This window comes from Solanum dulcamara, chromosome 8 (genome assembly GCF_947179165.1).
Source record: "Solanum dulcamara chromosome 8, daSolDulc1.2, whole genome shotgun sequence".
In the NCBI taxonomy this organism is placed as follows: Eukaryota; Viridiplantae; Streptophyta; class Magnoliopsida; order Solanales; family Solanaceae; genus Solanum; species Solanum dulcamara.
Genome location: NC_077244.1, coordinates 51,411,725 through 51,483,813, shown reverse-complemented (window position 1 = coordinate 51,483,813; position 72,089 = coordinate 51,411,725). Strand labels below are relative to the sequence as shown.

At 35.2% G+C, this 72,089-nt stretch overlaps 4 protein-coding genes and 1 long non-coding RNA gene across 10 annotated transcripts; 4 read left to right on the top strand and 1 right to left on the bottom strand.

The window, feature by feature from the left end:
* The first annotated feature begins 24,420 nt into the window (after window positions 1-24,420).
* On the top strand, window positions 24,421-25,998 carry LOC129899940 (uncharacterized). The gene is made up of 2 exons (XM_055974934.1): window positions 24,421-24,952; window positions 25,715-25,998. The coding sequence occupies exons 1-2, from the start codon at window positions 24,421-24,423 to the stop codon at window positions 25,996-25,998; spliced, it is 816 nt and encodes a 271-aa protein (XP_055830909.1).
* Window positions 25,999-31,690: 5,692 nt separating this feature from the next.
* LOC129901256 (uncharacterized) lies at window positions 31,691-40,067 on the top strand. The gene is made up of 3 exons (XR_008769799.1): window positions 31,691-32,057; window positions 36,189-36,249; window positions 39,740-40,067. It is a non-coding gene; the product is annotated as an uncharacterized LOC129901256 (long non-coding RNA).
* A 2,681-nt stretch (window positions 40,068-42,748) lies between these two features.
* On the top strand, window positions 42,749-48,672 carry LOC129899043 (uncharacterized). 5 transcript variants are annotated; one of them, XM_055973807.1, is made up of 11 exons: window positions 42,749-42,894; window positions 43,417-43,511; window positions 43,790-43,975; window positions 44,062-44,173; window positions 44,261-44,294; window positions 44,443-44,483; window positions 44,582-44,616; window positions 44,690-44,842; window positions 45,701-48,180; window positions 48,342-48,419; window positions 48,537-48,672. In XM_055973807.1, the coding sequence occupies exons 2-11, from the start codon at window positions 43,441-43,443 to the stop codon at window positions 48,602-48,604; spliced, it is 3,258 nt and encodes a 1,085-aa protein (XP_055829782.1). In that variant the 5' UTR covers window positions 42,749-42,894; window positions 43,417-43,440; the 3' UTR covers window positions 48,605-48,672. The 5 variants fall into 5 exon arrangements, with proteins under 5 accessions (XP_055829782.1, XP_055829784.1, XP_055829783.1 ...); XM_055973809.1 differs by lacking the exon at window positions 42,749-42,894 and adding an exon at window positions 42,924-43,137; XM_055973808.1 differs by lacking the exon at window positions 42,749-42,894 and adding an exon at window positions 43,178-43,273.
* An 818-nt stretch (window positions 48,673-49,490) lies between these two features.
* On the top strand, window positions 49,491-53,424 carry LOC129899042 (ATP synthase subunit delta', mitochondrial-like). The gene is made up of 2 exons (XM_055973805.1): window positions 49,491-49,901; window positions 52,803-53,424. The coding sequence occupies exons 1-2, from the start codon at window positions 49,644-49,646 to the stop codon at window positions 53,145-53,147; spliced, it is 603 nt and encodes a 200-aa protein (XP_055829780.1). The 5' UTR covers window positions 49,491-49,643; the 3' UTR covers window positions 53,148-53,424.
* Window positions 53,425-54,340: 916 nt separating this feature from the next.
* On the bottom strand, window positions 54,341-57,069 carry LOC129899041 (superoxide dismutase [Fe], chloroplastic). Of its 2 annotated transcripts, none has more exons than XM_055973803.1 (9): window positions 56,896-57,069; window positions 56,771-56,811; window positions 56,620-56,688; window positions 55,970-56,158; window positions 55,337-55,508; window positions 55,157-55,230; window positions 55,020-55,046; window positions 54,852-54,875; window positions 54,341-54,743 (listed from the first exon to the last, which is right to left on the bottom strand). In XM_055973803.1, the coding sequence occupies exons 1-9, from the start codon at window positions 56,948-56,950 to the stop codon at window positions 54,654-54,656; spliced, it is 741 nt and encodes a 246-aa protein (XP_055829778.1). In that variant the 5' UTR covers window positions 56,951-57,069; the 3' UTR covers window positions 54,341-54,653. The 2 variants fall into 2 exon arrangements, with proteins under 2 accessions (XP_055829778.1, XP_055829777.1); XM_055973802.1 differs by having other exon boundaries at window positions 56,620-56,694; window positions 56,896-57,068.
* Between the last annotated feature and the right edge of the window lie 15,020 nt (window positions 57,070-72,089).

The window sequence follows — 72,089 nt, the reverse complement described above, 5'->3', positions numbered from 1 at the left end:
TTTGACAATTAAGACTCCCCAAGAAATAGGTGATTTTAGTATATATATAAGTAACAGTTTGAGACAACGTGCTACCCATATAAATCCTATATCATGTTTAATTGCCGATTGACTATACATAATAGGTGTGTATACGAGGGTCTAATTCGGACACTAGTCACGGGGCTAGGTCGTGACAAAAGTGATATCAGAGCAGTTCATCCTCGGAGTGTCTATAGACCGTGTCTAGTAGAGTCTTGTTTATCGGTGTGTTGTGGACCACATCTATAAATAGGAGGCTACAGGATATTTAGGACGTTGCCTTTCTTTCATATCTAAGATCGTGCGATAGAGCCCAGCCATAGGACTTGAAATTCCTTTTTTCTATCTTTTGATTTCAGCTGAAGAACGACATCGATAGAAGAAAGCGATTGATGATATTGGAAGCTACACAATATACGGGTAAGTGATGATGCGAAAGAGGTATGGTGGATAAGGTAAGCATATTGAAATATGATTGAAATGTAAAGTTGAAAATTGAAAGAAAAAGTAGATAGGAAAGTGTAACAGGTGCAGTTCGAGTCGGACATAAGAGGTAAGTCAATCATTTTCATACTGTTGTTGATATTGGGCGCCCTGTGTGGCTGCGATATGATATGAATATATATATGTTGAACCTGTGAGGCATTGTTGATATTTTCTATGTGCAGATTTTGGGATAGTAAGAAATACAGAGGAAACTCTGCCCAATTTTTTTTATTTTTTTTTTCCAAAAAAAAAATAATAAAATAAAAAGAAAGTGGGACATAAGTTCATAATATATTTTGAAGGTTGATACCCATGAGGTAAATTTATTGTGTTGTAGTAAAGAGTTAAGAAATACCCCCATGTCATCATTAAGGGACACCATTCTTATTTGGGAAATTTTATTTCGAAAAAAGCCTATTTAAAATTGATTTGAACGAACCAAGATAACTTCCAATCGCATGTTTGCCTTAAAAGAAGCTTATGTTGAAGGAAAAAATACGTCTCATAATTAAGTTTTACTTCCATTGAGAAGTACAAGGAACTCAACAATTAGTTTGTGAATTAAATAATTCATTCAAAATTTAAGAATAAGCCTGGAGGTAAACCAGGTGCATCAAGCACTAAGAGGTCCGGTGGTACTCGTTGGGTTCTAGCTTTCTTTTGGTGGTGGTTGAAGAATGTCGTATGATAACATTTTATTAGTCCTTAACCAATTAATTGGAGATGGAATTGGTGAATGGAAAACATAAACTTATGGAATATTCAGGATCATGTATTTCATGTGTTGTTCATGAAATGCTAGGATGATTCGAAAGGGGTTGTGATACTAAGGGATAATTTACAAAAAGGTTAAGTACACTTACTCCACCGAATATAATTGACCCTTAGTAAGAATCGTGAATAAGGTTAAAAAGTGTTACACTATGGAATTGAGTAAGAACAGAATATAATGTGAGTATGATGAGAATAGTTATGAAAATAAGTAAAGTCTAGCGGAAAAGTGACTAAAGGATATGATTTTGAGTAAGATTAAAAGTTAGTATTAGGTACACGACAAGGGTGAAAGCGTATAAGGCATAAAGGAGTATTGTGTATATGTGACTTCACCTCGAAAAATAGTGAGATCCTTAGATGATAGGAAATATAGATTTGCAAAAATAACGGATGTATTGTGAGTTTACTAGAGGAACATGTGATATCTATTGAGATAAAGATAGCGTTATAGAAAGCTTGGAACACTGATCACTAGAATATAAGTGCTACCGAATGGAGAATTTGAAACAATTATAAATACTAGCTAATTACTGATTAGAATGAATGGAATGTGGCTTTGAATGAATTGCTATATTAATTATATCATTTGAGTACCATTTATTAGACGAGATTTTGTACTATATATCGGGAATTCTCATCACCTTGTGATTGTGTTAAGGTTTCGTACATGGGTAATCTAAGTTATTGATGATATAAAGAAAGATAGAGATAATGTATTGGAAAAGAATCGCATGAATTTGAAAATTTGAAATGGGGACATAGAGTAGAATATAAATAGATAATGATATGGGTACACCCTAAAGGGGGGAAGTGGATGAGAAAAATATAAGTGTAAGATGAAATTAACTGACACTGCAACACATTAAGGTGGACACCTAAACTTCATGTGAGATCCCATGCTGGAACAAGTTAGAAAAATTTGAAAGTCAGCAATAAATGGAAAAAAAAAACAAGATGATATTTGAGACGGTGCTGAGAATTATTGGTAAAGATCTTGGATAGTGTGAAAAAAGTGCTCTAAAAGGACGAATACAACAGGAGAATAGTAACAAGTAGCTTGAAGATATTATAAATGATAGCAAGGTTATACTGGATTAGAGGTTGAGATGTTGGCAACGTAATTATCGGCTAATAAGATTGGGATATACAAGTAGCAAAGGAGAGAAATCTCTCATATGGTAGAATATGAGAAAACTTAATAGTAAGTATAGAAAGGGATGCAGGTATGACAAAATAGACAGCAAGTGAGTGTTAGTACAATAAGAAATTTAGAGCAGGATAAGCCAAGAGAAGGAAAGACTATGATTAGAATTGAATACACGTTGTACAAATTCTACAAGATTGGTTATGCAGCCTATGAATATTGGTATGCTAAGGGTGAGATCAAGTGATTACTTGATAAGCTGAATAAGAATTTAGTAACCACAATGCGATTGCAATATTTCGGATACATCAAAGAAAAGTATAAGATGGTTTGAGGCAAAACTATAGAGATATAATTAGTATTGGGGGCAAAAGCCATAGGTGAGTCCTGATATCAACTAAAAGAGGTAAGAGAAAATATAGGGACTGTATAAAGACTAACGTGGCGACGTTTAGGTATTTTCTGGGCTGATTTAAGCACCTACACATATTCGTATAAAGATTGCAATAGTATGTGTGGTAAGAGAAGTAAGAGGAAATTAGAGTAAAGGGGCAATAGAAAAGTTTGAGTCGAAAATAGAGAAATGACTCAAGATATTATGCCTAAAATATTGCCAGTTAGGGTAAAGGAAATTATGAAATGACTTAACCGAGATAATCAGAATAGGAGGGTTACTGGTTACTGGATGACGGTAAGGTCCTAAGATGAAAGAACCTTAACACTAATTGATAACCAACCCAAAAGATCAAGATCAAGAGGTAAAAACAAATGATAGTTAAAGACCTTCAAGTGAAAGTCAGAAAGTTACACATGATGCCGAGGATTCCAGAATACGGATTGTCATAGTAGGGTAAAGAAAGAATATTGGAGTACCAAAATGTTACCCTGGTGAAATTTCGATTTACTAGTAGAACTTGGAGTGCGTTATAATGAACTAAGGCGAGTCGACAAACGGAGGAGGTCTATGAACGGCATAATTAACTAAGAGAACACTTGAGAAAATATTGGGAAGCAATTAATATGAATTTTTTTTTACAGGCTTACCTAGCACTCCACGGAAGTATGATTCCATATGGGTGATTGTAGATAGGCTGACAAAATCAACCCACTTTCTTTCAGTTAGAACTATATATTCAATAGAGGACTATGCGAGGTTATTTATCAAAGAGATATTAAGACTTCATGGGATTCCCATATCTATTATCTCAGACAGAGGGGCTTAATTTACAGTTAGCTTCTGGAGATCATTTCAGAAGGGATTGGGAACACAAATAAATCTTAGTACAGCATTTCACCCTCAGACTGATGGGCAAGCTGAGCGCACTATTCAGACGCTAGAAGATATGTTACGGGCATGTATTATTGACTTTAGAGGTAGTTGGGATGACCATCTGCCACTTATTGAGTTTGCCTATAATAACAGCTACCATGCTAGCATTCAGATGGCACCATATGAGGCTTTATATGGCAGGAAGTGCAGGTCACCTATTGGCTGGTTTGATGTTGGTGAGGCTAAGTTAATCGGACCCGATATGATTCAACAAGCTGTTGATAAGGTCAAGCTTATTCGGGAAAGGTTATTAGCAGCCCAGAGTCGACAGAAATTATATGCAGATAATCGACGTCGACCCTTAGAGTTTTAGGTTAATGATTGGGTGTTTTTGAAGGTGTCACCCATGAAGGGGGTAATGAGATTCGGTAATAAAGGAAAGCTTAGCCTGCGATACATTGGCCCTTATCAAGTTATTCGTAGAATAGGCAAGGTTGCCTATGAGTTAGACCTACCATCTGATTTGGAAGCAGTGCACCCTGTTTTTCACGTGTCGATGCTTCGCAAATGTATTGGTGATCTTTCTAAAGTATTCCCCGTGGAGGGTATCCAAGTGACGGAGGAGCTTTCTTACGAGGAAAACCCTATAGTTATACTTGATCGCCAAGTCAGAAGGTTACGTACTAAGGATGTGGCTTCCGTCAAAGTATTGTGGCAAAATAACAATAGAGAAGAGATGACCTGGAAAGCTGAGGAAGAGATGAAGGATAAGTATCCTCACTTGTTCTCTACGCCTACAGGTAATCTAAACCTCTAGATTAATTATATTGATTGACATATGAAACTATTTGTTGTTGAAAAAAAACACTATTCCCCCAAATTCCTTATAAGACATTATGAGGCGGGTTTAACATTCGAGGACGAATGTTCTAAAGGGGGGAAGAATGTTACATTTCATATTTTTGCATTTTGGATTATTCGTAAGCTAACGATTATAAATTCAAGGACTTTTAATTTTAAATTTTAAAAGGACATGATTTGTTGTAGATGCCAAGTTATATGAATAATTTATGTGTAGTAAAATACATCTCAAGAAGGACCCTTAATCCAAATCAAAATAGAAGTCATCAAATATGTTTTTCTTAAAGTCACGTTTCGGGTAAGCTGACTTTGGGAGGCCATAACCTCTTTATAATTTGGGAATTTGGGAAAACTCTCAAAATGAAAGTTGTAGGTAATTGAAATATCTTTCCAACCATAGGTCGTGGGATGAAATGTGATATCGGAGTAATAAGATATAGATGTTTTAAGTCTGACAGGCCAAACTAAATAGTGAATTCGGCCCAATCCAATTCTAATTCGGGTCAGGCCCAATACCCACGAAATTAATCTAATTTTTATCTCTTCCTTTATACTTTAGACTAAGAAAATATCCAGAAAAATTTCCAGAGAGAGAGGGGAAGTTCTTGAGAGAAAAACCAAATCCGACCAAAATTAAAGCCCCGAATCTCAAAGCTCTTGAAGAGAAAATTGTTGTACGTCGCGTTGGCTTCAATTTGAGCTAGATATCATCCAATAAGGAGAAGATTTTATGTGGTGCTGCAAATTTAAGGTAATATTAAAGTCTCCTTTTCATTGTTAACAAGTTTAGTTAGAGTTTTAACGGATTAGAACGGAGAAAATAGTGTTATAAACTAGTTTGGTGATTTGTTGAGATTTATAGGTTAAAGGGTTGTTTTAGGTAGATTAAATGGATGGAATTAGCTTAGTGTTGATGTATAATAATGGTTGATATTGTTTTGATGTTGTTGATGAGTTGTTGTTCTTGAATTGTTGTTCTTGAATTTGGAGGAAAAAGGTGTATGAAGATTGTGAATGTTCAAACCCGTTTTTGGAATTGAGTAGCTGGTAGTAATTATGGAATATCTCATTGTGTAGACCTTCGATTTTAGATATTAAACATGTTTTGGAAAGCTAATACACGTACCTACAACTCTTATGTTTATGTCTTAGTCTATATCTGCTGTTATTATATCGAAAACTGAGGATCAAGCATAAGACAAATTCTGTTCAAATTCTTGATTGAAAAATCCTTCATGTATAGCTGTTCGTATTTTGATGATATCTCTTTATAGAAAATGATTTTTGAGTTTATTTCTTTTGAATTGGAAACTTAAGACAGAGATCTAAATGTTTCATGAAGGTCATAAAGTCCAGTATTGCCGTTTTCATTTTCAAAATTTAGATACAACGTGAGGTACTTGACTTTCCAAATTTACTGCTTTGGTAACATGAGTCGGGTGGAAATATTCTAGGCTTATTGTCAATAATAAATCTTATTTTGTGTCAATATTTTGGATTGTTGATGTTTATTGATGATTATATGGCTGGTTTGAAAGTGGGAAAAGTGAGCGGTATAGGGGAGGTGCTGTCCAATTTTTTTTAGAAATAACCTACTAACGATAGACTACGTTTTATTCTTGTCCATAGCTTAACCATAGTGCTTAACGTTTTAATATAGGTTGAGACAATATTGGACAGCATATACGTATAAACGTTAAAGGTATGTAAAGTTAACATTTTCTTCTTTTGGCATGATCCATATGAAACGAACGATGACGTATGCTTAAATTCCAAAGAAACTCTTATTCGTAGATATACTCGGATGGCTACCGTTCTTGATTTTCAAAATTTATATTGTTATGTCTTGACTCATGTGTATGATTCCAGCCATCCTAGTTGGTATAACTCATGTTGTGGTATAATTCATATTTTAGTATAATCCATAATTGGTGTGATTCATAATGACTATTGTCTTGGTTTTCAAATGATGGACTATTTTGCTTATTCTATTAAGTCTCCGATAATGATCAAATTTCACAAGGTTGCTAATGATACCTTATTCGTGCATATTGTTATGGTATTATTCATTGAGTCCTACGATAGGCCGGGTATGTTATCATGTATGGATTCCACTATATTATTCACCGAGTCCCTTACTAGAGGGCCGGGTATGTGATATGATAATATGATATTATGATGATATGACGATATGATTATGGCACCGAGTCCCATAATGGGCCGGGTACGGTATCAGTGTACACTACTCTATTCACCGAGTCCCTTGCTAGAGGGTCGGGTATGGTATATATATACATATGACGATATATTGATATAATTGTGACATCGAGTTCCTTAACGGGCCGGGTATGATATATGATGATGATATGCATGTATTTATTTCATAAGACACAGGTACAGTGATTAGCTCCTGAATCTTTATTACAGATGTGATCTCCTTTACGGTATTTTATGTTTTATATACTCGGTACATAGTTCGTACTGACCCCCTTTCTTTGGGGGGCTGCGTTTCGTGCCCGCAGGTATAGATACTCATTTTGGAGAGCCGTCACCTTAGGATTCTACTCAACGGGTTGAAGTGCTCCATTGTCTCAGAGCCTAAACTTTTGGTACTAATCCTTATAATGTATATATTTGTGTATTTAGGGGTACGGCGGGGCCCTGTCCCGTCATATGCTATTGTTAATCCTCTTAGAGGTCTGTAGACACATGAGTGGGTTGTATATAGATGTTTTCTGGTGTACTAGTATGACTTATGTTTTTGGACGTTTACATTCGGAGTGGAAGCCTTGTCGGCTTACATATTATGTTATCTTATTTTTGACAATTAAGACTCCTCAAGAAATAGGTGATTTTAGTATATATATAAGTAATAGTTTGAGACAACGTGCTACCCATATAAATCCTATATCATGTTTAATTGCCGATTAACTATAGATAATAGGTGTGTATACGAGGGTCCAATTCGGACACTAGTCACGGGGCTAGGTCGTGACAGAGATGCTGCCGAAATTTCGACAGATTAGAAATTAATTTGTTTGAAGGATTAAGACAAGTATATGGTGATGAATCTAATGACTATGTCAACTCTATTGAATGTAGACTAACAAGTTGGAAGAATAAGAAAAGCTAGTAAGGCGTGGTACAGGTATGTAAAGCTAACCGTTTCTTCTTTTGGCATGTCTTTGGCATAAGTATGTAAGGCTTACCCTTTCCTTTTAAGGCATGATTCCGATGTCATGATTTCATAAGTGCTTCCATATTTTCTTTGTTTTCAAAAGCTAGGTCTCAATAGTCCCAAGGGAATGACTACCTTTTCTATAACCCATCAATGTTTTCCAAAATGTCTATAGCTTTCCAAGACAAAGGTTTACAGTATTACAAGCTTTTATGACAGTAACGATAGATATGTTTTACAACGACATTGATGACTTCGAGAATGAGAATATGCTATAATGGCTATGATAAGAACAGATTCATGTCTAAAAGGTTCTTGATATTACTCTCGTCTTGATTTTTAAATAATAGTCTCATCTTATAACAATTGTTCCTTCAAGGTGAGACAAAGCGACCGTGATTAATTCATAATATAATCGGAGGTTACCGACCTTCCGTCACTCCGATAAATACACAACTTTCGTTGAGCTCTCCTGCATGCTGTCTATATGTATATATATATGTATATGTATATGTGGGATATAGGGAGGTGTATATGTGGCGCCATAGACGCATTCCCACCTGATCAGTTGGAGTAATTTTCATCCTGGACGCAGGATGCCCGGACGCGGGACATATGTGGGCACGCCGACGTTGTTCGGTGATATGACTTTTATTTTCTATGTATATGAAAAAGATATGTTTTACATGAAAGACAAGCATGCATGGCATCTGGCCTAAAAGGGCACTCATATGTACAGGTTACTCTCTTAACTCACTATATGTTCTATGATTCTACGATATAGTTGTTCATACCTTATATTCTTTGTTATGCTGATTTCCATGCCTTACATACTTAGTACATTACTCATACTGACCCCCTTTTTCTTCGGGGGGCTGCATTTCATGCCGCGCAGGTACACCCAGATGAGAAGAAGCTATTGTAGAAGATGTTGCAGCGGGGTTAGCAACTCCACTTGTTCCTGGAGTGCTGCCGAGTCAGAGTATATGCGCTATGATGTTTCATTCGAAGTTAGAGACTTTGCAGATAGAGTCGTGGGAATAGAGTGTCAACTTTGTAAGCGGCGTCACCAGCCGATATGTTATTATGTCGTATGTCACGAGTTTTATGGGAGGAGAGATTTGGAAAGCTTAGCTATGTTTATTTTTTATTTCTTATTGATGTAAAAGTCTAAATAGATTAAGTATGTGCTATGAAGCAGCGGGTTCGCTCGGCTCCGAGCTCGGGGTCGGGTGCCCATCACACCCTGTTGATATCGGGGTGTGACATCCGGTCATCCATAAGAAAACTTACCTACTATAGCATTTTGTAGATTTTCCATCTGCTCCATTCTTAACACTTCTGCGGTTGTCCAGCGCACCACCGGGGTACCCTCAAGGTACGATACCTCTTTCATTAGTATGGAAGGACCTTTGGCTTTAGGAGAGATTCCATGCATAAGGATCTGGGCGAAGTTTGGTGAGGAAGACATGGATGATAGAGATGGTTGAGTATCACGAAGAGTTTGAGTGAGGAGGGGGAAGTTCATATGGTTCGTAGTTAGTGGAGTATCCGCCGGTGATGGTTGGCCGGCGGCTAAATCGTCCATAGTTTTTTTAGGTTTTCTTTTGAGAACATAAATCAAAAATTATCAAATCCAGATTTTGAGAACATAAAGAACCAGGTTGAGTCTCTAATTAGATGAGGAATAATAAAATACACTCCAATACCTCTGAATGTAAACAACAACCCTTTGCCAAATCATGATAATCGATAAGTCAACATGATTACTCTAGAAAAAGAGTACAACTTGGGAGAAACCATCACACATGTCTGGAATGCCGATGAAGTTGCCACTGCATCTCCAGCGCAACCTGTTATCACTGTTCAATTAAGGGAACCTCTTACTGTCCAAACATATCTCCCAAGAGTTGTAGTAACCACTACTGTTTCTAAAAAGCCTGAGTTTGACACCAAAGAAGTCCCATGGGACTATAAAACAGAAGCCAAAGGCAAGATGATTGACACTACTATGGCTTATGGAATGACTAGGTCAGGAAGGTGCTATGCTTCAGAGGATCTGAATCGAGGAGTTCTTGGGAAGGAACAGAATCCCAAGAAGAATATTACTGATGCTGAAGCCACTGAATTTTGGAGGAAGATGTAGCCGTAAGAGTATTCAGTCGTAGAGCAACTAAAGAAGACGTTGGCTCATATATCCATAATGTCTTTACTAATGAGTTATGAGGCACATAGGAATACTTTGATGGAAGTGTTAAATGGAGTTTGCATTCCAAAGGAGACCATAAGTGAAATAGTAGCTACAATAATTGGACGAATGGTGGAAGCCAATAAATTCTCTTTCCATGACGATGAGCTACCAGCGGAAGGGACTGGACACAACAAAGCACTTTATATTGTGGTCAAATATTGTGATAAGATTGTGACCCAAGTTCTGATTGATGGCGGGTCTGGATACAATATATGCCCTCTTACAACTCTGAGAGTTTTATGCTTGAATATGGAAGATGTAGAGGAAAGTCCAGAATTCCCTATCCTATTTCAAATGATGGATGTGTCATCCAACTACAAACTATTGCTGGGAAGACCATGGGTCTACATGGCAAAAACAGTTCCTTCGAGTTTTCATCAATGTGTAAAGTTTAAGTGGGGTCACGCAGAAGTTACCATTCATGGAGAGTTCAATCACCCCATCTATTTTGTCAATTCTATTCCAGTCACTAAGGAGTTAGACAGAGCCACTTTTCACACTTTAGAAATCATGCAAGCTGTGAGGGTTGATGAGAAGTTAGAGTCGATTGATGTGAAATTATCAGAAGAAGTGAAGATGGTCACGACTGAGATGTTGAAATACGAGTATCAGCCTAAGACAGGGCTTAGACCTAGGGCCAACAACATAGTTGAACCCATCTAGCTGAAGAATCAGAAAGGTACCACCAGACTTGGATAGAAACCTACATCAGGAGGAGTATACAATGCAGGATCCATCAAGATAATATTTGTACCAGAACAAGCTCCAATTCTAGATCACGCATCTGACGATGACATAAAAGAAGGAATAGGAAATTTGTTTGTGGCTATGATTGGAGAAGAGGAAGAGATAGATCTCAGCAAATTGACCATCCATGATTCCAAGCCTAGAGATAGCTTGCAGAATTAGACTATCAGTCCATCCCTATTTCGATAAGAGTCCTGGTTGTGTGGAAAGTAGTTTTGTATTTTTAAATTGGCATGATCAAAGTCAAGGCTTGTATCATGCTTGATCCCTTGTTGTCGCTTGCTTTTTCTAAAAAGCTAGAACGCTTTTAAATAAAAGTCTTTAGTTTCTTTAAAATTGTCTCATTATTTTACCTACGTATTTATTTTACTTACCTTTCATACTTTTCAACACTCATATTAATAAAAATCCTAGTTCAACGGTTATGACATGTAACGAATCCATCGAGCAAAGTAAAAATAATGAATTGGATCACGAAGAATATGATATAAGCATGATGCCTAAAAACCTGCCACAGGAGATCGAGAAACTTGAAAGACAGAAGAAACCTAATATGGATGAAACCGAGGTTGTTAACTTAGGAGATGAGGAAACTGTGAAGGAAACATGAATTAGCATACATTTGGAGGCTGAAAGAAAGAAGGCATTAATAGAATTGCTTAGGCAACATATCAACATATTTGCTTGGTCTTATGATGATATACCGGGGTTAAGCACCGATATCATCTCACACAGACTACCAATTGATCCCACGTGCCTATCTGTTAAACAAAAGACAAGAAAGTTTAAACCAAACATGAGTCTAAGGATCAAAGAGGAGGCAACAAAGCAGATTGAGGTGAATATTATGAAGGTTACAAATTACCCCACTTGCGCACGACCCAAGCCTAGGGCCTAGATGTGACACGGCGAAGGAGACACCCGGAGGTACCTCACCTAAGCCTCTTAGCATTCATTAAGAATTTCATTGGTAATGGTAAATAATAACAAGCAGAAATTAAAAACATTTTCCATTTTGTGTCCAAACATACCTCTACTAATAGACTTGGCGGGGGCTAAGACATGTTTCTAGCTCACCCTCAAAATAAGTGTCAAGAAATTCTTTAATAAAAGTATTACTATTCTACATAACATAAGCTTAGAATAAAAAAAGATATTGTTCCCGAAATATGGGAACTCACCACAAGCAATATTTAACTAACTCGAATGAGCCACGTAGAGGAGGTCGAGGTGCGACGTCGGTTCCTACATGGTGATATCATATAGGCAAAAGTATGCATTAGTACTTTGAATGTACTAAGTATGTGAGTATGCTATGAAATGAAGAACATAAGAGAGACATGAGTAAGCAATATGCATAATGAATGCATGCATTGAACATCATAAAAAAAACAACCTTAAAACATTCATTTTGCGGGGAGGTAACCTTAACTGACATTTAAGATCATGCGGGCTATTACATGGAATCCAACATAACCCCCTACATTGGCACGGGGAGACTACTTGTCGGTAGAACTCCATCAACTTTAACATTCTGTAACCTTAACATTATTGGCTTATTGTGGATCCACTAGCCTAAATAGCCTACAAGGGCTCCTATGTTGGCGCATAGTTAATGCAATATGAGACTTTACTTAAGGACCCCTTAGGTCGAGTCCCCATATACATGCTACATTCGGTTCTAGGTCAATCCTACGGAATAACATTTAAGTATCATAATGACATAGGCATTGTATAATTTTAGACATCACATCTTCATCGGTGGAATAGCTCATTAAAATATTTCATTTGATTCAAATATGTGAGAATTGTCCTTTCACATTGAATCCTTTATTTGACTAAAAGCCCTTTCATCATCATTCAATCATTTCACAAGACTCCTTTGAATATAGGCATTTGCTTCATAAACTTTCAATTCAACTTCATTCAATATAAGAAGACTAGGTGGGTTCAATTCATCAAGACCTTCAAATACATTTAAAGAATACTTGCATGCATAAGGGTGATGGAAATGCATCAAAATACACATCTTAAAAACAACCCACCATATATGCCTTAAACCCTTTTTAAACATTCATATATGCATTTTAGCAAATCATTCATTTGATGAAATTAAGAGTCAATATACGTCAATACATGTAATAAACTTAAAGTATATCATAATATATGCATTAAGAGTCATTGTGTAAAAGCCCATGAAGGTTCATCATTAGAATTGAAGTATCGAGTTGAGAAGAACTTTTGGGCTCCATGGGTGGAAGGATCCATGAATGGAAAACTCACATACCTTGGAGAACAATTCCCAAATACAAGCTTGAGAGTAATGGAGACTTGAAGAACCTTGAATGAAACCCTAGATTTTCTTCTTGAAACCCTTGGGAGAACTTTGAGGGGAGAGGATTTAGTGTTTTAGTCTAATTGTGAGAAAATGAGAGAATTAGAAGGTTTAGGATTTTAGATAGGGTCAATTTAGTCCCCAAAACGACCTCACTTTGGTTTAAAACACAAGAAAAGACTAAAATGACCCTAAAATCTGGAAAACGGGCTTAAAACCCTGCTGACACAATAGCTGATGCGCCGCACCAGCACCTAAACTACTGAGGCTAGTTTCGGGCGCTATAGTGGCGCCGGGCACCATTGTAGCCTCAGGCCTAAAATTTATGCAGTGATAGTTTATAGAAAAATGGGCATAACATTTGACTCCGAACTCTAAAAATTGCAATCTTGGTGGCGTTGGAAAGAAGACTCAAAGACCTTTAATTTAATAGTCATAGGACATCCAATTCATTATATTCTAGTATATATGGTCATTTGAAGTTGACTCTTATACGAACTCATTCGGAAACTTAGTCGAGGGAAATTCTTTGGACTTGGCTTGGTGTTAGAGATCCCTTATTACCCTAAAACATATCTAATATAATTCAAACATTTAGGAATTGATCCTCACTCATATGTACAATTATATGTTATTGATTTTGAGACGCAAAGGGTTCCCTTGAAGCCATTTTTTCCTACTTTACCCTAGTATGACATATTCCAACTTTTAAACCATGCGGGATCTTACAACTTGGTTGACCAACATAATACCAGTGACAAAAAAGGATGGGAAGATCATAATATGTGTGGACTATCGAGATCTTAACAAAGCTAGTCCTAAGGATGATTTCCCTCTCCCAAATATTTATATACTCATCGATAATTATGCAAAACATGAATTGCAATCATTTGTCGATTATTTTGCGGGATATCACCAGATACTGATAAATGAAGATAATGCAGAAAAGACAACATTTATCACTCCATGGGGGTGTATTGCTATACAGTAATGTCATTTGGCCTAAAAAATGCTAGTGCAACCTACATGAGGGCCATGACTGCTCTTTTCATGATATGATCCACAAGGACATTGAAGTATATATGGATGATGTTATTATCAAATCTATTTGTCACGACCCAAGCCTAGGGCCTAGACGTGACATAGCGAATGAGGAACCCGAAAGTACCTCAAACAAGCCTCTTAGCATTCTTTTAGCCTTTCATAGGTAATGATGATAAATAGACAAGCGGAAATCATAATAATAAATATTCAACTTACATATGTCCAACAATACCTCTAACTATTAGATTTAATGGGGCTAAGACAAGTTCCTAGCTCACCCTCAATCATAATAGAAGAAATGTCATAATAAAATATCTTAACATATCATAAGCTAGAAAGACAAAGGAGTATTGTTCCCGGAACATGGGAACTCACCAAAAGTAGTCTTCGATGGAATATCAACTAGCCACGTGGAGGAGAACGAGGAGGAGCACCGATCCCTACATGGTGATATCATGTAGGCAAAAGAGTATGCGTTAGTACTTTGAATGTACTAAGTATGTAAGGATGCATGAACATTGAGAAAATATTATAACATTTATGTAATATGGAACATAATGTAATACATGCATAATAAATCATATGGATATCCTTTAAAACATTCATTTTGTGGGAAGCTAACCATAACCGACATTTAAGACCATGCGAGCTATTACATGGAATCCAACATAACCCCCTACGTTGGCCGGGGAGACTACTTGCCAGGTAGAACTCCGTCAACTTCATTCATTTCTTTAACTTTAACTTTAAGGGCTATTTATGGATCCATTAGCCTAAGCCTACAAGGGATCCTATGTTGGCACATAGTTAATGAGACAAGGGGTTGCTACTAGGATTCCCTTACCGAATCCCACCTCAATGACCCATTCGGTGCTAAGTCAATGCCACGGAATAGTTTAATACTTCAAAATAGTCATAACATATAGCTTGAATATTCAAAACATCATATTCGGTAGAATAGCTCATTAAAACATTTGGTAATTCAAATATGCAAGAATTTTCCTTATTGCATAAAGAATCCATCATTCATATCATTTCATCATTCTTTCATTTCATAAGACTCCCTTTTTGATCATAGATATTGCTTTCATAAACATTTATTTGGAGTCAAAGTTTTCAAGTCAAACTTTATTAAAAACATAGTAAAACTAGGTGAGTTCAAATCACTTCAACTTGCAAATATGTATGTAAATAAATATTCATAAATACTTTGAAATCCATTAATTAAAAATCATGCTTTAAACAACCCACCATGAATTTCAAGAATTTTTAAATAGATAAATAAAAGAATTACTTGTAAACCATCAATTTATACATATGAAATTATGTTGCATCAAAATAGAGCAATAATCATTAGTTTAACCATGATTCATACTATTAAGTAAAATTAAGAATTAACATAAGAAAATATTACTTGAAATCAAGATATTTAATTGAAAGAGTTTTTGGACTACATGGGTGGAAGAACCCATGGATAAACACCCACATAACTTAGAGTAAAGCTTAAAGAAAATAAACATAATTTATTATATAATCAAAATAATTTAGACATGAGAGTGGAAGGAATACTCTCATTGAAACCTTACATACCTGGAAACCGACGCTTTAGTTGGTACCGGAAGACTTAATGAACACTCTTGAGTCCTAGCTTCTCTCCTTGCCGGAACGTTTTGTGTACTACCCGGAATATATGAATCACCGGAATAGTATTTCTTCACTACTAAGAACTAAAACTATATTTGAGAATGTGTATAGAGAGAAGATTTGCTTGAGAAAGCTTGATGAATAAAATGAGGAAATAAGGTGGGTATTTATAGATGGGAAAGATGACCTAACAATAAATAAAATAATTATAAATAAAAATCTGAAAATTTAGTGGAATATATTGATGTCATGGATGATGTTAAATGGAGGACAATTTATGTCATGAGTGATGTCAAATGTATCTAGATCTTTCTATGGTAGGTGAAATGAGTTATCTTTGACAGAATACTCTTTTTGGAAGCTGCGTTTGAATAAGATAAATTCCTTATTAGGATTTGGTGTCTTCATAAGAATTGTAGATATGGAAGTCTAGTTTCATATCGTTCAAGAATCAACCAATTTGGATAAACCTACAGTGAGATATGATTTTTCTTCTATAAACACTCATTTCCGTAACAGCATCCTACCTTACAAAGATTAATTTATTTGACCTACTTAACCTCCGAATATTAAAATATGGTCTTCATAAAAGTTGTAGGTAATGATCTTGTGGTTACTCAGAAATTTGAATCACTCAATTGGGATATTTCTATGAAAAGTTATGACCAAAATACAGAGGCTGTATCATGTTTAGGCAAAAATTGAAACATCGTATACAACGTTTTTAGGGGATATTACATTATCTCCCCCTTGGGAACATTCGTCCTCGAATGAGAAAAGACTTAGCTTGAGTAGAGTAGAGTATTAACAAACAACCTATCATTAATGCAACAGTGTAATTTAAAATATCGTTTAAAAAATATTTCATAATTTTGCAAGCATGTGACAAGAAAAGTTGAGATGTAAGGATTTCAAGTAATTGAGCAAGGACAACTTAATACCTTAGGTTTGGGTAGAGGGGAAAAGATGAGGGTATCTGTTAATCATATCCGCTTCCGCTTCCCATGTTGCACTTTCTATTTGTTGATTCCTCCAAAGGACTTTAACAGATGCAATTTCTTTGTTCCTCAATCTCTTAACTTGCCGGTCCAAAATTTCCACAGGAACTTCTTCATAGGTCAAGTTTTCTTCAATATTCACTACTGTCATAGGTACAATGGAACTAGAATCACCCACATGTTTTTTTAACATAGACACGTGAAACACCGGATGAACCATGGCCATTTCCAATGGTAATTCCAACTCATATGCAACCTTACCAACACGTCTCATGATTCTATAAGGCCCTACATATCTAGGGCTCAATTTCCCTTTCTTACCAAATCGAACCACACCTTTCATGGGTGAAACCTTCAGATACACCCAATCATCCACATTAAACTCAAGATCCCTTCTTCTAGTGTCAGAATAGGACTTTTGACGACTTTGAGCCGTCTTCAACCTTTCTCTAATGATCTTCACCTTCTCTAAAGCATCAAGTACCAAATCGGGGCCCAACAAGGTCATCTCACCTACTTCGAACCAACCTACCGGTGATCTACATCGTCTCCCATACAAAGCCTCAAACGGTGCCATCTCAATACTTGAGTGGTAACTATTATTATAGGCAAACTCGATGAGAGGTAGATGATCATACCAATTCCCTTTAAACTCCAACACACAAGCCCTTAACATATCCTCTAGTGTTTGAATCGTCCTTTCGGCTTGCCCATCCGTTTGAGGATGGAATGCTGTGCTCAACTTTACCTTAGTACCGAGGCCTTTTTGAAATGATCTCCAGAAGTGAGAAGTGAATTGGGTACCACGATCCGAAATAATGGATAATGGCACACCATGCAACCTCACCAACTCCCGAATATACAACTTGGCATAGTCTTCGGCACTATAGGAAGTTTTAACCGGTAAGAAGTGAGCTGACTTAGTCATTCTATCAATAATTACCCAAATCGAGTCATGACGTTTCCGGGTATGAGGCAAACCCACTACAAAATCCATATTCACATTTTCCCATTTCCAAGTTGGGATTTCAATGTCTTGGGCTAGGCCACCCGGTCTTTGATGTTCAGCCTTCACTTGTTGACAATTTGTACATTCGGACACAAACCTTGCTATGTCCTTCTTCATGCCACCCCACCAATACAACTCCTTTAAGTCTCGGTACATTTTTGTTGAACCGGGATGAATGGAGTATCTAGAATTATGAGCCTCCATCAAGATCAAACTCCTTAGGCCATCAACATCTGGAACACATATCCGACCTTGGTAATATAGAACCCCATCTCCCCCTTGGGAAAAGACTTCTATCTTCTTTTCCTTTACCAACTTCTTTAACTCGATAAACTTTGGGTCAAGATCTTGCTTTGATTTAACATCCACCACCAAAGAGGATTCAGAACTATTTTGAACAACCATACCCCCATCATTAGTACTACCCAACTTCACCCCTAATCTAGCCAATCGGTGAACATCTTTCACCAACTCCCTCTTCCTTTCATCCACATGGGCCACACTCCCCATAGATATTCTACTAAGTGCATCAGCAACCACATTGGCTTTACCCGGATGATAGTGCACACTCATGTCATAGTCCTTAAGGAGTTCTAGCCACCTCCTTTGCCTTAGATTAAGGTCCTTTTGGGTAAACACATATTGAAGACTCTTATGATCAGTATAGACATCCACATGCACCCCATAGAGGTAATGCCTCCAAATCTTCAAAGCAAAAACAACAGCCGCCAATTCAAGGTCATGGGTAGGGTAGTTGCGCTCATGCACCTTTAATTGCCTAGAAGCATAGGCTATTACCTTGCCCTTTTGCATTAAGACACAACCTAAACCAATCTTTGAAGCATCACAATAAACTACAAACCCTTCTAATCCTTCTGGGAGAGTCAAAATAGGAGCAGAGGTAAGTCGATCTTTTAAGGTCTGGAAACTCTTCTCACACTCATCTGTCCATATGAATTTGGATTTCTTTTGGGTCAATTTTGTCATAGGAGATGAGATGGAAGAAAAGCCTTTGACGAACCGTCTATAGTACCCGGCTAGACCTAAGAAGCTCCTAATGTCTGAAGGAGATAATGATCTAGGCCAATTTTTGACTGCCTCTATTTTCTTAGGATCAACCTTGATTCCATCACCGGACACTATGTGACCAAGAAATGCTACCTCCTTTAACCAAAATTCACATTTACTAAATTTTGCAAATAATTGTTTATCCCTCAATGTTTGAAGCACAACTCTCAAGTGATTTTTATGTTCTTCCTCACCCCGAGAGTAAATTAAAATATCATCAATGAAGACTACTACAAAGGTATCAAGGTAAGGTTTGAACACCCTATTCATCAAGTCTATAAACACCGCCGGTGCATTCGTCAACCCAAAACTCATCACCACAAACTCATAGTGACCATACCTTGTTCGGAAGGCTGTTTTGGGAATATCACACTCCCTTACCCGTAGTTGATGGTAGCCGGACCGAAGGTCGATCTTGGAGAAGTGACTTGCCCCTTGTAATTGATCAAACAAGTCATCTATTCTAGGGAGTGGGTACTTGTTCTTAATGGTCATCTTATTTAATTGCCGATAGTCTATGCACATTCGAAGTGAACCATCCTTCTTTCTTACAAATAGAACGGGAGCACCCCATGGCGAAATACTTGGTCTTATGAACCCCTTCTCTAACAAGTCCTTTAATTGTTCCTTTAGCTCTTTCAATTCTGCTGGGGCCATGCGGTAAGGAGGAATAGAGATAGGTTGGGTATCGGGGAGGATATCAATACCAAAATCAACTTCCCTTTCGGGAGGGACACCGGGAAGGTCATCAGGAAAGACATCGGGGAATTCATTGACTATAGGAACTGACTCAAGAGAAAGACTTTTGGAGTTGACATCCCTAACCCTCACAATATGGTAAATACATCCCTTAGAAATCATTTTGCGAGCCTTAAGATAAGAAATAAACTGACCCTTAACCACCGAATCACGACCCTGCCATTCAATAACAGGCTCATTTGGAAATTGGAACTTGACTCGACGATTCCTACAATCTATGGAAGCATAAGATGCATGTAACCAATCCATCCCAAGAATGACATCGAAATCTATCATATCAAGCTCAATGAGATCACAAGGAATAACTTTATGCAAGATAGACACAAGGCAACCCCTATAGACCTTTCTAGCAATAACTGACTCACCAACGGGGGTAGACACCAAATAAGGCTCTAATAACATTTCAGGTAAAACATCAAATCTATTAGCAAGGAATGGAGCAACAAAAGATAAATTTGCACCCGGATCTAATAGTGCATACACATCAAAATAAAAGACCTTTAACATACCGGTAATGACATTGGGTGCATCCTCAACCTCTTGTCTCCCATGCAAGGCATAAAAGCGGTTGGTGCGTTGGACACCTCCTTGGACTTGTTGACCATGAGCAATTTGGCCTTGAGTCCTACCACCACCATCTCTACAATCCTTAGCATGGTGGCCCAGCTTGCCACACTTAAAGCATGCATTGGAACCAGCTAAGCATTCCCCTTTGTGAGTCCTTCCACACTTCTTGCAAGCAGGGAAAGTTTGAATAGCAACATTCTCTCTGGGAATCATTGGTTTACCACTCTTGTCCTTGTTGAACCTTGGAGGAGGAGTATTGGTGGAACCTTGCCCCATAAATCGTTGCCCACCTTGGCCTTTGCCATTGTTACCATAATCAGACCTTTGAGGGTTAAACCCTCCACCATCCACTCTAGCCTTTTTGAACCCCCTTGATCTCTCTCTAAGCTTCTCTTCTTCAATTTGTTCTGCGTAAGTCATTAACCGAGAGCTATCCATCTCCTTGATCAACATGGCCGTTTTGCACTCCTTGGACACCAAGCTTGAGACACCGGAAATAAACTTGCTCATTCTAGCTCTTGGGTCAGAGACCATGAAGGGAGCATACTTTGACAACTTAGTGAATTTGAGAGCATACTCCCTCACACTCATACTTCCTTGACGGAGGTTGATGAACTCTTGGATTTTGGCCTCCCTTAGCTCCAATGGGAAGAAGCGGTCTAGGAAGGCACCTTTGAACTCTTCCCATCCTATCGACCCTATTTCTTCATCCCTCTCAACAATCCATTGTTCGTACCACACTCGAGCCACACCTTTGAGTTGATAGGCCACTAGCTCGGCCTTCTCATTTGGTGGCACACCCATGATAGCCACAATCCGGTACACCTCATTAATGAACTCCATAGGGTCCTCATCTAGTTTAGAACCATCGAACTCGGGCGGATTCATCCTTTGGAAATCCCGAATCCTAGAGGCTGGATTTTGCATTTGGGAAGGAGGAACACCTAGATTCCCTTGGTTAGCTACGACTTGAGCTAACAAAGTAATAACACTGCGAAACTCGGCATGGGTTACCCCATCCTCATGATGTTGGGCATTAGGAATCGGAGGAGTTTGGTCCTCATTGTCAATCCTTGCTCTTTGAGGTGGTCTTCCACGAGTCATTATCTAGAGAACACAAAATGGGTAATTAGTTAAAGGAAAGCTTAGGACACTCTAAGGCACGACATGAATTTGAAAGAAGTGAAAATTTTCCTAAACGCCTCATAGTCTCTTATTCATAATTGTGGCGCGCTTCACAACCATGAACAAGACCCTATTCGACGCAGTATGTTGGACTCCAAGGATCATTCAAAACCTCGGGCTCTGATACCAAGTTTGTCACGACCCAAGCCTAGGGCCTAGACGTGACATAGCGAATGAGGAACCCGAAAGTACCTCAAACAAGCCTCTTAGCATTCTTTTAGCCTTTTATAGGTAATGATGATAAATAGACAAGCGGAAATCATAATAATAAGTATTCAACTTACATATGTCCAACAATACCTCTAACTATTAGATTTAATGGGGCTAAGACAAGTTCCTAGCTCACCCTCAATCATAATAGAAGAAATGCCATAATAAAATATCTTAACATATCATAAGCTAGAAAGACAAAGGAGTATTGTTCCCGGAACATGGGAACTCACCAAAAGTAGTCTTCGATGGAATATCAACTAGCCACGTGGAGGAGAACGAGGAGGAGCACCGATCCCTACATGGTGATATCATGTAGGCAAAAGAGTATGCGTTAGTACTTTGAATGTACTAAGTATGTAAGGATGCATGAACATTGAGAAAATATTATAACATTTATGTAATATGGAACATAATGTAATACATGCATAATAAATCATATGGATATCCTTTAAAACATTCATTTTGTGGGAAGCTAACCATAACCGACATTTAAGACCATGCGAGCTATTACATGGAATCCAACATAACCCCCTACGTTGGCCGGGGAGACTACTTGCCAGGTAGAACTCCGTCAACTTCATTCATTTCTTTAACTTTAACTTTAAGGGCTATTTATGGATCCATTAGCCTAAGCCTACAAGGGATCCTATGTTGGCACATAGTTAATGAGACAAGGGGTTGCTACTAGGATTCCCTTACCGAATCCCACCTCAATGACCCATTCGGTGCTAAGTCAATGCCACGGAATAGTTTAATACTTCAAAATAGTCATAACATATAGCTTGAATATTCAAAACATCATATTCGGTAGAATAGCTCATTAAAACATTTGGTAATTCAAATATGCAAGAATTTTCCTTATTGCATAAAGAATCCATCATTCATATCATTTCATCATTCTTTCATTTCATAAGACTCCCTTTTTGATCATAGATATTGCTTTCATAAACATTTATTTGGAGTCAAAGTTTTCAAGTCAAACTTTATTAAAAACATAGTAAAACTAGGTGAGTTCAAATCACTTCAACTTGCAAATATGTATGTAAATAAATATTCATAAATACTTTGAAATCCATTAATTAAAAATCATGCTTTAAACAACCCACCATGAATTTCAAGAATTTTTAAATAGATAAATAAAAGAATTACTTGTAAACCATCAATTTATACATATGAAATTATGTTGCATCAAAATAGAGCAATAATCATTAGTTTAACCATGATTCATACTATTAAGTAAAATTAAGAATTAACATAAGAAAATATTACTTGAAATCAAGATATTTAATTGAAAGAGTTTTTGGACTACATGGGTGGAAGAACCCATGGATAAACACCCACATAACTTAGAGTAAAGCTTAAAGAAAATAAACATAATTTATTATATAATCAAAATAATTTAGACATGAGAGTGGAAGGAATACTCTCATTGAAACCTTACATACCTGGAAACCGACGCTTTAGTTGGTACCGGAAGACTTAATGAACACTCTTGAGTCCTAGCTTCTCTCCTTGCCGGAACGTTTTGTGTACTACCCGGAATATATGAATCACCGGAATAGTATTTCTTCACTACTAAGAACTAAAACTATATTTGAGAATGTGTATAGAGAGAAGATTTGCTTGAGAAAGCTTGATGAATAAAATGAGGAAATAAGGTGGGTATTTATAGATGGGAAAGATGACCTAACAATAAATAAAATAATTATAAATAAAAATCTGAAAATTTAGTGGAATATATTGATGTCATGGATGATGTTAAATGGAGGACAATTTATGTCATGAGTGATGTCAAATGTATCTAGATCTTTCTATGGTAGGTGAAATGAGTTATCTTTGACAGAATACTCTTTTTGGAAGCTGCGTTTGAATAAGATAAATTCCTTATTAGGATTTGGTGTCTTCATAAGAATTGTAGATATGGAAGTCTAGTTTTATATCGTTCAAGAATCAACCAATTTGGATAAACCTACAGTGAGATATGATTTTTCTTCTATAAACACTCATTTCCGTAACAGCATCCTACCTTACAAAGATTAATTTATTTGACCTACTTAACCTCCGAATCTTAAAATATGGTCTTCATAAAAGTTGTAGGTAATGATCTTGTGGTTACTCAGAAATTTGAATCACTCAATTTGGATATTTCTATGAAAAGTTATGACCAAAATACAGAGGTTGTATCATGTTTAGGCAAAAATTGAAACATCGTATACAACGTTTTTAGGGGATATTACACTAAGAGAAGTTCGGACCACTTAGATGATTTGCAAAAAATCTTTGAGAGGTTGCAAAAGTATAATCCAAAATTGAATCTAGCAAAATGTGCATTTGGAGTACCCACAGGAAAACTATTAGGATTCATTATTAGCAGGAGAGGTATAGATTTGGATCCTTCTAAGATCAAGGCAATTCAAGAATTACCTTCCCCCAAGACCAAGAAGTACGTGATGAGTTTCTTGGAAAGGCTTAATTACACTAGTCGGTTCATAGCACAATCCACAGTAATTTGTGAACCCATATTTAAATTACTAAAGAAGGATGCTGCCACAAAATGGATGGAAGAATGTCAAAGGGATTTTGATAAAATAAAAGAATATTTGTCCAAACCGCTAGTATTGGTCCCGCCTGAGCTTGGGAGGCCGTTGCTACTATACTTATCTGTCATAGATAATACATTTGGATGCGTATTGGGACAACATGATGAGAAAGGCAGAAGAGAGAAAGCCATTTACTACTTGAGCAAGAAGTTCACACCGTATGAGGCGAGCTATACCTTGTTGGAATGAATGTGTTGCGCTTTGACTTGGATCGCACAGAAATTTAGGCATTACTATCTGCATACACCACGTACTTAATCTCAAGAATGGATCCACTCAAGTACATCCTTCAGAAGCCAATGACTACAGGTAAATTGGCAAAATGGAAAATTTTGTTGAGCGAGTTCGCCATTGTGTATGTGACACAGAAAGCCATCAAAGGACAAGCCTTGGCTGACCACCTCGCAGAAAATCCAGTGGATCAAGATTACAAGCCACTCAAAACTTACTTCCCTGATGAAGAGGTGTTGTTTGTAAGAGAAGACATATCAGAATCATATGATGGTTGGAGGATGTTTTTTGACCTAGCATCAAATTCAAAAGGAGTCAAAATAAGAGCAGTCTTAATTTCAAAAACAGGTCAATATTACCCAATTTCAGCCAAGATTAGGTTTGATTGTACAAATAATATGGCAGAGTATGAAGCTTGTATTATCAGACTTAGAATGACCGTAGACATGAACGTCAAAGAGCTTTTGGCCATAGGCGATTCTGAGTTAGTGGTTCATCAGGTGCAAGGAGAATGGGCTGCTAAGAATTCAAAGATCCTTCCTTATTTGCATTGCATAACGGAGTTGAGTAGGAGATTCAGAAGAATTGAATTCAAACATGTCTCTCGAGCTTAAAATAAATTTATCGATGCTTTGGCAACATTATCCTCAATGATTCAGCATACGGACAAGAATTACATCGACCCTATTGAAGTAAAATTATATGATCGACATGCATGTTGTTTTCATATTGATGAGGAATTGGATGGAAGACCACGGTACTATGACATCAAGAGATTGATAGAAGCACGAGAATACCCTAAAATTGCCATAAGCAAGCAAAAAGGGACTTTGAGAAGAATGGCCAATCATTTCTTTCTTAATGGAGAAATTCTATATAGGAGGACTCCAAATTTGGGATTCCTAAGATGTGTTGACGCCAGGAAAGCGACGGGGCTTTTAGAAGAAATGCATGAAGGAACATGTGGACCTCATATGAATGGGTTCACTCTAGCTAAGAATATCTTAAGAGTTGGATATTTTTGGATGACCATGGAGAGAGATAGCATTTGATACATGCAGAAGAGTCATCAATGCCAAGTGCATGGAGATTTTATACGAGCTCCACCTAATGAGCTCAATATTATAGGTTCCCCTTGGCCATTTGCCGCTTGGGGCATGGATGTAATTGGACCCATAGAGTCTCTTACATCAAATTGACATCGTTTCATCCTTGTGGCTATCGATTATTTCACAAAATGGGTCTAAGCTTCAACATACAAGGCAGTAACTAAGAAGGTAGTAGTAGACTTTATTCGCAACAATATCATTTGTTGGTTTGGGATTCCAGAATTAATCATAACAGATAATGCGACCAATCTCAACAGCGATCTTATGAAGGAAATTTGTGATCGATTTAATATTGCTTATCAAAATTCCACAACTTATCGGCCACAGATGAATGAAGCAGTTGAAGCTGCAAACAAGAATACCAAAAAGATTTTAAGGAAGATAGTGGATAGTCATAGACAATGGCACGAGAAGTTACCATATGCTCTGCTCGGTTATCGTACCACAATCAGAACTTCCACTGGGGCAACTTTTATATATTGGTTTATGGTTCAGAAGCAGTAATACCTGCTGAAGTGGAAACACCATCTTTAAGGATTATTCAAAAGGTCGGTTTAGATGATGCATAATGGATTTGCAACATAATTGAACAATTGATGCTCATTGATGAGAAAAGAATGGACACAGTTTGTCATGGTCAATTCTATCAGATCAGAATGGCCAAAGCATTCAACAAGAAAGTCAACCTCGATAGTTCACATCGAAACAATTAGTATTGAAGAAGATATTTACTCACCAAGGAGAAGCTAAAGGGAAATTTGCACCAAACTGGCAAGGTCCTTCCATGGTTCATAGAGTACTATTTGGAGGAGTGGTAATCTTGGTAGAAATGGATGGCACAATGAGCACGAAGCCAATCAATTCAGATGCCATCAAGAAGTACTACATCTGAAGACATCAAGACTAACTTTCATTTTTTTATACTCTTACATTCCACGTAACAGAACTACGTCTCGACCTGAATTCCCACAGTGGGGTACGTAGGCAACCCACATCGGGTCTGGTCGTCCTTTAGAAAATCTAAAAACATCATTTCCTATTGTACTCGAACTACGTCATGACCTGATTTAGCTTGGATACGTAGGCAGCCTGAGTCGGACTTGATCATTGCATCACATATTCTTATATTTACCCCTTTGTAATTGAACTACGTCCTGACCTGATTCCACTTGGATATGTAGGCAGCCTTAGTCAGGTTTGGTCATTTTATTGCATAATGTTCACTTTTTATCCTCCAACTACGTACAGACCTGATTCCTATTTGGGGATACGTAGGCAACCTTAAAGGTTTTATCATACCTTTAGAAAACCCTACTTTAATTAGGTATCATTAGAACATAAAGGATCTCGCGAATGAGTCAAGAGAAGCGTCATCAGAAGACAAGACTACGAGAAAGATTACATTTGGATATGGAGAATCTTGATTGACTTCGAAGCATGTCATAACCTTAAAATGATAAAGGATTACTTTCTCTCTCTCTCTCTCTCTCTATATATATATATATATATATATATATATATATATATATATATATATATATACATGATATACTCCTTTGTTAAAGAACAAACTATTATTTATTTTTTAAAAAAAATATACTTCTTTACTATTTCACCTACCAAATCTCTAGGTTAAGATACTCTAGACGGACTACAGAAGTATTGGAGGTTTTCGGTAATGAGGCTTGAATCTGCGAGATCATACAAATCAACACCCCCTCCCAAACTAAAATTTTTCTTTGAGTGTAGGAAAATAAGAGATCAAGGAAGACAACCTCAAGTCTGGGGGCATGACTGAATACGCCATTCGACTTCTCAAAATCATAAGCCAAAATATCCTTCTCTTACCTTATTTATCAGAGGTACTTTATACTTGGATTTGCTGCCTAAAATATTTCTTTTTAAATCTTTTCAGGTACGCTCGAGATCCGGATCAAAACACTGAAGACAAAGGGGCCCTATAGGATAAATAGGATAGTTTACTTTTATGTCAAAAATAACTCCATCAATTGGAGCTTGTCGTCTAACCTCGTCAACAACTCCTCCATAGGAGAATATCGTCTAACTACGTCAAATAAGCTCCCTCGATTAGAGAACGCCATCTAACACCATTTAAACTCTGCCGATCGGAGGATGTATATAGCAAACACTGTTCAAACTTCACCGTTTGGAGGCTGTATATAGCAAACACCATTCAAACTCCGCCGATCGGAGGTTGTATATAGCAAACATCGTCTAAACTTCGCCGTCTAAAGGTTGTACATAGCCAACGTCATCCAAACTCCACCGTTTGGAGGTTGTACATAGCAAACCTCATCAAACTCTGCCGATCAGGAGCATGCATACAACAATCTCATACATCTACAGTTAAATTCCATATTACAAGCTTTACGTCGCCGGATACAGGTGTTACATAACAAGTTTTACACCGCCAGATACAGGCGTTACATTATAAATTTTACACCACCAGATACAGGCATTACATTACAAGTTTTATACCAATGGATACAGGCGTTATATTACAAGTTTTACACTGCCGGATACAGGCGTTACATTACAACCTTTACACAGCCAGATACAAGCGTTACATTACAAGCTATACACAGCCAGATACGGGCATTACATTACAAGTTTTACACCACCGGATACAAGCGTTACATTTATAAGTTTTACACCACTGGATACAGACGTTACATTTACAAGCTCTACAACACTGGATACATGCATTACATTACAAGCTTTACACAACCGGATACAAGCATTTCATTACAATCGCCTCGCCAGTCGGTGGTTTTACAGTATCAGCTACTCTGTTTGCATCGCATTCATCCCATAAAACAGAGACATCAACAATCGTTTGGATATCTACACTTTACTCTTTACATTAATATTTTAATTTATTATTTTTAAACCGCGACAGGTAATTTTCATCCTTTTACCTAATTTGCAGGACACCGCATTACAACATGGAACTACCTCTAAGCAACAAACTAGGGTAAGCTAGTGGAATGTCAAGCATCCCTAGCTACGTCAAGGATTCTCTTTCAGAACTCAACTCGACTCGATTTTCAAAAGTTAGAATTTGAATTTTATTCATAACTTTTTCATGTCTCAGCATCACCATAACTCAATACTGGGGCAATTTATTTTAAAAATTCATGTTCTTTTCTCTACCATAGGTCTTCAGTAGAAATTGCTACAGAATATTTCTCATTCCGAGTTGTTCCTTAGAATTACATCGAACCTGATTTCTCACATCTTAGGATATTCAGATAACCTCAGTTTGAGCATGACCATATTCGTTCTATTCATGCTAAAATCTTTGTACATCATCACCCGTAAGAACTCGGTGTTACCATAAACCAACAATGGGGTAAATTTTGAATTCGATCAAAATTTATTGTGATTCTACCATCTAGAACTACACACGATCTGATTCTCGTATAACCAAAGATATGTAGGCAACTTGAAACCGAAGTCTTGGCCGCAATAGTTTTGCAACTCCCACGCATTTCATTGGGTCCCGCCGAGATTATTCCATTGGTCGGACAAAATCTGCTACTCCATCAAATTTCTTTGCTCGTCAATTCATCCTTCATTCCCAAGCAAAGAAGGGGCAAGCTGTTGAACCCAATTTTGACCAACCTATGACTATTTTTCGGATTACTATTTTAATAATTATGCATTTCTCAAAAGCTTATTTCTTTACTAAGTGAATGAATTTCTATTTAGTTTTACTCAATAAATGACATATTTTGACATTCATAATTTACAATATTTTTGCTATTTATTAATATTATTACTATTATTATTTTTTATTATTAAAACAACAAGCTTCATACATTCAAATATTTTTACATGTCTATTTTTAGTATGTGTATATTTTACGTATATAAAATTATATACATAAGTATTTACTTTATATATAAAAATTATTACTTGATAAAGTTAATAATTTTACTTATTCAATATATATATTATGGTTATTAATTAGATAGGAATTTATTCAATTTTCCTCCATTTTATTTTAATTATAGTACTTTTATCCAATTTATTAAAATTCTAGCTAAATAGCTTTCAATTAATTATAATTCTAGCCTAATTGATTTTAATGTAGTTTAATTTTAAATCTCTCTTTTAATCACATCTGTTCATCTATATTAATCAATGGTCACGATTTAATCCCTCCTTATCCCCTATTTCTAATTACTACCCTCCCTTATCTTAATTGATTTTTTTTGGATCTTCTCCAAAAAAGAAGGGAGTCGCAGCCCCTCTCTCAAAATTTGTCTTTCTCCTTCATTATATTTCCTCACGCCGCACCACCATCTTCACTGGTGAACAACTCACGTCGCCACCCTCTCTTTCTTTCCCTCGCTACACATGCCATCACACCGCCTCTCCTCTCTTCGTCGCTCAGCCGGCGAACATCCAGCATCTCCTCACGCTGCTTCTCCTCCGGGCTGCTGTCCAAAAGACGAGAACCACCAGCGACCACCTGCACAACTGGCAACCTCCATCCAGAAGCCAACGCTGCTTTTTATCTCTCCAAGCAGAAGCAAACTCCACCACCGGTGAAGAACAACAACAACATGCACAACATCAACAACACGCACAACAGCAGCGGCAGCGACATCAATAGCGGCAGCAACATCAACAACCAGCACCGGCGAATAGGACAACAACTGAACAACCATGAATTCGCAGTAAAACTCAGTAAGACGCCAGCCCGATTGGTCAAAATTGATTTGGAACCATCGAGGGTTCATCGATTATAAACAAATTTGAAAGAGATCCGTCCGAGTACGTTTCCCTTATTGCTATTTCATCTCCTTGACTATTTATTTGCTTTATGAACTTCTTTTGAAACATCATCGTTTGTTGTTCTATACATGAATTTCAGCTTAACCATAGTCTTCTACTCATATTTGTTTGATTGATATGTTATCAACTTTTCTTTAGCCCTATTGAAGCATCATTATGTTCTGTTTTGTTCTAGATATGTCGATTTGGAGTTTTCAATATTCTGCATATGCTAGATTATGATCTTTTAACTCTATCATGGTTATTGATCCTATTTAATTCAGTGAGCTTCACATGATATTTGACTGATTCTCAATTTTCTTTTGAATGTTTAATTCAATTGCTTTTCCTTAATAATTTTCTACCGTTGTTAATTTTTGAGTCAGTCTTTTGGTTGGATTGTTTTTCAATTTCTTTTACTCTTCTCTTTATGGTTAATTTGCTATAATTTTGGATGCTAAATACGTTGGCAAATTAACTTAGTACATTTTTTACAAGATTCTTCCTCATTTGATTGATTTCGGTGTTACCATTATTCCTTATATATTAGTATATTGATTATGGTGCTGATTGATATCCTTTCCTTAAAAGCCTCTCTTCTTAAATTAATTTAGGTAAAATATCACTGACTCTCACGCATAATTAGTATTTTTGTTTTACTCATTTTTTTATGGTAATATATATATGCTTAAAATAATTATAGACATTTCAATCATAATATTTCTCGTTTATAGTAAGATGTGATATTCCTTAATCAATTTTCCTTTTTATAGTAAGTATAATTGATATTCTTAAAATTTGAACAACTCTAACCGTAATTTCTTTGGATCCTCAATTATTTCTGTTACTTTATTATTTTCTTTACAATTATTGACAGTGGGTCACTCTTGACCAAACTTTTGACTCTTGAGGCATCCTTTTTGAAAAAAATTGGATCAAATCTTTGAAAAGCAAATCTTGTTGGATTTTATTGACAAAACTTTGAAAATCTTGATATCTTCTGAAAATTTTGTCATCTCGTTTTAAATGGATTACTCTCACTGACGTATTTGGCAAATGTTTGAATTAAAAAAAAATCTGACTAGCTGTCTTTGTTGATTTTATTGTCTTTTACCAATGAGTTTATCAATATAAAGTAGAGAAAGGGACACAAGAACAAAAATAGAGAGTAGAGAAAGAAAAAGAAGAACACATAATTCTTTCATTTTCTATTGATTAGGACACAAAGAGATCATAAAACAAATTAGTCTTTGCTTTTAAGTTTTTTTTTTTAGTGTTGCCACTCCGTTACTTGTTTGGATCTAAGATATTACTACTGCCTTTCTTTCGCATGTTGATAAAACTCCTACTAACCGGTTAGTATTTCTTTTTCTTTGTAATATCCTACCTTGAAACAAAGGGTTATTTATGTCTTTTAGTCTCTTTTAACAAAACTAAATAAAAGAGATACACTTTGTGGACTACTTAAAAAGACCTAAAATATGAAAATAAAAAAAATGGATAGGCTTAAAGCCCAAAAACAGAAAAGAGGGCAGCAAAGTTGCACGAAGGAAAAAGAAAAGAAGAAAAGAACATGGGGATTAGGGGGATTTGGGACTTCTGCGTAGCAAAAATAAATAAATAAGAAGAACTGAATAGGGGTCGAGGTGCTCGAGATCATGTTGCTGGAAATCAAGGACAGAAAAATGGTGGTAGAGGCCAGGCAAGAGTTTTTGCACTCACTCGGCAGGATGCTTAGGTTTCAGATGCAGTAGTTACAGGTATTCTTTCAATTTGTTCATTTGATGCACATGCTTTGATTGATCATGGATCTACCCACTCCTATGTGTCAACATACTTTGCTTTGAAGTTTGCTAGACAACCGGAGATGTTGAATCATCCTTTTTTTGTTGCTACTCCTGTGGGGGATTCTCTGTTAGTTGAAAATATTTATCGTGATTGCGAAATTAGAGTTGAGGGTAGGGATACTCTAGCTAACCTAATTGTGCTTGATATGATTGACTTTGATGTGTTGATGGGCATGGATTGGTTGTCTCCTAACTATGCTATAGTCGATTGTCATGCAAGATAGTCAGGTTTGACATACCCAATGAGCCTATATTTGTATTTTTAGGGGGTCAAGTCCTAGAGGTTAGTAAAATTATATCTATTATGAAGGCTCAAAGATTACTAAAGAAAGGTTGCATGGGTCTCTTAGCTATGGTGAGGGACACCAAAGAGGGACCACTTAGTTTGGATAAGATACCGGTGGTGAATGAATTTTCTGACATATTTCTTAAGGATTTGCCAGGATTACCTCCGGTACGAGAGATAGAATTTGATATCAATTTGGCTCTTAACACATTGCCAATATCTATACCTCCATATCGTATGGCACCAACAGAGTTGAAGGAACTGAAACAACAGCTGCAGGACTTACTTGATAAGAGTTTTATCCGATCGAGTATATCTTCATGGGGCGCACCAATATTATTCATACAAAAGAAAGATGGGTCCCTAAGAATTTTCATCGACTACAAGCAACTAAACAAGGTAACAATACGAAATGAGTATCCTTTACCTCGTATAGAGGACTTGTTTGACCAATTGTAGGGAGTTATCCACTTTTCAAAGATTGATCTTCGATCTGGCTATCGTCAACTCAGAATCAGGGAGGAAGATATTTCCAAGACAGCATTCAGAACTCGATATGGGCACTATGAGTTTTTTGTGATGCCTTTTGGGGTAACCAATGCTCCAGTTGCATTCACGGACCTAATGAATAGGGTATTCAAGTCATTTCTAGACAGGTTTGTGATAATTTTCATTGATGACATCTTGATATACTCTCGTAGCTAGGAAGAACACGAGGAGCATCTGAAAACTATGTTACAAACATTGCGAGAACATAAGCTTTATGCTAAGTTCTCAAAGTGCGAATTCCGACTAGACTCAATAACATTTCTTGGGTATATGGTATCTAAAGATGGAATCAAGGTGGATTCCAAAAAGACAGAAGTTGTATAGAAATGGCCTAGACCTGCTTCACCTACATAGATTCACAACTTTTTGGGCTTGGCAAGTTACTATAGGTGTTTTGTGCAGGATTTCTTCGGAATAGCAGCCCTATTATTACTATCTAGCCAGAATTCAGTAATTAACCCTATTGTGAAGTTCTAGTGGACAGATGAATGTGAACAAAGCTTCAACAAACTCAAAACATGCTTGACAACAGACCAATATTAGCCTTACAACTGGGTTCTGGAGGATTCACTACATATTGTGATGCTTCAAGAGTAAGATTATGATGTGTTCTTATGCAAAATGGTCGTGTTATTGCCTATGCTTCTAGGCAGTTGAAGAAGCATGAACAGAACTATCCTACATATGATTTGAAGATGTTTGCGGTAATTTTTGCTCTTAAAATTTGGAGGCATTATTTATACGGCGAGACTTGTGAGATATATACCGACCATAAGAGCTTAAAGTATATTTTTCAGCAAAGAGATCTAAACCTTCGACAACATCGATGGATGGAGCTACTCAAGGATTATGATTGTGTTATTTTATATTATCTTGACAAAGCCAATGTTATGGTTGATGCATTGAGCAGAAGATCTATGGGGAGTTTAGCACTATAGCTCCTGAAAAGAGACAGTTGGCGAAGCAAAAACCTTTAGCTGAATTTGCCTATAACAATAGCTTTCAGTCAAGTATTCAGATGGCACCGTATGAAGCCTTGTATGGGAGGTAATGTCGTTCTCCTATAGGGTGGTTTGAAGTTGGAGAGGCTAATGTGTTGGGACTAGACTTGGTAAAAGATGCAATGGATAAGGTCCAGTTGATAAGACAGAGATTACTCAGAGCTCAAAGCAGACAAAAATCTTATGCGGATAAGATAAAAAAGATCTAGTGTTCACAGTTAGGGACAAAGTTTTTCTACTAGTTTCTCCTATGAAAGGGGTGATGCATTTCAGAAAAAGAGAAAAATTGAGCCCACGGTACATAGGACCATATGAGATACTTGATCAGGTAGGAGGAGTGGTGTATCGTTTGTCACTTCCTCCTGATATGTCTTTCATCCATCTAGTGTTTCATGTCTCATTATTAAGGAAATATATAGCAGACTCCTCTCATGTTCTTGAAGCACCGACTATACATATTGACAAAAATTTAACGTATTAAGAGGATCTAGTGGCTATTGTCGACAGACAAGTGAGAAAGTTACGGTCAAAAGAAATTGTGTTTGTAAAGGTCTTATGGAGAAATCATACCGGTCAAGAAGCTACATGGGAGTCAGAGGATGACATGCGAGTCAAGTATCCCCACTTGTTTCAGTCTACAGGTATGCACTTGTTTAAATTCGGGGATCGAATTTCTTAAGATGGGGAGAATGTAATATCCTACCTTGAAACAAAGGGTTATTTATGTCTTTTAGTCTCTTTTAAAAAAACTAAATAAAAGAGATACACTTTGTAGGTTACTTAAAAAGACCTAAAATATGAAAATAAAAAAAATGGATAGGCTTAAAGCCCAAAAACAGAAAATAGGGCAGCAAAGTTGCACTAAAGAAAAAGAAAAGAAGAAAAGAACGTGGGGATTAGGGACTTCTGCACAGCAAAAAAAATAAAGAAGAAGAAGAGAGGTTTCGCCTTGCTCTCCAGTAATCAACAAGGAAAAAAAATACATCAAGCTTGCCAAATATTTTAAGAGAAGAAGTAGAAGAGGAAGGAAAATTTTCTGAACTTAGTTTACACATTTAAATTCGTAGAACCCATGATTATAGAGTTGAGATTGTAAGTTAAGAAAATTAAAGATTAAAGAGATAGAGAAAATATGTTAAATTCTTATGATTATGACTTTTGTGGGTACAAAGCTAGTCCAATGCCATTAGAAAATACTAGGCAGTGGTGTTGTCCTCAATCTTAAGAACTATTTTGGTAAACTTCTTAGTAAGAAATCGAATGAATGAATTGTATAAGTAGGTTGAAATGGCTAAGGATATGAACCTTTTGAATTTTCATAGCACGAGTAGATAGAATTCGTCGAATGGAAGTTAATCTTGAAACCCCGAGGGTTGGATATTCTAATTTAGTAATTCAACATAAGTACAGTAAGTAGTAATTTTACCACAATTTGTGTTTTATAACTTTCATGATTTATGTATGGTTAATAAAGAGAATGTGTTATCGAATGATTTGAATTTGTATGTGGGACAAGTGTTTTACTCGATATGATACTGAAATAGTTATTTGAGATGAACTTGCTTTTATAAGACATGTTTATAGAGAACTGAGACATGATTACAGTTATTAAAATGATTTAACATTTGCTTGAAAAATAGTATTTTGACATGTGTTTTTCGTTAAAGTTTTATATATTATGATTCGATAAGAACTAAAATGCTTTGTACTATTTTTGAAATTCTTCTACTGTTTATAAAGAAAAAGTATTAATGGGAGTAGACCTTGATGGATCTCGTAGATAACGGCAGGTTCATTAGACCTAGTGCACCTTGTATTTACAGATTATCGATTTAGCCTTCACTAGTGGAAAGGTAGAACTAACATACCGTTATCGATATTCCTCGAGAAGGGATCTATCGATATGAATATTTGACTCCTTTATGAGGGGTCACACCGATTACATGATTCATCCTTGAAAACCTCCCAAATATAAGATTTGCTAGGAAATTGCTTACTGAGTTTATCTCTAAATGGTTAAACTGAAATTTTGCTTATATGACACATAAAGGATTGTTTATTATTACTGTTTTTCTGATAAGGCATTTATTACATGATTTTTATTATAATACTAGCATGTTTTTTGACTTGTCCCTCATTAAAACGGGTGTGGCTAAGTGTTATTACTCACTGAGCTAGCGTCTCACGCCCCGCTAAATGTTTTTACAGAGAATTTAGGTGGCATTGGTGAGGATTCCATCAACTAGAGAGCGTGAACTGATAGTATATGGTGAGTCTCGCATTGCTTCGCATGGCAAGAAGTTATTGGGTCGTTTTGGTTCCTTTTCTTTTAAAAACTCTTAGAGTCGCTCCATTTGTCCTTTCTCTAGTAGATTCATGACTATTCATTCGTATTACAGTCATGTGACTAGTGTTAAACTTATTTTTCATATATAGAGATGAATTGGTATTACTGCGTAGCGGTTGGTTTATTGATGGATATGGTGCCTTATTTTAGTGTTATTGTTAGTTGTGGTTGATTTATGATATAGGAAAAATTCAAGCTAGGCCCAAAAAAAGAGAAAACTCTGTCCAATTTTGTGTAGAATTTTGGTAAGGGTTGCTTTGGGATTCTCCCCCTTAGCGCGAGTCATGATCCTAAATTGGGTCGTGACATTCTTCTTCTATTAATAGTCTTTACTTTAGGTTCTTGCATAATATTTCTTGTTAAATAAAATATGGAAAGCATTCACGTTAGTATCTAAATTCCTTCTTTTTTTGTGTACACTTGTTCATTTTACAGATTTGTTTGCCTGTAAATATCATAATATCGTGTGTATGTTGTGTGTTATCGTATATTACTTGTTCATGTAATTTAAGTAGGTTTTTGAACTCTAGAGGTTCAAGATAAGAAGAGTTGCCAGAAGGAGACTTTCGGATGTAGTTAGTTTAACTTTTTGACAAGCTTATGTATTTTGTTGTATTTATTCTTTTGGCTTTGGTAACACCCCAAATTTTTTTTGCCAAGACTCGAGCCATTCTTCATGTACGTGTAGGATCGAATTTGGTGACTTTTAGTTGTATATAGGAGTTAGGATCAATTCCTAAGTATTTGAAGTGTATTAGATATTTTTTAGGGTCATAAGGGATCTCTAACACCAAGCCGAGTCCAAAGAATTTCTATCGGCTAAGTTTTTGAATGAGCTCGTATAAGGGTCAACTTCAAACGACTATATCTCCTAGAATATAATGAATTGGTGGTCCATAACCTATCAAATTAAAGATCTTTGAGTCTTCTTTCCAATTCTACCAAGATTACATTTTTTAGAGTTCGTAATAAAAAGTTATGCCCAGTCGAACAGAGAGGTGCACGACAAGTCCGCGGCACAGACCTGTCACAGACTTGCCCAGTTTTTCCAAATTTTATTTTTTTGTCGACCAGAAAGGTGCGCGACACGTTCGCATCGCGGACCTATCGCAAACTTGTCCAGTTTTCTAGATTTTATAGGGATATTTTGGGAAAATTACCTAATATCTATATATACGAACTTGGAATGTTTTGGGGTAAAATTTTGCAGTCTTTCACCTCCAAAGAACCCTAATCTTCATCCTCTTCTCTCTCAAATCATCTCCAACAAGATTTGCCCTCAAAACTCAAGGATTCAAGCTTCCCATTGAAGACCTAACATCAAGATTTCTTCAAAATCTACTCTAAGGTATGTAAGGCTAACCTAAAATATGGATTGAGTTTTTCCATATGCCCCATAGATGTGTTGGATGAAGATTATGAAAGGCTTGAACCTTCTATGAAGATTTTCTTGAAATTTTCCTAAACTCTAGAATATTTTTATATACTATTAATTGATTGATGATTTTCGTGACTTGAATTCTTGAATAACTATCTTTCATAATTATTTCACAAACCGTAGTTACATATTGAATACAATAAATTTTTGTATATAAATTCACATGTATTGATGGTGTTCTTAAGTTGAGTTTTGTTGAGAGTATGAATTCATGTATTCATTCACATGAACCCAAGATGAGATTTCTTTTTGTTATAATTTATCTTGAGGTTGAGATTGATAGTTTTTATGTAAATATTGCTTTCAAAGAGAGATGATGTATTTTTGTTAATGAGTGTGAATGAAATTGAATATAAAGATAAATGAGAATTTTGGAGCAAGATGTTTGATAATGATACGAATGATGGTTATCTTTAACATAGGTAGAATGATTGATGAAGAGTTATGTTGATTGATGATGTTTGAGATGAAATGGATTGAAGTCTAATGTGACTACATGATATGTGATTTGCATAATTTGATTTGATTGGAATCATATGAGTATAAATGATTGTTTGAGAAGGAGTTTTAAAAATGATTTGTGAACGTTTTTGCATAAATTATTTATGCACTATTTTGAGTTTAAAGAATGATTATTTTCATCTTTGATTTAGAAAGAGATTAAGCATGAGCTGAGTTTGAGAAATTTTATTATTATTATTTTGAACATGAGTATTTTGAGTATAAACGAGTTGAGTATTTTTACATTAAAACATCTATTTTGAGATTGAGTTGAGAAGTTAAAATTATGTTTTAAATGCATTTAATATTTACTACATTCATTGAGTTGAGATTGTATCAAATTTTAAAAAGAAGAGTTTGATGATTGAGATGAGTTGATTGAGTTTTGAAAGAAGTTCCAATGAGACCAGATTGATTGAGTTTTGAAAAGAGTCCGATGAGACTAAATGAGTTGATTTGAAAATAAGTCCAAAGAGACTAAATGAGTATTTTGAGTATTTTATTCATCTAATAGATATGAGCATATTGAGTCTTGGAGGATTATTGAGCATCGAATTGTGTAAGAGTATAGTCCATACTCGAATCCCATGAACTACGTAGCCAACGTAGGAAGGGATTGGACCGTTAAAGTCAAATGTTTTCCATTTCATTATCGTGAAATGATAGGACTTGATTGATGGATGGATCTATGATTGGTTGATTCGTTCATACCCTAGCAAAGTATGGATGAATGTGGCAACAACGTCGGCTTGTTGTACATCATTGGCTCATAGGTGATGTTTGTCGATTAGAGAAACTCTCAAATTGAGTGAATTATGCATGATATGATTGGTTTGATTGTAATTGTAGATTATTGAGTCAAATTGTAAAACGTTGCTAAATTCTAATTTGCATATCTATTGAGTTGAGTCCTTTGACTTTATTGTGACTGGATTGTATATGATTGGATTGAATTGGATAGTATGTGATTGGATTGTATATGATTGGATTAGATTGGACAGTACATGATTAAATTATATTGGATTGTACATGATTGGATTGGATTGGATAGGATTGGATAGTACGTGATTAAATTAAATTGAATTGTACATGATTGGATTGGATTGGATGGCATATGATTGGATTAGATTGGATAGTATGTAATTGGATTGTATACGATTGGATTGGATTAGATCGAATTGTATATTATTGGATTGAATCGGATTGTATAAGATTGGATTGGATCGGATTGTATATGATTGGATTGGATTGGATTGTATATGATTGGATTGGATTATATATGACTGGTCTCTGTCTAAACTGTGTTCTTACTTTAGACTTATGACACCTTGATTGAGTCTCTCTTATCTTTATAACTTGAGATATTTGAACCGGTATTGTTTTATTTTTATACATGTTTTATTCTGTCATATTATATACTCGTACATTCCACATACTGACGTCCATTTGGACCTGCATCATTTCATGATGCAGAGACAGGTTTAAGAGATCGTCAATAGGCGCACCATTGAGGATTTATTCACACTCAGCTTATTGGTGAGTCCTTCCCTATATTCGGAGGACACCACTTATGTTATTCTTGCGTTGAGTTTAGTCTTTTTCATTTTGAGGTAGCCATGAACATGTCATTGACACCAATTAGATAGTAGTGATAGAGGCTTCATAGACTAGATAGTGATGGATCGATTGAGTATTTTATTTCCTTGAATTGTTCTTGTCGGACTAATTAATGACATAGATTGGAGCTTGATTTGTTGGCTCATGGTCTTTCTTCCTTGAGCTAGATTGTTGATTTGAGTTGCACACTTAATTACCCCTTTATTTTAAGTATTTCGCTGATTGAATGAATGAACGGATGTGTGATCAGGTCAAGTGGTTCACTTGGGAGCCAACAATGGTTTCTAAGTGCCGGCCACGTCTATGATACCCTCCCAGGGCGTGACAGCTTTACAATAATCCGTATGTAAAAAAACTGCTCATATAATAATAATAAATATTTGGGAGACTATCTAAAGGGGAAGGGAACTACGTGTTACTTGATATTTTTATCATAACTTATTTGTATATGTTCGAAAGTATGCTAGAGTTTATTTGATTACCTAAAAGCTATCATATCATCTCTTTATTAGAAAACATGTCTATATGAACATTATTAAAATACCCATGATGTGTGTTTAAATTTTGTCAACAATTATGGTTTTTTTTCTTTTTTAAAGAATGTAATTTCTAGTGGTAGACATTATGATTATGATTTTCATTTTTTCTGGTAATTGATAATGTCTTTAAAATTATTTTATTTTCAAAAAAAAAGGGTAAAGTAGTTTATGTTTTAGAAATAATGAGCATAACTAATTATTTGTCTATTAAATCAAATCATAGGGCCACTCATACAATTTGCAAATCATGATCATACCTATCTAAATATCATTGAATTATTAATATAACTTGAATTGGATCAAATTAGCACCTTGCTTTGTATAAATCTTGTTTCTAATAATTTAATCCTTACCCTTAAATTTTGTTTTATTTAGAAATCACGCCTATAGGATTTAATGATATTTTTGTATCGCCTAGGAAATCATGCCTATAGGACTATAAATATTTTCATCATGTTGATTCATAAAGAAACTATATTTATATGATTTAATGAATGTTTTCAATATATACTTTGTTTAGAAACCATATCTATAGCATTTTAATAAATTTTTAGCATGCTATTAACTAAAAATCATGTTAATAGGATTTTATAAACATTATTAGTTAATAACTAAAATTATCAAGCATGCCTTCTTTTATTACAATCATCTTAGTAATTAAAATTGCCTTCATATGTCTAATGTTATTTTAGTTTTTATATTTACGATACCTACGTCTGATTGTATGCACATACATAATTATTATGACCTTCACAACTTATCTGTGTTTTCAAGCATGCTAATTAATTAATCTAGAGACTAATTTAAGACTTTCCTTAAAATTAGGTGGCAACTCTAAGTATTTTCAAAAATCAGAGGCATAACTATTTTATGTTGCGAACTATTTTGATCAGTTCGAAAATAGGGTGCGATAGTCATCATCAACACCAATTGCCATATAAAATTTTTAAATTGATACGGATGAAGTAGGAAGATGAGATGACCAGTCATTAATTTTATACTAATCAAACTTAAGTTTGAATAAGCTAAATTAAAGAAAGGCCAAATCCATCGGTGGCCCCTTAAAGCTGGCACCAAATTTCATTTAGATACCTTAACTGGACGATGTTCACTTTAGATACCTTATGTAGGATTCCGCTGTGTCATTTTGATACTTTTTTAATAATCAGCTAAAATTACACAGTGTATGTAACACACTTGCGAATGACCTGGCGCTACGACTAATTAAAAAAGAACACTTCGCATTTGAGTGCAAAATAATATTTAAAAAATATATTAAAGGAAAAAAACTAAATTTCAGCCACAAATAATTTTAAAAAAATATCTATTTCTAATTTCCACCACAACTACCCCACCCCTCCTTCCTTCTTTTTTCTCAAACTTTTCCAGCGCCTCCCGAACCCCCAATTTATTCTCTGTTTTTTTTAATTTTAGGATTTTCATTAGATTTAGATTTTTCATTTTTTCCCCATAATTATAATTGTTGGATTTAAAGAAAAGAAAAGAGAAGAAGATGATGGTGGGTACGATTTTCAAATCTGAAAAAAATTTAAAATTGAAAAATTCTTACGATAGTGATAAAATTAATGGTGATGTTTAGAACAAGAAATAAAAAGAGAAGAAATAAAAAATAGGGGTGTTGGTATTCATTTTTCCGGCGAAAAAAGTGGAGGGTGGTGATGGTAGATTTAGAAAAGCAATACAGTGAAGAAGAAAAAAATAGCTTAAAAATGAATTTGAATAAAAAATTCGACCTCCATTGAAGGAGTTTAAGCTTGAAAAAATGGTGGGAGATGGTGACTTGAGAAATGGAGAAGAAAAAGAGAAAATAAAATAAAACATGGCTAAATTTTTTTTTTATATGCTATTATTGAGTGTATCACATTCACTTTATCATGCCATTAAAAACTGTCAAAATAACATAACAAAACCCTACATAAGATGTCTAAAATAAATATCATTTATTTAAAATGTGTAAGTAAAACTTAATGCCAACGAGTTGGCGAGGAAAAAAAAAAAGTAGAGACATATGACATCATGAGGCAATAATAAACACATCTAACATATTAATCAAAGGTTGTCCCCACTTGCACCGTCTCCATTCTCTGTCTTTCATTCTGCTAATTAGGGGCACCCTTTTTCCAAACGCAAAATACAGTAAAATTAATTTGGTGAAATTTGAATTCTAAAGTTTCAAAAAATCAAAGTTTAATTATAAATTAATTAATCATAATTATATCAGTTTGATGACAATGATATACGTTTTGATTCTCTACAAATGCTCATATTTTTTTTCCTTCAAAATATATATATATCTACTTTCTTGCTTTACCCTTTTTTTATCTTCTCCCTCACACTCAAAGTTGTGTCCTTTTAGCTTTACACTCCATTGTGTCTGTCCACAATTTTTTTTAAAAAAAGACTGTCAGTTTTACATTTTAGCTTCAAATCCCACTTCAATCTTCATTTTCTGTAAGTAAATTTCACCTGCATTTTACATTTTTTAACAAACCCAGAAAGAGTATTTCAAGTTGATGCATATATAATTTTTTTCTTTTTGAAATTTGACTTGTTGTAAGTGTGTGCATTGACGTGTTGGAACATGGGGTTTCCTTGTCGGTGGTCCTTTTGCCCCAATTTTGGATTTCTTTTAATTGTAGATCTAATTTTTCAATGTGGGTTGGTGGGGTCTTCATTGTTTTAGCTCAATTCTTGGTTTACTCACCTTTCACACTTTAGATTTAAGTTTTTTTCAAGTTGTTGGATGTGATAAATTTTGCTACGCTTGTTTAAGAAATATTTTAGCCAATCTTGCTTAAATTTTATCTTGATCAGATGATGTATTGATTTGGTAGCTATTTTGTGTTATTCTTGGTGTAAATGTTTCTTTCTTTCTTTCATCAATCAAATAATACATAATGCAGACAATGAATTTTCCATCAGGAGCATTCTAATATAGGGATAATGTAATATAATTTAGTGTTGTTTTACCAGGTTGAGTCTTTTTGAGGGATCAAGATGGAGGGATGTTTGGATGCTGATGTCTTGCTGGAGTATGTTGAATTTCAGATTTTTCCGAGACAGGGCAGGTTAGACTTTTGTTTTCTGTTCAACTGAATTCATTTGTGTTACGTTCTCATAGTTCTTGCAGTGGCATCTTTAAGAGGTTTTATCAATCTTTGGCACATTGTATTCTTTGGTCAAAATGAAGTGGATAAAATGTTTTAAGACTGACAATTCATTGGCCAAGTGTAACTAATTTAAAATACCTGTTGTGTTTGTATATAATTAATGTAGTGATTAATGAATTCGACATTTGGATAACGACTGAGCTTGTTCAACAATTTGTTTTTCCTTCTTGACATAGGTATGAGACACGTATGTGCTATGGAGACAAGGTAGAAGCAGCATCATCTGGGCTTCTGGAGCAATTAGTGCTACATTCTCCCAAAATCAAATCATTGCACTCCAATGGAGCAGATTCCATCTTCAAATTTAAGCCTCTGGGAAATCTTAGTGATGCCAAATGGTTTACGAAATCCATGTTAAGCAGGTTTATTTAGACAACATTTGCTTCAAACTATTCCTTTATTAGTTCTAAGTGTTCGTATTCTCACACTGCAATTGCTCCTTTTCCAGGTTTCTTCGTATTATAAGTTCATCAGATATAATTAACGTGGCCAAGGCAATGGTAAATGAAATATCACAGCTTGAAGATGCTCGAAAGTTTCATCTTTCTTTATACTCACAGGTGCTTTGTTTTTTTAACATCCTTTTTGCCCCTTCAATTATTTCATAGAAACATGTGAAAGAATACTAATAGCATCGACTTTTTTAGGGTCCTCAAGATCACATTGGGAGTGGGAAAACAGGTTAGTCTTACTATTCTGTGGTTGACAATCTTAAACATAAAATTGCATCATGTCCTATTCTGCCTTGAATTATGCCTAGACTAGTTCGACTATGGTGCCTCTGTGATATACCCTTTCTTCATTGATATCCTTTCCTTTTTTATTCCAGCAGATGTCAGCTACTCAAATTGTGCGGCACCAACAGTTGATGTAATTAGATCTCTCCTTCATGAATCATCTTCTTTATTTCACAGAGATTATTGCTTATATATGATTTGAAGCTAACATGATTACTGATTTCTATTCAGGATGATGATAACCCTTCTTCATCAGATGCTTCCAAGTATGTCCTTGAGACTCTTAAAGTTTAAATTATGCAGTTATTCTAGCAGCTCCTAAAATCCTCACTTTAACAGGAATGAATTGTTACGAGCAATGGACTTGAGGCTCGCGGCATTAATAGAGGAATTAGCTGCTGTTTTTGACCAAGCTGTTGGTACCAAATGCTCTTTTGAGGATATCACTAAAATAGAAAAGTTCTCTTACTATTTTGGAGCTGTTGACTTGAGGTAAGCTAATGGACTGGAAAGGTGATTGAAGCCAGAAGGGTTCTGTTTTTACGTATAACAAATCATGTCCCCCTCTAACTAGGTAACTTTTTGCACATGAATGGACATGGTAGGGGTCAAGCCTAACTCCCCACATTAAGGACTCACAATCCTTAGTGATAGCTTAATTAAAAAATAATTATAAAAAAATTATGTTGTAGACTCTATATTCTGTCAACATTTCTGTAAACTTAGTTTGCATACTATTTTGAGTGATCATATTATAATGGAAGCAACATTTACCCTTCGGTTAGTACCAGAACTTAATAGTAAAATAATAGAGAAAATAGTAAATTTGAAAGTGAAGTACAATTGTGGCATGAAAGGAGTTACTTTCGAATTGTCTTTGTGTTGATCGGAGGTCTTCCTAACCCGTTCTAGTGGACATAGAGCCATTAGGTTGAGAGGAGAGACTTGAATTCTGGAGTTTGACACTATTATGGCTGCTCCCTTTGTCGAATTAAGGTAACTTGGCTATCCTTGCTCATACGAGGAAATTCCATCTTGAAGGTCTTAGTGCTTCTTAGTTTTACCAGTTCTGATAGGAGCCCTTTTTCTGCACGTGTGTTCGTTATGGAGAGAGTGCAAAAATTCTTCTTCCAATTTCTTTTGAAATAATGTGGGAGAGGGGGAATCATTCAGTTTCTTGTGGCAATAGGACTTCGGAAACTAAAAGCTTCTGAGTATGGGATGTATTTCTTTCATATGTAGTTTAACTTGTATATAGGCTCGTTCTACCTATCAATGATACGAAACTAAATCTTCTTGAACCCAGATATGTGGAACTGGTAATGACAAAGGATGTGCTGTCTATTTTAGGAACTGTCTGCAGAAGTTTGTTGCATTGAGGCAGGAAAACACAAATGGGGATTCTCTAGGTACAGAGCCATCTCTCTCTAATAACGATGTCAGGAATGACAACGCTGGTCCAGTAGGGAGTACTTCTAAAACATCCAAACCACCACAGCTAGATACAGCTGTGAAATATAGTGCCTCACCTGCGAAAGCTGCTCAGCTTGAGAGGCAAAGCTCATCAGCAAGTGAGGAATCATCTTTGACAAGTGAGGAGGAACAGCCATCGGTGGAAAGGAGTCGGACACTTATAAGATCTGCATCACCAAGGAGGTCTGCATCTCCAATGCGAAGAGTACAAATTGGACGCTCTGGATCACGACGATCCACTGCTTTAACAATAAAGAGTCTGAATTTCTTTCCTGCCAGGGAAAGGTCAGTCTCTCATAGAGATGAATCTTCAAGCGATTGTGATGAGCAAGAACGTGAGCAAACCTCAAAAAAATCTGAGAACAATGTACTTAGAATGAGCGTGCAAGATGCAATTCATCTATTTGAAAACAAACAGAGAGGTCAAGTAGTAGATTTTCAGAAGACAAAGTCAATATTGAATGTCTCAGTTGCTAATAAGGCAGTATTGAGAAGATGGAGTTCAGGGGTGAGTGGAAGTGCTAATCCAGTAAATGTTGCTTCTGGTGATCCGGCTTCTCTGGCAGCCAATAAATTGGAAGATCAAGAATTTGAGAGCGCTTTAGAAATGAAGCCAGAGTCTTATCCTACTCCCGAAATCTATAATGCTGAGGCTGTTGACAATGATTGCAAATCAAACTTACCTGAAGAAAGAGCATCTACTCCAGAGGTCTTGAGAAAGGAAAATCTCCCTAACCAAGGTGAAGAAACAGATCAAAAATTAAATGCCTCAGTCGAATGGACCCGAAAAAAGGAAGCAGAGGTAAACCAATTGCTGATGAGAATGATGGAAACCAAGCCTACCAAGTATCAGAACTTGGCACTTGGTGATAGTAAACTCCAACGTCTTCCCAATGAGCGTAGAGGTGGTTTCTATGATCATTACAAAGAAAAGTGGGAAGAGAAACTTCGTGGTGAAACTACCAGGAAGCAAGCAGAGAAGGGAAAGCAATTTAAAGCAATGCAACAAATTCTTGATGAGAGAAAAGCCGAGATGGTCTCAAGAAAAGCGAGTAATAATAATAAAAGATCAAACATAAAGAGAACGCAGAAAGCAGTGAAGAGCTTACCTGAATCTGCCAATCCCAGAAGTGGAACTCCTAATCCTGCATTTGTAAAGAAAGTTCCATCGAAAACATCACCTTTGCCAGCTATCCGCAAATCATGGCCATCTGCACCTTCACCAAGGGCTGCAGGGATATCACCTGCTAAAACTCCAGGCACTACACCTACCCGTAGAATATCCCAGCCAGCACCAACCGCTCCTCGGCCAAGCCAAAAGATTGAGAAATTACAACCAAAGACTGTGAGAGCAACTGAGAATGGTACCAAAAAAACTGTTAAAGTTGTAAGTGAAAAGAAGGTAGAAACTGTGACAAAAACTAACAAACCTAGAAGATCCAAAGTTCAGCATGCACCTGAAGATTCTGCTTTCTCAGCCAAACCTACGCTCAGGAAGGTAACAAAGAAAAGTAGTGTGGTGCCTCTGGAATCCAAGGAGCCGAAGCCTTTTCTTCGTAAGGGCTCAGGCACAGGATCTGCTCCTAGCTCTGGTCTTGGTCCAGTGATAAAGGTTAAAGTTTCATCTCAGCCTGAAGAGTGTGTGACGGACTCTGCAGATTCGGTTCAAATGGAAGAGAAAGAGATGGCTTCTGTTTCATTTGATCATGTTAATCAAGTGCAGGATAGGAGTCTTGAAGATTTAAAAGTCCACGAGGATAAAGATTCTGAAGCTCAGGCAAAGAGCCCCCAGAAATGTGAAAACACAGAGAGTTTTGATATGGTCACTCCAAATGACACAGATGATTTTGGAAGGATTGAAGATTCTACCCCAAAAGAAGTGGTCGAAGGAGAGCCAAACATCTCACCTAGTGCCTGGGTGGAAATAGAGGAGCTCGAGGATCAGTCTTTTCCAAGTAATGGTGATTTCTGTAATAATGATTCTTTGGGTGATGTTGCACCTGTTAGAGTCTCAAGTCCACGAGTTCGTCATTCTCTTTCTCAAATGCTGCTCGAAGACAACGGTGAAACTGATGTTATTGACTGGGGTAATGCTGAGAATCCACCTACCATGATCTATCAAAAGGATGAACCTAAAGGTTTAAAGCGGCTTCTGAAGTTTGCTCGGAAAAGTAAGACCGATGCAAATTCAACTGGTTTTTCAAGCCCCCCTGTCTTTTCTGAAGGAGAGGATGATCCAGAGGATTCTAAAGTTCTTGCTAGGAGAAGTTCTGAGAATCTATTGAAGAAGGCTACACTTCATGCAAAAAATGCCGGGCAACAAAAATTATCATCATCTGAAGTCTACAAGCTATCTGGTATTTTTTCTTGCTTTACATCAAGCATTCATTTTCCATTCTGATCACTGTATAAGTTTGTTAATTTTAATCATTTCATATATGCAAGAGTGTTAAATTGCTTTCTGATGGACCTTGGTTCATTATAGTTATGGATTTTGGACATTTCTTTCTGTTTGCAGGACCAACTAGCATAGGCAAAATTACTGCTAAGAAATTACAAGAGGGACATAACACAGAGTCAGCCACTACAACGAAAGGTTACTATGTTGTGTTTTTTGTTTTTTTTTTCCGATTCGAATTTGACTGACTTTCTGACTATAAACTTGTAATGGGTATGTTTGTTTCGTTAACGTTGTGGTGCTTTTATGTTTCAGCAACAAGATCATTCTTCTCTCTTTCAGCATTCAAAGGAAGCAAACAAAATGATGCCAAGCTTCGATGAGAAACCTGCCTTAGTATAGGGGGATAAAATGTTGTAGCTTGTAATGTTTCTGTTTCGTTTTTTTTTTTTTAAAGAAAAAATATCGTTAAAATCTTCATATGTGGGTAACAGATACCGCCAAGTGAATAATATGTTCCTATTAGTAAAGAAAATAATTATTTGTTGTTGCGAGGACTCTTTAGTGGCAGAGACTATAAAACATAATATTACCATTTCATCTCATTAGTATCGAGCCACTACTGGATTCCTTTCGGTTCGTATCCTATTTGGGGAGATTTGATTGATTCGTGTAAATTCTTTTTTTTTCCTCCCCACTTCTAATGATAGATAGAAAGGGTGAGAGATGCAACTATGGAAATATTGAGTCGAACCCCTTTCCTTACGGTTAAGTGGCCTCGCCTTCTTTTTTGATCATTTTAATAGAGGGGGATGAAGAAAGTGGTACAGATAGTTTGAAGTACTAAGGCAAAGAATGGGTACAAGTGGACGAAAATAGGAACGTTCAACTTCAAATGAAAATAATAATAATCCAAGTTAACTTAACTAACATTGCAAAATATATTATGGTAATTTATTTTTATTGATTGTCTTTCTCTTTTGAAAATGAGTAGAATGTGATTTCATTATGCCCCAAATCAGATTTTCTCTTCCTTAAAAATCAACCCAAAGTTGTAGATATTTTATTAATCCAAATCTGTTTATTATGTTTTGTAATATAATACTATATTTGATAAATTTATCTTTATGTTATATAGTATAAGATCTTAATTATTTATGTTTTTTCTATCTGAATGACACATTTTAATACTATTTAATAATAATTTAATTGCCCGCTTTACCTTTAATGAAATATGTATATTCACACAAATATCTTTATTTGTTTTAAATTTCAACCGATATCAGAATAACGGAAAGCCCATTACAGTGCCCCATTTCAAAGTAGCAGCTAAAACCGGTTAACTCCACTATCAGTTTCCCCAATCAATCTCTGATCGGATTCTGCAATCCACTCTGATCTCCGTTACCTAATCCGACGGCAATGTTCCGACACGGTTCACGATTCCTTTCTCGGGCCTCCATGATGAGGTGGCGCCGCCCATTTTCTACCGACCTGCCAGCCGAAGCCTCTAAAGATTCAAACTTCTTGGAGGCATGGAGGAAAGCAATTCCCAACGTTGAACCACCAAGCACTCCCTACGCGTTCATGGCTTCAAGGCCTGCAACCCCATCATCTATTCCCACCAAGCTCACTGTCAACTTTGTCCTTCCTTACTCTTCTGAACTCTCCGGCAAAGAGGTATATATATAATAGATGGATAAAAGCTCATTTCCTTTTAAATTTCCAATTTATTAGTGCCCCTTCCTCTTTTTCATTGAAATTGAAATTTAGTTAGTATTCGAATGAAATTGATACACAGGGTTTAAGTTTTGGATATGCCTTTGCCTTTATAGTCTCTGGACTGTACCTGGGACATCTTTAATTTTTTTCGCTTTTTCTCATGAATATTTGGATTATAATACTTTACAATATTCTTTTTGCTATTTTTTCATCTGATCGGAAGCCTATTCCTTCTGTGAGTTACTGTTCATTTTCCTCTGAAACCATCCTCTGTCCATGTTTCCAAACGTGAGAATTTTGATGCAGATTCGGAGCATTTACGTTTTTGGGGGTTAAAGACATAATTATAGGTCAGAGCTTACATAACAAGAAAAAGATGCCTTGGATTCATGGGCTTAGTTACCGATACAGTAATTACATGAATAGCAATTGTAACATTTTTGAATTATAATTTTCATGCTCCATGGTTTCTACATATATGTTAGGTCGATTTGCAAGTGAAATTCAAGATATATGCTTTTTTAATCAAGTTAGATGACAGATATGTATAACCTTTAGTGTGATCGATATTTCAATGCTCAGCACCAAATATAACTTTTTTTTTAATTTTATAGTTCGTAAGTCATAGAACTTGTACTTTTTCAACTGCTAATTCAATATTTTTCCTACTATCATTTGAATTATATATAGATCAAATTAATATCTTAATCTACATACTTATTCATTCTTCTGCACTTAAAACGGAATAAAGAAATAAACACCTGCATAGAAGATCAAGTGGCTCATGGTTTAGAGGTGTCACACTGATTCAATGTTCCTTATAAAAACTTAAAATGGTTGGGATATGAAGATCCTAGACTTCATCTGAGGACACTTAGGATAGATAGGTTTTGGTTTCATTACACAACTATGAATTGATTCTAACATCACATTTGGTGAATTGGCTGTGCCGGAAATACAAGCCAGAAAATTTTGCTGACTTATTGAAATCTATCAGCTAAGATAAATCACTAACACATATGGGTGAGATGGGGATCTTATCAATTGAGGCAAACAAATAAGGATCATGGAGTCGATGTTTAATACACTGAGCATACCTCCTCTTTCTTTTTCCAGCTGCGCACTTGTTCATTGAGTTGATTTTAGCAACATTTCTCCTCCCTTTCACTCTGTCCATTCTTTCACCAACAATAGCTTGCACTTGGTGACAAAATTTAGAGAAGGTTGGAGCGTGCATTCTGTTCCATAATCTAGTTGACCGCTTCTTTGGTCTCTATTAAACACATCTCACATCTAAGTACACTTTTCCTCGATCATGAATATTTAATTCCTTTAAAGTTCAAGGTCGTGGTTTATTAATACTTGTCTGAAAGTGCATGCTAAGGTTGGTCATGCGTAAATTTCTCTTTCGTTCCATTTGCTTTTTGTGTAAATAGGAAATGACATGTTGTATAAGTTGAGGTTAGATTCCTAGGATGCATAGCAATGCATGCTTGCAATCATTATATTTATTAAAATCATCTTAGTATACATCATTTCTCATAAAGCTTTTAATTTCCTACTCTTATCTAACATTTTTTATGCATTTATGCTTTTACTGAGCCGAGGGTCTCCAGGAAACAGCCGTCCTACCTTGGTAGGAGTAAGGTCTGCGTACATTCTACCCTCCCCAGACCCCATGTTGTGGGATTTCACTGGGTTGTTGTTGTTGTATCTTAGTATACATCATCCAAAAAAAAAAGCAACCAAAGCAATAAGGGTAAAGGTTGTTGGCAATCATTTGTTTTTGGGTAAAATGACTGAGCATCTACATTTTCATTCGTATAATTTGGATGATTTGCCTTTTTGTCTTTTTGATTCCTTGGAGTATGCTATAAAGAATCACCAACAATAGCTTGCACTCGGTGACAAAATTTAGAGAAGCATGGAGTGTGCGTTCTGTTCCATAATCTAGTTGACCGCTTCTTTGGTCTCTATTAAACACATCTCACATCTAATTACACTTTTCCTTGATCATGAATATTTAATGCCTTTAAAGTTCAAGGTCATGGTATATTAATACTTGTCTGAAAGTGCATGCTAAAGTTGGTCATGCGTAAATTTCTCTTTCGTTCCATTTGCTTTTTGTGTAAATAGGAAATGACATGTTGTATAAGTTGAGGTTAGATTCCTAGGATGCATAGCAATGCATGCTTGCAATCATTTTTTTTATAAAATCATCTTAGTATAATACATCATCCCAAAAAAAAAAGAAGAAAAAAAAGCAACTAAAGCAAGAAGGGTAAAGGTTGTTGGCAATCAATTGTTTTTGGGTAAAATAACTGAGCATCTACATTTTCGTTGTATAATTTGGATTTGCCTTTTTTTCTTTTTGTTTTTTTGATTCCTTGGAGTATTTAGCATTCTACAAATTTGGTGACTTTATTCTACTTATGTTTATGCTATAAAGAATCACCGAATCAACCTCTAGTTGTTAAGTTCATTTGTGACTTAAGAGGAGCTTCTCAACCGGCATCTCTTTCGTAGCTCCTGTATTGAACTCCACAATAGTCTATCAGCTCGGAATTCACTGCCATGATTTACTTCCTTTGTTTTAATTAGGCAGCTTTTGCTAGGGTGGTCATTGTCACAGATTATTAGTCAACATATTGGAGGATTTGACTGTAGTACCCATTTAAGTTTTAGGTTGCATACTGGAACCAACCTTAATCAGAGTAAAATTTGTGGTTCAATGTCTCAACATGTGTCAAGTGATGTGAGAAGCCTTGTGTCAGATTTAATGTATGCTTATGTGCCTATATACACCTTATCTGCAAAATTATGAGTTCGAGAATTCATCCTTTTTGCATTATTTTTCAGGTTGACATGGTTATAATCCCTGCAACTACGGGACAGATGGGTGTCTTGCCTGGGCATGTGGCAACAATTGCTGAGCTAAAGCCTGGTATCTTATCAGTTCATGAAGGCAACGACGTCTCAAAGTATTTCGTGAGTGGTGGGTTTGCATTTGTTCATGCAAATTCTTTTGCAGATATAATTGCTGTTGAAGCTGTACCACTTGACCGCATCGATCCCAATTTGGTTCAAAAGGGCCTGACTGACTTTACACAGAAGTTAAGCACTGCATCAACTGATGTAGAGAAAGCTGAAGCCCAGATTGGCGTTGATGTACATAGTGCGCTTAATGCTGCACTTACTGGTTAAACAGGTGGAGCTTTATGTTTTGTCCTTGTTCAGCATACTTTCTCCTTCTTTGTGCCTGCTTGATTGTACTCGCCACTCGCGACCCTTTTATATAAAGCTTCTTTTCAACAATTTTGCCTGGAAGAGGTATGGCGCTACCTGTTTTAAGCCCTGCATCACTTGAATAAACATGCGTTAGACCAGATTTCCTTCCATATACATGGTTGGTTAGTTGCCGTGTTGGCTGTACTTCTAAACTGCATTTATGAGAAATAGAAATTGTTCATGGCACGTTTCAGCTTGGGATGTCTTTTTTTATTTTCTTCTCAGTTCTCTTGCCATCATACATGTGTTAATTCATCCATTTGCGTAGACGAAAAATGGGCTACTTCCTCACAGATTGAAGACCTTAATATCTTGAAAGATCTTTCTGAAACATAATATTTTACTATGCTACTTAATAAATGCCAAAGCACAATATATCTTCCCTTTCTCTATCTATTCGAATCTTTGGACCTACTTTACACTTCAATAATCACCAACTACAAAAGACTCCTCCAACTCCAACTTAACTGATTCATGACATGAGGCTTGAAATAGATAAGATCTTCATCGACTTACATATCCTTGGGGCAGCAATTTCACTAATGTTAACGATTGAAATGCATCAAATAGCAATTGGGAGAAGGATTCGAACAGTTATACCTTTTTTGATATATATTTTTTATTCCTAATTATTATTTTAAGAAAGAATGGATAAAGAATTAAGATATTGGTGCAAATGTAATTTAACTTTCCACAGCTTTGATAGATAATTTGGATAGATAGTCATGTTCTTCGGCCCACACCACTCAATTACTGAACTATTTATTCAACTACTAACTCCTGCTTTAAGCTAACCACCTTGTCGTCTCATTTAAAAGCCTCCTTTATCAGTGAGCGCTCTTTTAAAAGCCTTTAGCGGGTTAGGCAGATTATGTTTTCATGGACTACTTTTGTGACCTCTAAATGTGATGCAACTAGGAAAAGGAAAAATACGTTGGCATGGCTTTGATGCAATGTGAAACAATTTCAACTTGAGAAAAAAGAGAATATTGGATCAAGTCTTCAATTAGTAGGATGCCCTTGGTCCCATATAGCAATTCTGAAGTAAGGGCCCTATTTCACTTTACAAGTTTTCTTTTGTTTTTTCTAATCGTAAAATCATTCTGATATTAGAGCATCAAAGTGCAATAAATTTCTTTATTCATGTCCTCCTACATTGTTGTTCCACAAATCAAACTTGATTTTGTGTACCATTTATTTTTCCCGGCCATCAACTACTTAAGACCATAAACAATATAGTCATATTCTCAACTAAGACATCTAGAACTCTCACTGAAAAAGAAGGATAGCATGATTGAACATAGTGTCTCTTTAATAAAATTCATTCTGCCTCAATTATGTACTCTCAGCGTGTACATCTTTCTCCCTTCAGTGCCTCCTAGATTTGCCTCTTCATCCTTTCCTGTTTTCCTGCTAAGCAGCTCAAGCTGTTGCTGCTTTAAGCCTAGAACTGACTGCTTCCCATGACACAAGCTTCTCCATAAAGATAGATATGTAGTCAGGTCGCCGATTCTACAAGCAAAAGATGGTAGTGCTACCATTAAGAGAGTTCGAATATGTCTCGAGCAAACATTGAACATCAAAGAAAGTATTTAAGTAGTTTCATCAGGCTAGGCTTACCTGAAAGTCCAGATAGTAGGCATGCTGCAGTTTCAAAAACAAAAGTAAAAGAATAAGACTTGGCTTCCTAAATCATTTCAACCATCCCCCTCCCAGTGGGGGAGAGTTAAAAAGAACAAACAAAACAAATTCAGGCATATTTATGACAAGTGAGTGTGTTCTGCTTACCTCCCAAACATCTATGGTGAGCAGCGGCTGCAACAAAAACCACAGTTGTGAGATTTCTTCTATGGTATAAACTGCTATGCTATGTAAGATAAAATCCCAATGAACAAAAGAAATAGAGAAGCATGCGTTTTACTCACTGTGTAACCCAAAACAAGAGGATTTTCAGCATTAGGAGTTTTCACCAGAGCAAGCTTTTTGTCTTCAGGTTTGTCTACGAAGTAACAGATGAATCACTTTTCAGCCATTTGGCTCAAATTATAACAAAAGGGTTGAACGAACACATGGATATAGCAGATAAAAGGCAAAGAATTTCTCACATGCAAGCCAGGCCCAACCGGAGCCAAATTGTGTTGCTGCAGCTGCCTTAAATTCTTTAACAAATGTATCATAGGAACCAAAGTCTCTGTTGATTAGTTCTAATAATTCACCAGATGGCTCTCCTCCTCCGTTGGGTTTCATAGATTCCCAGAAGAACTGATGATTCCAGGCCTGTAATGTGAAAGTTTATTACATGGGAAAATAGCTAAAAGCGCATAAACCATTGAACCAACCTAACAGACTGAGTTGTTACAGTCAATGCTTTACTGAGATAACTTTAAAACTTGTATTACAAACAAATACAACAATCAAATATTAACTTTCCGTAAAAAAAATCTTGGATAATTAAGAAATAAAATATTATATTCTTGTAAAGAATCTCATTTTTTGGCCATTCCAAACAGATCAGAAGTTCGTTGATAAGAGACTTGATTGTATATAGCCAAACTCTCTTTCCTGAGCAAGTAAACCACTTGGGAAGCCTCTCACATGGTCAAAAGAGGGGCAGGCGGTGGCGAGGACATTATATATATGTATGTATAAGAAGTACACTATTCCAACAAAGGGTGTTCAACTAATCTAACAATTTATGTGGTTCCGCCACGAACCGCAAGAGAGAAGTGTTAGTTTACCTGAGCAGCATTGTTGAATGCTGGAAGGGGAGAACCTTTGTTATAGGTAACGAGTATTATGTGTTCTAGTGTCTTTCCATCTAGTTCTGTTCCATCTATTTGCTTGTTTAAGTTGTCGACATATGCCCTGTGATGCTTTCCCCAGTGGAATTCAAATGTTCTACTACTCATATGAGGCTCCAAAGCATCCTATAACATATTCAAAGGTCAAATGTATAAGCACATGAGAAGAAACACTGAAATTAACAGAGAAACTGACATAAGGAGGAGGAAGGGGAATTTTACATTATAAATAAATTCCAAAACCATTGCCATCTTTTTATTATTTATCAGCTATGACATGCTTGTTTCAAGCCAAAGAATTAGTTGCACAAGGATAAACTTTCCAAAGGGTAAAATATGAATCCAAAAAAGAAGCCAGTCACAACATGACTTTCTGTAAGCAATAAGTGATATAAATATTCATCTTAGTCTTAAAAGGAAAATCACTTCCATGACAACCTGCCCAAAATAATAATAAGTAATAAACCAAAATCATCTGGGATCTTAAATCCCAAAAGTTGATATAGAATCCATAAACTCAATAAAATCTGAGCTCAGATGTCTGATTGTGGTTAACTATATATATACTCCCATAAATTCAAATTTACCGTTGGATAAGGAGGAGATTGGAGTTCAAATTTAGCTGTTATTGTTGCCGAACGAGCATTCCTTGCAAACTGCTTCTGCCAACAAAAATATTAATTGCTGTTAATTTCACAAAAAACCTTATCATTATTCGTATAACAAAATAAGAATTACCTTTTGGGTTCTCAATTGTACCGTCTGATGATGATGAAATCCTGCATCAAATAAATCATTTTTTATTTTTTTCAAAAAAGTGTCTAACATAGAGAAATTAAGGAAGAAACAAACAGAAAATGGACCTTGACGAGGAAGAAAAGCAGAGGTGAGTGACAGTGAGTTAGTAGTAGTCGCCATTGTTACTCAAATTTGGAGAAATAATGGACTTCTCTAGACTCTGCTAGTTTTTGCCCTTTAATTTCACAGATTTTTTTCAACGTGGCGACATATAGTGAGGTGAGTGCTATTTCATTTCATTGTGGTACTATACTACAAATAAATAAAATTGTGTAGTACACACACTATTATTCTATGCAGTACACACTCTATTAGACAACATTCTGTTTTTAAAAAAATAAATTGATTATACAGTTGCTATAGAATTAATTTTTTTGTAATTCTTTCTTTTTTATTGATAAAAATCAATACCATAAAAGTGAATGAATGGCTATGGTTTTCCTTGTCAAAATTATACGGCGAAATCGATCGATGACACTTTAAAATTGGCATTAACTTCCACTTAAACTAGGAGATGTTTATTTTAGACATCTCAAGTAAAAGTCGAATGTGTCATCTTGACACTTTTTTGACAATTACCAAAATATATTAAATGTGTGTAATACACTCGTCTGATAAGTCAAAAACAGCGAATTAAATAAAGACACGTGACATATATATATATATATTATCAAATAATGACTTTTGAATAGAAAAATGACCAATAATTTAATGACACGTGACATTTTTTTAATTCAAAAAAAAATAAAAATTAACAACTATTAACCCCACCCACTCCACCATCATCTTCTCCAACCCCACCCACCCCAGCCCCAATCCCTCCCCACCAGATCTTCTTCTCCTTCAACATCCACCCAGTGCTATTCATATCATCTAAAGAGAAAAATATAGAACTATAATGACAAACAAAAATATAAATTAAATTGGATCAAAAAATCCGACGAGCCTCTATTTTTTCTGGCAAGATTTAATACAAATCTAAAATTACTCACTAATTAACTCTCACCCCACACTTTATTAGTGGTCTTCCAACACCACCCAACCCGACGGTTTTTCCATTCATGTCCCACCTGAATTTCAGGACCTCACTGAGCCTGAGGTGTGCTTTTTTCCCTTTTTCCTTTCAACAAGGATTTAACTTATGCAGTGAAGAAGAAGAACAACAACAAAAAAATGAAGAAGAAGAAGAACCAAAAAAAAAAAAAAATTTAAAAGAAAAAACAGCTTTTACGCGCCTTAGATAGGTGGAAAACACGCGAGGTGCCAACTGTGTAAAAAATGTCAAAATGACACATGTGATCCTTACTTAAGGTGTCTAAAATGAACTTCTCATGATTTAGGTGTATAAGTGAAAGTTGATGCAACTTTAGATGACCACCAATGATTTCGCCAAATTATATAAGTGAAACAGTATTAGTTAATTTTGTTAAGGAACGACAAGTGTATATAATCGAATGTATGCTTTCAGGAACTGAAGAGACGGGCTATGGTCCCTGGATAATTTTTTAAGCTTGTGGCCTGCACGATCTCACTGCACACCATTGAAAATGACATTCATGTTTCCTATTATTTCATTCCTCTTAAATTATTATCCTAGTTTTTATAAATTATTATTTCAATTTATATTTTGTTTTAGAAGTTCACAACAAAAGTATAATTTTTTTATTATTTTTTGTATTTTTAAATGTAATTATTCTGAAGATTATAAAATATCTCGATACAGTAAATATTTGAAGAAAATAAATTATATCTTAAGATATCTTTCCGTGAGATGAAAGATATATGGACCATTGTCTATGGAAAAAGGGAGTGATTATATCCCAACAACTTTCATAATATGATACTTCCCCATTGATTAACGGCAAGTGACTTTCGCTTTCAAATTTGAAGGGCTCATTTTTTTTTTTTAGTAAAAATAGATTATAGGTGTTTTTAGAAAAAAAAACATTGAGTAAGCACTATTATAACAAAGATTATTTTTTTCAAATATAAAAGAGAGAATTATTAGAAGAAATTTGACATTTTTGAATTAAAGATTAAATTATTTGATTGCAACCTTTTATTAAAAAAAATCAATTATAAATATATTAAATAATTATGCATCTCAAAAAGCTAAAAGAACAAAATTCGTAAAAAAATATATTAATTTATTTTTAAAAATTTAAGACATTTATTCAATTTTTGATTTAGGCCTTTAATGTGATTGAACCGCCCCTACTTAACGGCTAACAATAATATGAACTTGACACTTGGAGTTTAGATCACCTGAATAGAGTTTAGTATATAATTTCCATGACTAATACTGTTCAAATCAAATTCTTTTAATGCTCCAATTAATGTGTTATCTCTCCCTGCAAACCTGATAAAATCCTATACAACTTTATTTTATGATCATAAAGTTGCTCTTTGAGCAGCTTGGGGATGTTCTAATGTCATTAAAGTGTCAGTTATTTAGTAGGTCTAACCTCTGCAATTTAAGTTCTATTTTTAAAAAAAGAAAATTACTCAAGTGAGAACTTGAGAGAGTATATTATATCGTAGAATTGCAAAAGAGGGAGGCCAAATCTTACCTTAAGATACAAAAACAGATTGTATGGCTCAATCTGTTATAACAAAAGAAAAAAGATAGGAGATAAGATCCTGAATTTATTTCTCTCAACCTCTGGCCTATACCAAAATATAAGTGATTAACTGCCATAAAAGTTAGCTTTGTGGTATCTTAATCGAAAACTTTGGAGTTGAAATTTGTCCAACTGGAAAACTCCTTTAACTTTCTTAGGTGGACTGTGGAAAGACTGATAGGACTTAGAAGCTCTCTCCGATGCTTGTTTATCCGCCACTTGATTTGTTTCTCTAAAACAATGAGAAACCTGAGAAGTAGTCTGATTTTGTGGAAATCAAATGTTGGTGGGATTGGTAGCCACATTTATTAAAATTAATAGCCAAACTTTGTAGAAATTAGCTTCCACATTTGTTCAAATTACATGTTAGTCAAATATTGGTGAAAGTTGGCAACCTAACTTTGTAGAAATTGGTTGCCACATTTATGTCAATCAAGAGGTTCAAAAACACTATAAATAGAATAACAATTGAACATTTGAAAACACACCAAAATAGAGAGAGCAATAGAGAGAATAGAGAGTAATCCACAAACTATTTCTTAGTTTGTGAGAAAATATTATGAGAGTAATATTTTAGTGAGTTGTGTGAAATAAAAGAGTGTTGTGCTTATAAAAGAGTAGTCATATTTTGATACTATCAAGTTGTCATCACTATTATTGTATCATATTTACCCCTTTATAATATTTGGTGTCGTTGTTACGCTCTTGTTATTGCTATTTAGCATGAATATTATCCTGAGTGAGATTATCATTTTTCCAACATTGTGGTATCAGAGTCATGGAAAATAATAGTCCACTATCCTTTCAATTTCCCCGTCTTACAAATTTTTTTTATGAAAAATAGTGTCTACGAATGAAAACCATTCTTGGCTCTCAAGATGTTTGGAACATTGTTGACAAAGGGTATACAAAACCCGCTAATGAGGAAACTTTGTCCCAAAATGAAAAGGAGGTCTTGTTAAAGACAAGAAAGAAAGATCAACAGACCCTCACTCTCATCCACCAGTGTTTGAATGATGGCATGTTTGAGAAGGTGGCTGATATAACCACCTTAAAAGAAGCTTGAGAGATTTTACAAAATTCTCTCCAATGAGTTGATAAAGTAAAGAAGATAAAACTTCAAACTCTAAGGGCTGATTTTGAAGTTTTAAAAATGAAAGAATTCGAATCCATTTCGGATATCTGTTCAAGATTGATGGCCGTTGTGAATCAACTAAGAAGGTACGGGGAGGAAGTACATGATGTGCGTGTCGTAGAAAAGATCTTTCGGTCTTTAACACCTAAATTTGATTATATGGCGTGTGCTATTGAGGAGTCTAAAGATTTAGACTCTATAACAGTAGAGCAAGTAGGAGGTTCTTTGCAAGCCCACGAAGAAAAGATGAAAAGGAGAAAAAAAGAGCCACTAGAGCAACTTCTTAAAACTCAGACATCCTTCAAAGATCTAGAAGGTGTAAAACGTTATAGAGGAAATGGACAATGGCGAGGCCGTGGCGGTTGTGGTGGTCTTGGTGGCCGTGGAATAAGAAGAAGCTATATTAACAAATTCAATAATAAAGATAAAAGCCACCAATCATTCAGAGGTCGTGGTCGTGGACAACAAAGAGGTAGAGGACCTATGAAATGAGGTATGTCAAATCTAAAATTGAGTGCTATAACTGTCATAAACACGGACATTACTCTTGGCAATGTCGTAGCAATGTTGAAGAGAAAGCTAACATTATTGACAACAACAAAGACGAAGATGAGTCAATACTGTCAATGGCACTTAAAGAAGAAAATACAAATGATTGCAGTTCATGTTATCTTGACAATGGAGCAAGTAATCACATGTGTGGACACAAAGACAAATTTGTGGAGATAAAGAAGACGATGAAATGTTATGTGTCTTTTGGAGATACCTCAAAGGTCCAAATTGAAGGGATATGTACAATTTTGATATCTTGTAAAGATGATGGCCATAAATTGATTAATGAGGTTTACTATTTGCCAAAATTGAAAAGTAATATTTTGAGTTTGTGTCAACTTCTTAAAAAAAGATATGATATTCATATGAAAAATATGCATCTTTAGCTTAGAGATTCAAGTAACAACTTAATTGCTAAAGTGATTATGGCAAAGAATATATTGTTTTCTTTGAATATTAAGACCATTGATGCAAAGTGTTTGAAGGCTAATGTGCAAGATGACTCATGGTGTTGGCACATGTGATTTAGGCACTTAAATTTTGAAGCACTCAAATCAATGGGCGACAAAAAAATGGTTGATGGGATTCCATCAATCAACCATCCCAATCAGCTGTGTGAAGCTTGTCTTCTTGGAAAACACTCAAGGAGGAGTTTTCCTAAAGAGTCCACATCAAGAGCAATCAAGCCACTCCATCTTGCACACACTGATGTGTGTGGTCCAATTGATCCACTTTCTTTTGATAAAAGTAAATACTTCTTGCTCTTTATTGATGATTTCATTAGAAAGACTTGGGTATATTTTTTGAAGCAAAAATTAAAAACTTTTGTTGCTTTTAAAAATTTCAAAGCACTTGTAGAAAAATAAAGCGACTATGAAATAAAAGCATTAAGGTCCGATAGAGGAGGCGAATTCACTTCAAAAGAATTTAATGACTTTTGTCAATCTCATAAAATTCACTGCCCTCTAACGGTACGTTACTCGCCCCAGCAAAATGGAGTTGTAGAAAGAAAGAATAGAACCATTCTTAATATGGCTAGATATATGTTGAAAGCTAAAAGTATGCTAAAAGAATTCTGGGCCGAGGCTATTTTTTGTGCAGTTTATTTGAGCAACAGGTCTCCAACAAAAAGTAAGCGAGATTAAATGCCTCGAGAGGAATGGAGCGGAAGAAAGCCAAGTGTCAAACACTTGAGAATTTTTGGAAGCATAGCCTATGCTCATGTTCCATATCAAGGGAGAGCTAAACTTGATGATCGAAGTATCAAGTATGTGTTTGTTGGATATGACGCGAGTTCAAAAGACTACAAGTTATACACCCAAATAATAATAAGGTGGTGGTGAGTCATGATGTTGAATTTGATGAAGAAGCGACATAAAATTGGGAGACTCAGGAAGAAAGAACATATGATTTTCTTTATACTTTGGAGATGAAGAAGAACAGGAGATCATGGCACCTACACAAGATGTTACTGCACCTCCTTCACCAACAAATATTGCATCTCCGTCTAATCAAGAGAGTTCAAGTGAAAGGCCGCATAAAATGCAGAGCATCCAAGAACTCTATGATAACATGTAAGAAGTTACTAATTTTGATTTTTTGTGTTGTCTCTTTGCTGATAGCGAACCAATGAATTTTGATGAAGCTGTTATAGATAAAAGGTGAAGAAAAGCCATGGAGGAAGAAATCCAGTCAATCGAGAAGAACAACACTTGAGAATTAACAACTCTTTCCAAGGATCATCAAGCAATTGGAGTCAAATGGGTATACAAGGAAAACAAATGCTCATGGAGAAGTAGAAAGATACAAGGAAAGACTTGTGGCTAAAGGCTACAAACAAAGGCATGACATTGACTATGAGGAAGTCTATGCACCCGTTGCTCGCATGGAGACGATTTGTCTGCTTATTTCTTTGACAGTGCAAATGAAGTAGAAAATTCATCAACTAGATGTCAAATCGGCATTCTTGAATGGAGCTTTTGAAGAAGAGGTCTATGTTGAGCAACCATTGGGCTTTGTGATAAAAAATCATGAAGATAAGGTGTTGAAGTTGAAGAAAGCCTTATATGGGTTGAAGCAAGCTCCAAGAGCATGAAATAGTCGCATTGAGAAGTACTTTCAAGCAGTGGCGGATGCAGGATTTTAATTTAGGGGGTTCAACATATAAAGAAAGGAAATAAGCAAAGAAAAATTAAAGCAGATGTTTGCTAAATTTTAACTCGCCCTATTTGTCCTTTTAACATTTCTTTCCATTTTTCTCTACACCGTTGAGCCTTTTTTAAAAAATATCATTTTTTTTAACTTTCACTTTGCACTGTCCTACTTTATTTTAAACTTTCTATTTTTTCTTTTAAATTAATGCCCCATAAAAGATAAGTTTCTTAAAAAAGTGTGTATTGAGTTATTAATATCATAATATATTTTTTTGAAATTGATAAAGAAAATAAAAAATATTATGATATTAATAATTCAATATTTATACTTTTTTAAAAATAATATATTTTTAGTACTCAATAATAATAGTAATAATAACAAAAGATGTTGAACAACATCAATATATTAATATGTAGAATGATAAAAATATAGTTGAAAAGAACTCACTATGTAACTCGATAAATAATATATAAAATTTAACAAAACGAGATATGCATAGTGTGTTATTTCTTTTCTTTTGGTGAAAAAGTGTGTTAATATTGAAAATCAGTTAGAAATTATAGAAATCTAGTTAGGGCTTATATGTGAGCATGAAAAGGAGAGAATAGGAATATTTTTCATTCCAAATACATAAAAAAATATATAAAATATTTTAAATACAATATTTAAACTTAAGAAAAATAAAAAAACAATTAAGTAAATAACAAATATACACAAATGGGCTAACTACTTTTTGTCTACCCAGCCACAATTGCTCATTTGAGAGTGAGAAAGGCTCAAGCCCAACAACATATCCAAAGCCTAAAATACACATTAAATAGAAAAGGGAGTGAGAAACTTTTAAAAAAGACTTGAGCGAGAATCGAACTCATGACCTTAGTTATAAATTGAACCCCCTTGACCGCTGAGCCATTCTTTTCAATTGTACTAAGGGAGTTCATTAAAGGGTATATATCCATAATATTCAAATTTAACCTTCTATATACAACGTAATTTTTCGATTGAGGGGGTTCTAGTGAACCCCCTCACTCCCATGTAGATCCGCCCCTGCTTTCAAGACAATGGATTTACTCGTTGTCGCCATGAATATGCTCTTTACATTAAAGTTCATACTAATGGAGATATTCTCCTTGTTTGTCTTTATGTTGATGATCTTATTCTGATGGATAATAACCTAGTTTTGTTTGAAGCTTTTAAGAAAGCTATGTCCCTTGAGTTTGAGATGATGGACACAGGGCTCATGTCATATTACTTGGGCTGAGAAGTGAAATAAATGGAGGAAGGCATCTTTATATTTCAAAAAAGCTATACAAAAAAGATTTTGAAGAAGTTCAACATGTTCGATTGCAACCCTGTGAACATCTCTATGGAAAGTGAAATAAAATTATCAAAGTTTGATGATGGCGAAAAGGTAGACTACTCTTTTTTCAAAAGTCTCGTGGGGAGTCTAAGGTACTTGACATGTGCGAGACCAGATATACTCTTTGTACTTGGAGTAGTAAGTCGCTTCATGGAAGCTCCTACCTCCACTCACTTGAAGCCCACTAAAAGAATTCTTCGTTACCTAAAAGGTACGATTGACCTTGGGCTATTTTATTCTTCTTCTAATGATTTTAACCTTGTGGGGGATATTGTGATAGTGATTATGCGGGAGATGTTGATGATAGAAAAAACACATCTGATTTTGTGTTTTTCTTGGGTGATTGTGTTATTTCTTGGAGTTCAAAGAAACAATTCATTGTTACTCTCTCGACTTGTGAAGCTGAATATGTGGCAGCAACATCATGTACATGCCATGCTATTTGGTCGAGGAGATTATTGAAGAAACTCAATCTGCCATAAATTGAAGCCACAATGATTTGTGTTGATAACAAATCTGTGCAAGCACTTGCCAAGAATCTAGTGTATCATGATCGGAGCAAGCATATGGACACAAGATATCATTTCATCCGAGAATGCATTTTCAAGAAAGAGGTAGAACTCAAGTATGTGAAATCTCATGATCAAGTTGCGGATATCTTTATGAAGTCTCTCAAATTTGAAGATTTATGCATTTTCAAGAAAGAGGTAGAACTCAAGTATGTGAAATCTCATGATCAAGTTGCGGATATCTTTATGAAGTCTCTCAAATTTGAAGATTTTCAGAGATTGAGATCAAGCCTTGGAATAAAGAAGAAAAATCAAGAGGTTCAAAAACTCTATAAATAAAGTAGCAGTTGGACATTTGAAAACACATCAAAATAGAGAGAGCAATAGAGAGAATAGAGAGTAATCCACAAACTATTTCTTAGTTTGTGAGAAAATATTGTGGGAGTAATATTTTAGTGAGTTGTGTGAAATAAAAGACTGTTGTTCTTATAAAAGAGTAGTCATATTTTGATACTACCAAGTTGTCATCACTATTATTGTATCATATTTACCCCTTTATAATATTTGGTCCCGTTGTTACTTTCTTGTTATTGCTATTTAGCGTGAATATTATCCTGAGTGAGATTATCATTTTTCCAACAGATTTAACATCTATAGAGTAGCATCTATAATGGTTTTAAGCTTCAAGCTATTGATAGACTCATTTGTCAGCATATCTGTGATGATTTTTGAATCCAACTCGAGCCATAGCTTAGTGAATCCATTAAGGATGCACCAATTAACTCCATACACAGCAGCAAGTGATTCAGCTTCATTATTACTATAGCACTGGGCAGGAATTGAGAATGCAAAGACAAGATCCCGATAGCAATTTAAGTTCCCGATAACTAGAATTGTATTATGATGTAGTGATATGCTAGTAATGCTAATTTGGATTTGAATAACATCTTAAATTTCTAGAAGGATAATGTCACATATTTAGAAAATTCGTTAGTGCTCCATCCGGGAGGATTGACCAAGACCATATAAGAAAACGAGTCAACCACACATCCCTTTTTCATCTATAAATAGGATCCGAAAAGCAAAAGTAAATGTGTAGTGTATAAATATTGCATCATGTATCCTCTGTCCGTTGAAAATGTGTGTTAAATATGCATGTATATCCAGCACTTTAGCATCACTACTTGAGTGATACTAGAATATGTCACTTATTCCATAAAGAAGCCAAATAGCATATACATACGGCAAGGAAACGCCAGGAGTCAAATTCTAATCATTCTCTTTGTTGTTAATAACTGATAGAGTTTTTAAATAATCCTTTTTTATTTAATACAAGTAAACAGAAGTTGATTCTCCAGTATAATTGGGATGCACTTCTGTATAAAATGTACCTTCTACAGTGACTAGTTCATTAAAACCTAATCACCCTCAAGTGTCAAGATGTACTTCCAGTTCTACTTTGACTCATCATCTGGTTTGTTTCACATTTATACTCTGTTTTGTAACAAGAGCATAGGTTCTCTTCTCTTGATTGCACCCTAGAGGTCAATTGACTATTGGAAATCAGGGTCTAAATCCAAGTAGAGGTGAAAAACGTTGGGTTCATTTGTCTAAATCTCAAAAAATCTACACTCTTGTTGAGAGTTGTACTTGTGATATGTGGTATCTCCTGTATTAAGCTTAGTACACCAGAAATACTAAATATGAAAAGTAAAACAGTATTCGAGTCCACAAAATTTACTGTGTGTCCTTAGAAAATTTAATCCTCACTGTACCCAAGGTTATGAATTATTTTCTCTCAGGATAAAACGGATAGAATATTAAGACACAACTTTATTTGTCTGTTCGGAGGGAACACATTCTTTTTGCAAATGGAAATATTTGTTCGGAATTAATACCGTCACTATTTAATTAATTCAAATTAATTTTATGAATTAATTAATTAATAAATAATCAATTAATGAGATTGATAAATAAATTTTGTCTAAAAAATGACGACGACGACGGCACAAGGACTTTTCCTTTCTTTTACCAATGAGAAAGAAATGACTTTTCATTTTTCCTTCATTTGGTTCCCCCCACATTCTCAATTCTTCTTTCCCATTCACACTCCACTTAAATCCAACAATATGTAGCAGTTAAAAGGTGCACACAGGCTGGCCCGAAATCACCATCATAAAAAAAAAAAATTGCTTGTTCTTATTCAAGAATTATGGTCTTTTCAAAGCTATAGTCGGCTTTGTTGAAGCAAATAGCAATCGTGCATGTAGCAACAATTGTTTTGGCCAAAAAAAAGGGATTTGCCCCGCAATCTTATTGAAACAACTAACCTTGTAGGAAAAGAAAACTAATAATTTGCAAAAATTGTTTCTGTTGCTAAATATTTTCAAATGCCAAAACATTTTATTGTTGCGCTAAGTTAACTCTTTTGCAACAACAAATCTTTTCCCAACAGAGTTTATACCAACAACGTGCAACAACATTTTTGTCGTTGCCAAAAGTCTATTCAATATATGCCAACAAAATTCTTTCTTGTAGTAATAAAAGATACTGAGTATAATAGTTGTTTGGTACACTCCCAAGTATAATAGGTTAACGACTGTGTTGTTAGTGTATTTTTTCATTTTCAATTCTTTTGATGATCGTATATGAATTGAAATGGATTTCAACCATAACTTATTTTATGGTACACGTGACATGGATGTACAATGTCAATGAACATTACTTGACATAATCGTACTATTCATTGAAGTAGTTAGAAACTAGATATACGAACATGCCAATTAGACAAACACTGTCATTGTTACATGCATATATATATATATATATATATATATATATTAATGTTATAAACCTATTTAATTTATTTGAAAGCATCAACATAATAAAATTAATTAATGGGGAAAACAGAAGCACATTCGTTCCAAAGATTGTCACTATTTATCCAGACCTCAGTTTTGTTTACTCCCTTCATATCAGGACTGTTAATAGTAGACTGAATAATTGTGTGGTGGCATTCCTTTCCCAATGTCATAAGTTGGCCGCAACAGGCTGCAGCCACATCGGTGTACTTGCCACTATCAAATATTTTGTTGAATATGATCACCCCACAATCGTCTGAAATCAACTCCAAACATTCCTTCACTTGTACCTCAAATCCAGGCTGTGCCTCAGGAGATAATGTTGGTTTATAGTCAGTATCAGGAATTGAATATAGTGGAGAATCAAGTATATCTTTGAAATAATCGTCCATGGTATCGTCATATATGTCTGAACCATATGAATATTCTTCCATGGCTACTCCTATTGGTGTCACAATTACAAGAAAAAACAAGCAAATTATTGCAACAACATCTTCGTCTACAAGTCTCATCAACTTTGCCATATTGATGTCTTTGAGAAAAATATTGGGATGGAATAGCTAAAGATGAAATGCTTAATTTGTGACTATATTTAATAAACAAAGAGTGGAAGGATGAAGAAAATAGTAACGTCAAAGTTGGTAATAAGAGATGAATCAATTTCTCATTAATTATGTCCTTTCACTCTTTAAATGAATTCAAACATCTTTCAGAAATAATGTAAAATAATAAAGGCTAGCCATGTTCATCTGTTTTAGGCTATAACATGAGTTGGACGGTTTTGAACTCTAGCTAGTATAATTAAAATAAACTGCAATAAATAAACTAAACAAAGCTATATAAATAATAAAAGCAATCTTGAACTTCACCAGACACGAAATGAATTTTTAAATAATATAAATGTAAAAAAGTAATATTATTGACAAATTATCCCATATCTCTTTAATTTGGTTTGAGTCTAGCTAATTGAAATTATAATTTGGTTATTTATTTGAAGAAACGAAAGTACACTAAAGTTGCCGGATATGTGTAAATTGTAATGATAAAACATCCATATCCTAAACTAACTTTCTGTTATTCCATTTCCCTAGTTTTAGTCCATCTAAAATATCATTATTTTCTCACTAAAAAAAAAATCTCAAAAATCAACATTATATTAATAAAAGTAAGGAACTAAAGAGTAATATCAAAAAATTTGTACGTTGTAAAATGATTTTTACCTTAAGTTACATTATTTCAGTATATTTAAGCCAATATGTCAAACATTATAGTGGACAAGAATAAGAGTCGCCAAGCTGCAAAAAATTATTTACTTTAAGAAGTATTATTATTGTCAAAATAAATTTTCAGAAGATTAGTTCTCGACAAAAATTGTTTGTGTTTAGCTAATTTATTTGAAAAAATATTTTTTTGATTTGATAAGCAAATTGTATTTTGTCAATTTTAATTTTTGTTTTGAGTGTCAGCTTACGAAAAACAATAAGTACCGAGACATGTTTTACTATTAGGAACTTCAAAAGAAAAATTATTTTAAAATATTTATTATGAAAGCCTATAAAATGTGAAAGAAATATTAACTAGAGTTTTTTAAGTTATGACTTTGTTATTCCAAAGAGGAAGAGGAAGCCAGTAGAATAAATGGAGAAGCAACTCGTATTTATAATTGATGTACTATTTCAAAGAGAAATAAGGTAAAAAGAAAAAACACAGAAAACAAAAAGAAAAGGAAAAGGCCATGGTGAAAACCAAAAGGCAAAAAGAGAAAATAATTCGTGTTTAATTAAAAGATACATGTGTTAAATTAATGACATAGTTTGATAAATATGAATGTATGATAAGGATATTTTTATTTTGAAAAAATTAATTATCTACTTCTTGATTATATTTTATAGAGATTTGTAGCTTTGTGTTAACAACATGAATATTACTTTTGATGCTGCTCAAAACCACACTTTTTTGATTGACCAAATTAATACCTGAAAATTACATATATTAGTCAAGTGTACGTGCTTTGCATATGTGTATTACGTTAATTAATAATAAATGTATATAAAAACAGAAAAAATTATTGTATGTATGTTATATTATTAAGTACAACACTTTTATAAATAACAAAAAATTATCAAATAAGGATTTTAATCAATTTCAAAGTTTTAAATAATGTACAATATTGACTTCTTTTATAAAAGTGTCCAGCTTCTTTAACTGAAATTATTTTGGTTTTAAAAATTCTACATAAGTAACATTAATTAGTAAAAATAATTCTTAAATCATCTTTGATAAGGAAAAAAAATCCAAAATCTATACGAACAAAAGTCTTTACACCACAGATAGCACAATACTAATTTTGTATTTGGCACTTTTCAATAATCAAATTCTAGAAGATAAGCGCTATTTATATTGACTATTGGACAATCGATTATATATCCTTTTAACAACAATCCAACCAATTCTGTAAATAGACGCCTTACATAGTATACATTAGTATGCATCAAACAATTACCTGCTATATCATTTAGTTAAAGAATAATAACTACCGAATCAATTTAATATTAATTAAAGGAAATTATCCCTTAGATAAAGCATGAAATATTTTGAGAGAAATATTGAGATTTATCCTCGGCTCAAGAAAAAGTATATTAATTGAAACCAATCGAAAAAGAAATATTTTTTAAAATTATTATAAAAAAATATGAAAAAACATCCTAGAAAAAAGAAATAATATTTACAGTAAAATAGTGCAATACTCAAAATACATGAGATACTAATAGAATTTGAAGGACAAAAACCACGCGAGAAATATTACAACTATTAATATGGAAGGACAAGCAAAGACAATCTTCTAATACATATTAACCTTCTATTATAATTTGTGTCCTCCAGAACCTCATATCTGTCTTATCTAATCACCTCTAAAAGTTTAATCCACCTTAAAAAATGTGTTATATGTTTCCATCTTTATTGGTCAGCAAGATCCTCATACTATAACAATTCGAATCGTCATTAATTAAGATTAGAAGAAAAATTTTCAACTAGGTCCTACCATCCCGTTAGAGAGGGATGGTTCCGCCATAGCGGCGCCACCAGAGCGGTAATACGACTGCCAAAGTGGGAGAACGTGGAACAGAACTTAAGTCGCTATTTTCTTATTTCCCCACCTCTTCCAAGGGTAGGTTGACGACGAGGGTTACTGCAAAAACCTTCCAAGGGCTGCTCCTGACTTGGAAAGAAGAGGGGAATGCATCTCAGCACTGAAAAGCTTTCAACCAGTAGAATTCAGTCCTGCCTTGCTTGTAGGACATCTGGAACCAAGAATTTCAGCAGCATTACCTTAGTTGCTTGGCGACCAAATAGGCTAGGCTTCTCTTATCTGACTAGTTAATCTATACCCATTGTGTAGTGTAGAAGGAAATTTAATGAGAAATCTATAATTAAGCTATGGGTCAAGGGTCATGAGCAGAAATTTGGGTGACATTTGTGGTCTACCTTGAAGTGCCATGGGTAAGAAAGTTATGTAATGATTTGGGGAGAATTTGACTGTGATATTATGGTACTTAGACAGGGAAAATTGTAAGTAGCATATGTACTTGGGTATAAACTATGTGGATACTTGTGATAAACCTTAGGGATTAGTAACCTAGATTATGGTTTGGTTTTAGTATGTGTTTCTTGTACTTGTCAAATTGCCTCATAGTATAAAGGAGGGTATATGAATAGGGAACTATGCTACCTAATATATAAAATATGTCATTGAATATGTAAAATGATCAGTTGCTGGCCTGTTTGTGATGAACACATTCTTGTGATATAATGTGGCTTATTATTGGTAGTTGTGGTTGATTTGAATAATTGGATTGGGTGTCACATTCTAACACATATAATTAGATTAGGTGTCACATTCCGACACACTCTTGGATTGGGTGTCACGTTCTAACACATTCTTAGATCGAATATCATATTCCGACACATATATGGCTAATTTGGGTCCCTAAAAAGGCCAAGTGTGTGTGTGTGGATAGTCCTATGAGAGGACATGATGATATCTGTATTTTGTGCAGTGGTGAGGT

What these genes read in the sequence shown, in the direction of transcription:
- LOC129899041 (XM_055973802.1), bottom strand. Translation starts at nt 56,950, where the DNA reads ATGGCGACTACTACTAACTCACTGTCACTCACCTCTGCTTTTCTTCCT. An exon ending in TACAATTGAGAACCCAAAAG is followed by an intron (nt 56,695 to 56,770) that starts GTAATTCTTATT and finishes TTTTGTTGGCAG; the next exon opens with AAGCAGTTTGCAAGGAATGC. An exon ending in AATCTCCTCCTTATCCAACG is followed by an intron (nt 56,159 to 56,619) that starts GTAAATTTGAAT and finishes AATATGTTATAG; the next exon opens with GATGCTTTGGAGCCTCATAT.
- LOC129899043 (XM_055973807.1), top strand. Translation starts at nt 43,441, where the DNA reads ATGGAGGGATGTTTGGATGCTGATGTCTTGCTGGAGTATGTTGAATTT. An exon ending in GTGCGGCACCAACAGTTGAT is followed by an intron (nt 44,484 to 44,581) that starts GTAATTAGATCT and finishes ATTTCTATTCAG; the next exon opens with GATGATGATAACCCTTCTTC. An exon ending in TGAAGTCTACAAGCTATCTG is followed by an intron (nt 48,181 to 48,341) that starts GTATTTTTTCTT and finishes TTCTGTTTGCAG; the next exon opens with GACCAACTAGCATAGGCAAA.
- LOC129899042 (XM_055973805.1), top strand. Translation starts at nt 49,644, where the DNA reads ATGTTCCGACACGGTTCACGATTCCTTTCTCGGGCCTCCATGATGAGG. An exon ending in CTGAACTCTCCGGCAAAGAG is followed by an intron (nt 49,902 to 52,802) that starts GTATATATATAA and finishes ATTATTTTTCAG; the next exon opens with GTTGACATGGTTATAATCCC.
- LOC129899940 (XM_055974934.1), top strand. Translation starts at nt 24,421, where the DNA reads ATGGATCCACTCAAGTACATCCTTCAGAAGCCAATGACTACAGGTAAA. An exon ending in GCATTGCATAACGGAGTTGA is followed by an intron (nt 24,953 to 25,714) that starts GTAGGAGATTCA and finishes TTGGGATTCCAG; the next exon opens with AATTAATCATAACAGATAAT.